The sequence below is a fragment of the Bidens hawaiensis genome, unplaced genomic scaffold, assembly GCF_021521415.1.
Source record: "Bidens hawaiensis isolate Kalapana, Puna unplaced genomic scaffold, B.hawaiensis_p1.1 tig00027299_1, whole genome shotgun sequence".
In the NCBI taxonomy this organism is placed as follows: Eukaryota; Viridiplantae; Streptophyta; class Magnoliopsida; order Asterales; family Asteraceae; genus Bidens; species Bidens hawaiensis.
In genome coordinates this window covers 157,668-229,756 of record NW_027494407.1, presented here as the reverse complement: position 1 = coordinate 229,756, position 72,089 = coordinate 157,668, and the positions used below count along the sequence as shown (strand labels likewise).

General features: G+C 41.3%; 2 protein-coding genes and 2 pseudogenes across 3 annotated transcripts in view; 2 read left to right on the top strand and 2 right to left on the bottom strand.

Moving 5' to 3' along the window:
- Positions 1 to 14,387: 14,387 nt before the first annotated feature.
- Positions 14,388 to 16,114, bottom strand: LOC143575137 (methionine gamma-lyase pseudogene; annotated as a pseudogene).
- A 20,433-nt stretch (positions 16,115 to 36,547) lies between these two features.
- On the bottom strand, positions 36,548 to 42,090 carry LOC143575136 (embryogenesis-associated protein EMB8-like; the record flags this gene model as incomplete). Its single annotated transcript, XM_077059583.1, has 4 exons — positions 36,548 to 36,770; positions 37,862 to 37,993; positions 40,430 to 40,558; positions 41,893 to 42,090. Coding segments are annotated over 4 exons (657 nt in total), but the record flags the coding sequence as incomplete, so codon positions are not given.
- A 5,633-nt stretch (positions 42,091 to 47,723) lies between these two features.
- On the top strand, positions 47,724 to 53,290 carry LOC143575122 (rab GTPase-activating protein 22-like). Its single transcript, XM_077059569.1, has 6 exons — positions 47,724 to 47,868; positions 49,318 to 49,585; positions 51,013 to 51,136; positions 51,205 to 51,254; positions 51,801 to 51,854; positions 51,952 to 53,290. The coding sequence occupies exons 1-6, from the start codon at positions 47,724 to 47,726 to the stop codon at positions 53,069 to 53,071; spliced, it is 1,761 nt and encodes a 586-aa protein (XP_076915684.1). The 3' UTR covers positions 53,072 to 53,290.
- Positions 53,291 to 59,422: 6,132 nt separating this feature from the next.
- LOC143575143 (uncharacterized) overlaps positions 59,423 to 72,089 on the top strand; it is a 17,453-nt pseudogene continuing 4,786 nt past the window's right edge. Inside the window, exon 1 of the transcript XR_013142716.1 lies at positions 59,423 to 59,461. The product of XR_013142716.1 is annotated as an uncharacterized LOC143575143 (transcript). The remainder of the gene's footprint in view (positions 59,462 to 72,089) is intronic.

Below are 72,089 nucleotides of genomic sequence, written 5' to 3'. Positions count from 1 at the left end.
CAATTCATTTATTTTGATTTATTATCATTACCATAATTCCATAACTAACCTAACAAATACCAAATGAATTCATTCTTGTCGTTTCATCGTCGCAAACCGAGAGGCTTTATTAATTAGTTTATAGTTTATGTTTAATAAAAGACTTGATAGAACAAACGAAGCATGTAGGAAATGTAAAAGTTATTCTAACAATTTGAGGACGAAATAATCTATACTATATATAATGCACCATCCATGGTCAAATTAAGACACCCAATTTTAAGTAATTTATAATTGCTTAAGCACATGGTACAACTATAAAGAGTGGTATAGTAGTCATTCTAACACTATCTTTAACGTATCTTTTATAATTTTTTAAATTATTTACAACCTTGCCCCCTCAACTCTAATTAACATTTCGAAATTTAAAAAATTGTTATAACTTTGATCCCCAATCTTTTAACTATATATTATTTATAATTTCACTTTTAACCCAAATTCCCCAACGATTTTTAAACGGTCATAACTTTTCATACTTTAATATTTTGTTAAAAAAATTGCACCAAAAAAACGAGCATCTTATTCTCTTTAATTTGAGTATGATATTGTCATAGTTTGTTTTCAGTTAAAAAAATAACATCTTACGTATAGACGTTTGTGGTCCGGTTTTGATTATTTTAAACTAAGTCGTGAGCCAAGCCGTTTTTTGTCATAAAAAACTGAAACCAAACTGTTGGGTTTAAATTGAGTTTAAAATAAACGAATATAAATTGAGTTTAAAATAAGAATTATTAATCCATGGTTTCAAATGGAACTATGAGCACCCAAAAATCTCTTATGTAATTATAAAGGCCTGTATTTCCCGCTGCATCGCGCGGGCACTCGTTTAGTAACATCAAAATTATAAATACACTTTTTTGAAAGGGCACCTTTTTTCAAGTTTTTGACTTTTCTTTCTACTTTTTAGAAAAGCTTTGGAAATGGGACTGAAGAAACACTAATTGACCCCGGGCAGATTACGGATAATCTGAGGGTTAAATAGATGTTTCCCACGAGGGGTTATGTCCGGCAAAGATGGTTCTTCTGGTGATCTGCAAAACAGACACCGTGAGCTCGTCACTTAGAGGGGGGGTACCTCATTGTGACCACCCTCCGGCGTGAGAATCAGACTAGATTGCTCTGAATATGTGTATATAAAGAGAGATTGCTAGAGAAGATAAGATACAAGATGATCCTACCGTTCCAAGGTGTTGGAGTATTTATAGCCGAATGTAGGTTTCCAAGCAGGTACAGCCAGCTGTATAATATTCCTGTTCTACCAACTATGGGCTACGCACGTGCCATGCTGGTTGGTGGGTAGGCAGCGGCTGATGGTGACAAGATCGGCTGTGTACTGTTCCCTTTCCACCAACTGCAGGCTATGTGCGTGCCACGACAAGGGTTGGTGAGTAGGCAGCGGCTAATAGTGACAAACAGTACTAGAGCATGCTCCTCCTCGTACTGTTGTCGGTGAGCTGTCACCCTGTGATTGGTTCATGGGCTGCTTTGGTCAGATCTTGTCTATTTTGTCCATACCTTGGCAGGTATAGTACAAAAGATCTTCCAGAAGCATACGGACTGGCTCATTTGGGCGGAGTATTCCCGCCTTGCTCATTCCTTCAGGTGACACTGAATTATTGAGAGTTAGTGCCTTGTGCGTGTAGCCTTGCTATTAGTGCGGATAGCCTTCCCTGATGGCTTGTATCCGCAGCTGCGGGGACAGGCGGGGTACTTCACCATTGGGAGGCTTTCCCTGCGGGAACAGCTGGCAACTGCGCGTAAGGTCTTCATCTCTGAGCATGGTGGGTCCTGCGGAATCAGTTGGTCCTTGCGCAGACGTCCTTCTTCAAGGTGAGTCTTGCGGGTCCAACTGGGCTCTGCTGGGACCTACCTCTTCAAGTCCCCCCAGTCCAATGTTCTTCTCATGAATTGTTAATAAGTGAGGTGAACTTTGGACTTAAGCAAGGGATTTTGAAAAGGATTTAGTTTTAAGGTTGTCCGTGGGGATTCTTCCCGCTGTTTCCCTAATGTCACGTGCAGAAATTCCCGACTTTTCTGCTTGATCTTTGGGTATGATGCGGGTAGGTGTGTAACCTCCTCGCAAGTCAGGAGCGTTGAGTTTCACTTGTGTAGATTCTCCACGAGGTTTTGGTAGTTTTAAACATAGTGATCAATTATGTTAAAGAACCAATTCCATCCTGGAGCTTCAAACAATCTAGTTCTCAACGTTCCCACTATGCAGGGATGATATTTCCCTTTCCGCAAGCATGGCCCAGAAGATCCTTCTTGGTTTCAATTCCCTGCGAGTGCTAAGTATGTGAAGGGTTTCGCCTTGACACTGTACCCGCACTCGTCTTATAGTTATCTTACTTCCAAGGTATTCTTGGCGTCCATTCCCTGCGGGTGCTAAGTATGTGAAGGGTTTTGCCTTGACACTGTACTCGCACCTGTCTTATAGTTACTTGGTTGCCAAGGTAAGGGGTATAGTCCCGCTTACTTTTGAATCTTTTTGAAATTCGAAGAGTTGGTGAAAGGATAAGAACAGTCAAAACTGTTGAAACGTCGTCCGACGGTTTCTTCTGACAGTGTCAGGACGTGCAAGAAGTTATGGCGACGTGACAGTATATGGTCATTCCAAACGCTTTTTCAGGCGCGTGGGCGCGATTTTTCGGGCGCGTGGGTGTTGATTTTACGGCGCGCGTCCCGTCAACAGCTGTTGCCAGCTTGCTTTTTCCACGTGTCATAGTTTCATTGCACCAGCTCTTTTCTCTCTCCTCCGCATTAAATTCATCGCATTCATTGCGATGAGTATATAAAGGGGGAGAGGGTTCACGGTAATCCACACTTTCACTTCTTTCTTCTTCTTCTAAGCGATTTCCGGCGAATACTCTAACTTTCTGTCGAGCATTCTCCTGAAATGTTCTTTACCTCCAAAACATGTCGTCTACTCATGATCCAGAAGCTACCGTCGAGGAGTCTGACTTGTATGTCGAGAACCCGACGTCTACGTCCGATAAGGACGATAAGAGCACTGCTGGCGAATGCCAGTGTGCTCTTCCCATCGAGCTTTACCGGTACATCGTCCGGAAGTTCATGCTCGAGCCGTTCGAGCCTGAGTTTCCGGAGCCACACCAGACGGTGTACAATGCCCCCAAGGGCAAAATAGGGGTATATGCCGCCTTCTTCGTCTATGGGAATCTTAGGTTCCCGTTGACGAAGTTTGTATACCGTGTTCTGGATAGACACGGTGTGCACCTGACCGAGGTACACCCAATGGCGATCGCCAAGATCCGCCATTTTGAGTGGGTGTGCCTCATTCTTGGTGTGGATCCACACGTCGACCGCCTGATGACCTTCTACTCCTGGAGGTGCATCCAAGGCTGGTACACCCTGGTCACCCGGATCAAGGGTTTGAAGATCTGCGCTACCGAGCGCAGTCTTCGGTCTTGGAAGCGGGAGTTCTTTTACATCTCTGCCCGTGTCGTCCCTATAGCGATGACATTTAAGAACGGGAGAGCTTTCCCCAGCCTTCACGCCTCCAACTACCAGGAGGCGGAATGGTTCTCCAAGATTTCCCGGATCCAGACTCCGGTTTACCGCTTTTCGGAGTCCGGGATGGTGATGCTCGGTATGAGCAGGGTGTGGAAAGATGCTGGGGCGGATGCGCCACAGATTCCCATCGTACTTGAATACGGTTTGAACTTTATCCCTTACGGTATGCTCCGTCTTCTTTGTTGATTTAAGGTTTTTTCTAACTGTTTTTCTTTTTATTTCAGAGGGAAATGACTTGCAGTCCCTCCTGCATCCGCGTGAAGCTGACAGTCCCGCTCGGTTGGGTACTCGTGCTCTTGATGAGAACGAGTTGCCCATCCTTGCGCAGACTGCGGATCGGTTTGTGGAGGCCTACCCGCCAGGCCACGAAATACTGAGCGCCACGCGGCCAGGTAAAAGACTATTTAACCCTCGCCCTCTGAATGCTGAAACCTCTGTTGGAATTCCTCTAATCTTGTCATCTTCTGATGAGGAATCCGCAGATGGTCCTTTTCTTGCGCGGAAGAAGAAGGCGGCTGGCGGGAAGGGCAAGGCGAAGGTAGCCTCCACTGCCGACCAGGCGAACCGGTCTGAGTCAGAGACCGAGAGTGAAGAGGCGGCGGGGAACCCGGGTGGTGTTGAGACCACTGCTCTGGAGGTTGAAACGGCTGTCACCTCCGAGCAGCCCAGGACAATGACGGTGACCGGTACGAAGAGGCCGGCTCCATCGGGTTCGTCCCCGCCCGTTCGCACCTTCAAGCTCAAAAGGACCCGTAAGTATACTTCCTTTAACTTAACTGCATAACTTTCCGCCATTATACTTATATATCTTCTTTGTGCAGGCGTGGATGCTACCGCATTCCAGGGTGGAGCGGGGAGGAGCACCTCCGGACCCATGACGGTAGGTTTGGTCAACCTACCTGAGGCGATGACCCAGGCGACTGCGCCTGCTTCAGTTGTTGGTTCAGTTGCTCACCCGGTTGAGCCAACTGTTCCAACTGTGACGACGTCTCCGCCGGTTGTCAGTGCCATATTCACTGATTCCTTCGCTGAGCCGGCGGTGAGTGTTTCTGTGGATTCTTCCACAGCCACGGCCGCGGTTGTGAGTTCACCTCCGGTGAGTTCACCTCCGTTGGTTTCTACCACGGCGGCCTCCGCTATGCCTCCTCCGGCGCCGGCGACTACGGCCGGTCCTTCAGGTATGTCCGGGGTTGGGGCGTCAAGCCAATCTCTGCCTCCTTCCCATCTGCCTGACCTCTTGGATGGATATCCGTTAGGTTCGGGTGATGGGTTTGGCGGCTACAGGCCTGTCGTCGACCCTACAGGTGCGTAGGGTTATTTTGGCCTTTTATTATTTTATTTTATATATTTTTTTTATCATCTTTTCCTAACTGCTTTTTGCTTTTGCAGTGTCGGATTCCAATGAAGTGTATGTTCCACGATGGAACATCCGCCGAGGAACAACCCTTCGGACGCCTGTGGAATGCGTCGAGTGGGCGCGCCACGCCGCCCCAAGTGGGGCGCTGGGGGAAGCAATGTCAAGCTACCAGGAGGGTAGGTTGACAAATGAGCTCCGCATTCTCGTAGCCCGGATGCAGCCGCGCGTCGAGCTGCTTTGTCGTGAAAACGACAAGTTAAAGGCAGCTCGTATCCAAGAAGTAGCTCAGGCGCGGGCTGTCCGGGAGGAGAACAGGAGGCTCTCCGCCGTTGCTGCGGAGAAGGAGAAGGCCTTCAAGGCCCTTGAGGTTGAAGTTCAGGCTCGTCTCGAGGCCCGTTCCAAGGCCGCCCAAGCTGTTAATGAACAGCTTCGGTTGGCTAAGGAAACTGCACGGAACGCAACCGAGAGGGCCACCAAGGCTGAAGCTGCTGCTGAGCCTCTACGCATCGAGAATGAGGAACTTAAAGCCAAATTAGAGAGGCTCCAGCAGGCTCATGATGCCTTGGCCATGGAAGATGCCAAGAAGCTCCAAGAGATCTTGGACCAGAGGGGGGTGCTTGACCACACTGAGCGTAAGCTAAAGGGCGTCGAAGAGGCTGCAGCCAAAGATGTGTTGCTTGCCAACCTTACAAAGAACGAAGCCGAACGCGCCCGTAATGAAGCTTAAGCTGCCCTCCAGGAGGCTCTGGTTACCAAGGAATGGCTTCTCTGAGAAGCGTTGTCTCAGGTATGCGCAGTTTCACAATTTCTTTACGCTTTTCCTTAAAAGAGTTTTTGATATACTTCTGTTTTTTAGGTTGTGCATCGAGTGTTCACGAACACATCATATGACGATGCGATGAGCGCAGCCCTCAACGCTTCTCATGAGGATGGGGAAAAGGCTGACTTCCTGCTTGGTCTAGGGTTTGTTGAACAAGGCATTCCGTCTTCCAACTTCCCTCTTTACAATGTGGATACTGAAGCTGCGTATGACCAAGCAGTGAATCAGTATGCCGCCTTCCCGCATCCGGTGGTGGAGAAGGTAAACGAGATTGCTGCTGCTGATGATGGGCTAGCTATCCCCAAAGCTTTCCTTGAACCGCCACACTCTACTGATGGTGCGGGTCCAAGTGGGAGTGGTCCTGAAGCTTGATACTTTAGATCCCTTTCCACCATTAGAGTAGATTTTTATGTTTGTAGACTTCTAATCTTGTATGCGGGTATGTACCCAGCAATTCTTGTAATGTTTGAATGTTGATGGAATAAATATTATTTGTTAATGCCTTGCCTTGTTTATTTCGCGCATATTTTGTTTTAACTTAGCAATTTCTTGAGTACTTAGATAAGTTAACTTTTCAACGTGGCAGATAATAAGTTAAAGTTTTGCTTCCTCTTTCGTGATTGTGCGGATAAGACCGTCACTTTCACTTAGTAGGATGGCTAAACTTTACCTATATCTGTCCTGCGTGGAAGTTTTCCTCATATTTTCCTTTGAAATTTTCTAAGTGTTTTGAATAAGTTAACCTTTCGACGCGCGGTTGCCAATAGGTTAATGTTCAGTTTCCTCTATCATGATTGTGCGGGTAGGACCGTCACTTTCATTTATTGGGATGACCAAACTTCACCTATAGCTGACCTGCGTGAAGGTTTTCCTTATCTTTTTCTTAGAAATTTTTACCGTTTTATGTGTTTATGCGGGTTTTGCCGCCTTCTACACGCAACGACTTACTTCTTCCCATATTTATGCGGTGAATACCGGCATATCAGTGTGGGAAGTTCATAAGTATAAAGGTAAGGCTATCAACACAATGTGATAAAAGAGAATCATTTCCATTAGAAGTGGCTCTAGGCCTTTTCTTTACAAGTTTGGAATTGATCTACATGTAACATTTGCGTAATTGAGCTCCGTTCCATGTTCTTGGGATAGGAGTGCCATCGAGCCTTTCGAGCCGGTATGCGCCTTTTCCCATAACTTCTTTGATAATGTACGGTCCTTCCCAGACCGGTGCCAGTTTTCCTGGGCGCTCTTGGTTTGAAGCCTCGTTGTTACGCAATATGTAGTCTCCTACATTGAAGTTGCAGAGTTTTACCCGCGTGTTGTAGTACTTTTGCATTTGTCGCTTGTAGTTTTATTCACGCGCTGCGGCTAAGTCTCTGCGTTCCTCGGTTAGCATAAGGTCTAACCGTCTTTCCGCATCAATGTCTTCTGGCTGAATCAAGACCCTTGGTGAGGGTAAACCAATTTCGACTGGGACCATGGCTTCAGTGCCATAAGTGAGGCTGAACGGGGTTTCTCTCGTACTGGCCTTTTTCAGCGTTCTGTTTGCCCAAAGGACGTGTGGAACTTCGTCTACCCAGCCGGATCTGTGTTCCAGGAGTCTTTTCTTTATGCCTTCGACGATGCTTTTATTTGCTCTTTCCACCTCACCGTTACCTTGCGGGTGTGCCACTGAGGTAAAGGTGTGGGTGATTTGAAGTTCTTCCAGCCACTTTTGTAGCTTCTTGTCAGCAAAGTTGGTGCCGTTATCACTCACCAAAGTCTGTGGAAGTCCAAAAAGACAAATAATAAATTCCCAAATAAATTTTTTAATATGTTTCGCGGTTGTTTGGGCTAAGGGTTTTGCTTCTATCCACTTGGTGAAGTAGTCGATGGCTACCACTAGAAATTGAACGTTTCCAGCTGCTGTGGGAAATGGGCCTGTCACATCGATGGCCCACTTCTGAAATGGCCATGAAGAGGTGACTGGAACAAGTTCATTCTTCGGGCGATGCGTGTTGGGTGCGTAGAGCTGGCAAGCCCTACACTTTCGAATGTATGCCAGCGCATCCATATGCATCCCCGGCCAAAAGTATCCCGCGTTGTTTAGCTTAGCTACAACAGCGCGTGGACCTGCGTGTACTCCACAGATGCCTTCGTGTACTTCCCTTAGGAGGTAGTCAGCATCTTGGTTGTCCACGCATCTTAAGAGTGGGCCAAGAAAGTTACGCCTGTAAAGGATGTCATCGATGAGTTGATAGTTTAATGCTTTACAACGTATTTTTCTTGCCTGTGTTTTTGACTCTGGTAGTATACCCGCTGCAAGGTAACTTATTATCGGTGTCATCCACGTTTCTGTGCCGGTTTGGATGACACAAATTTCCTTGTGCGGGACTGATGGTGCTTCAAGGAGTTCAATGCGGATGTCCTTTCCCAAATGGGTGAAGGCTAATGATGCAAGCTTGCTTAACGCAACCGCAGATTTGTTTTCGCTACGCTTGACGTGTATGACTTTACAATCATTAAAATCACGCATAAGGGTTTTTGCATGTGCGAGGTACAGGGCCATTGTGTCGTTCACGGCCGTGTACGTCCCGTTTATTTGGTTGGCTACTAACATGGAATCCACGTGGGCTTCCAAGTTTTTCACTCCCATCTTACGCGCAATTCTCAGCCCGGCAAAGAATGCTTCATACTCGGCTTCGTTATTCGTACTTGGAAAATCCAGTCGAATAGCGTAAGTGTATTCTTGGCCTGCTGGGTTGGTTAGTTTCAACCCTGCGCCTGAACCCTCGTTGTTGGCTGCTCCATCAGTGTAGAGTCGCCAGACATCATTGATGTCCTGTGCTGGGGGGGGGGGTTGAGCCTCCTCCTGGCACTCTTTCTCCCGCGAAGCGGGGACTTCTGCAATAAAGTCGGCCAGGACCTGGCCTTTTATAGCTGGTCTTGGCTTGTACTTTATCGCATATTCCCCCAACTCAATTGCCCATTTGGCTAGACGTCCCGATAACTCGGGTTTGCCTAGAACGTTTGCGAGTTTGAAGTTGGTGAGAATGGTGATTGGGTGACCCTGGAAATATCGTCTTAGTCTGCGTGAAGCTTGTACAAGTGCTAAGACTAATTTTTCCAGGATGGAGTACCGGGTTTCTACGTCTGTTAGGACACGGCTAACATAGTAAATAGGCATCTGGATACCTTTTCGCTCTACTAGCAGGACTGCCCCGGTTGCTCTATCTGTGGCAGAAAGGTAGATGATTAATTCCTCCCCCGCTTCTGGTGCTGTGAGCGTTGGGAGTTCGATCAAGCGTGACCGAATTTCCTGAAAAGCTGTTTCCGCTTCTGGTGTCCAGCGGAAGTGCGTTTTCTTTAAACAGTTTCTCAATGTTGACACGAATGGGAGCAACCTATCCGCATGGTTTGACAAAAAGCGGTTAAGTGCGACTAGGCGTCCATTCAGTGTCTGAGCTTGCTTGATGGTAGTAGGTGATTCCATTTTGATAATGGCTTCGACCTTTTCAGGGTTCGCTCTGAAGCCATCTTTAGTAACAATGACTCCCAAGAACTTCCCTTCTTCCATCCCAAAGGAACAATTGCTCGGGTTGAGCTTCATGTTTATCTTTCTGAGCGTGTTGAAAGTTTCTTCGATGTCTTTCAACATCGCTTCTGGCTCAGGGCTTTTGATGACCAAATCATCCATGTAGACTTCCAAGTTTCTCCCAATTTGGGCATGAAACTCTTTGTCCATCAGGCGTTGGTATGTGGACCCTGCATTCTTAAGTCCGAATGGCATCATTTGATAACAAAATGTGCCATCGGGCGTCCGAAATGAGGTTTTGTCCTGATCATCTACAGCCATGTGGATTTGATGGTACCCCTTATATGCGTCAAGGAAGCATTTAAGGCGAAACGGTGCTAATGAATCCACTTTGAGGTCAATTTCGGGTAACGGGTAACAATCTTTGGGGCATGCTTTGTTTAAATCTTTGAAATCTATGCACATGCGCCATTGTTTGTTAGCCTTCGGTACCATAACGGGATTTGCAACCCATGTTTGATATCTACTAACGCGTACGATGCCCGCGTCAAGGAGTTCCTTGACTTGGGTTCTACACGCGTTAGCTTGTTCCGCCCCCATTACTCTGCGCTTTTGTATGACTGGCGTAAAAGCCGGGTCACACTTGAGCTTATGCTCTGCCTTACTTCGAGGTACACCAGTCATGTCAGTTGGTGTCCACGCAAAGATGTCAGCGTTTTTCTGTAGTAAGCCTTTGAGCAAGGTGCGCGTAGGATCAGTGATTGTTGGGCCAATTGTAACAGCCTGGTCAGGGTATTTGCCATTGACGGCCCATTTTTCTGGTTCGGTGATGGTTGGTTTAGCCATCTTTGGTTTGGGTGTAGATGAGACGGATGCGATGCATACCTGGGGGATACCGGCGATCATCGCTACACCCTCAGCAGTTGGCCATCCCATCATGCCGTGGACTGAAGATACCACGGCGTTGAATCTTGCCATCCCGTCTCTCCCGAAGAGAATGTCGTATGTGTGATGTGGCTTCCTCATTACGACGAAGTCCACGTCTTCTGTGCGGGAGTATTTCCCGTCCGTGAGAATGACGGGGAAAGATAGGATACCCAGGGGGGTGTTTGTGCTGCCGTCGAACCCTTCCATTGAGGCGTAAACCGTTTCCAGGCGTTCTTTGTCTTCGTCGTCTAGCTTGTCGAAGAACTGCCTGTACATAACCGTTGACGAGGCGCCGTTGTCAGCAAGAGTGCGGGAAGTTATGTAATGCCCCAGCTGGCTTTTGATGACGATAGGGCCTTCCTTGCTGGGTCCTCCTGGCACTCGCGGGAAGCGCACCTCAGCTTCCTTCCATTCGCATGGCTCTGTCGTTCGTCTTTTTCTTCCTCTGATGTTGCCATGAACCATGTGGATGCTGATGTCAACGAGCTTTCGTCCGTTGCCTTTATACCGGTTATCATTCCTTCCTCCATTCTTGATTGATGCCACAAGGTGTGCAAGTCTTCCATCCTTGACGAATGTTTCAACAATATCCTTCAAGGATGTACACTCCTCTGTATTGTGACCCTTTGTCCCGTGGAAGTCACAGGATTTGCTCTGATCCGCATTAGGTCGCTGCCGGATCATTGGAGCTTTTGGCCATGGGAGTTTTTCGGTGGCAAATATCTCCGTGACGCTTTTGGTGAGTGGCGTCCACCGGTGTTTTCGGCTTGAAGGGTGCGTGTTATCCCTTCCGCCACAAGAGGGCGAGAGCTAGATGAGGTGTCAAAGTTTACCCTTGACTGCCAAATACCTAGCTTCCTCTTTTTGTTCTGCCGGGCGATCCGAACATTGTTTTCTCTGGTCCTCTGCGTGTAGAGGTGTGTACTCTGGGGAAGATCCCTACCCAGTTGCTTCTCCGTCTCTGCAAAGCGCTTGGCCGCCGTCATGATGGCATCCCATGTGGATGGCATGCCGTCCTTACCCGTCAACGTGCGGATAAGTTCTGGGTATTCGGCGCCCTGGATGAAAGCGGCGCGAACAAGATCTTCACTTATGTTGCCCAGACTCAGCTTTTTGGAGTTGAAGCGAGTGATGAAGTCTAGTAAAGATTCATCTTCCTCTCTCACGCAGTTGAGGATCGTCCACTGCTCTTCAGTATATTTCCTCTGTTGACTGAAGTGTTGGCTGAACTTGTGTTGAAAGTCCGCCCAATCATAGATGTGGTGGACCGGTAAACGATCAAACCACGCCCTGGCCGCTCCAACCAGCGTCATCTGGAACATATAACACCACGTGGGTTCCGTCCAGTTGCTGACGATTGCCCCCGCTATGAATCTGTTCAAGTGATCATCTGGGTCGGATAGACCATCATAAGTGCCGATGTTGGACATCTGTTTGGCACTTCTCGGAGCGATTGCTTCCGCGATGTCCCTTGCAAACTTGGATGTTCCCGCATTTGCAGCAGTTGGTCTAAAGGTTTTGGAGAAGTCGCGTGGGTTTCCCCCCGCGTTCCTTGGCTTGAAGGTTTCTCCGAAATTCCTTCTTGGTTGGAAGTCCGTTTCTTTACGCTTCCCTTTCGCCCTATGGCGAGGGTTCGCGTCAGTGTCGGATTCCTCCCGATCATCGTCCGAGTACTCGCACTCACTGTTCATGTTGAGCTGTCGTCGAGTGCTTCCGAATTCGTCAGCCTGTTGGAGTGAACGCAAGCGTTCATCCAACTCAGCTTGGAATTCCTTCTGACGTGCTTCGGCCCAGGCCTTAACTTGATCGAGTGTTTGGCGAGGGAGCCTCGTCTGTTTCTCCAACTGGGCATCAGTGAACCCCCAGTGAAATATTGTTTACTGCACTTGCCCCGGCTTGGGTAACCGGGGTAGTGTTCGTAAAATTTGTGTAACCGCCGGTGTTCCCCCTAGTAGCTGGGGTTGTGGTTACCGGGGTTTCTTGGTCACTTACTGGCCTTGGGACCGGAGTAACGTTAACCATTTTTTCAAAAGTTTTGAAAAAACTGAGAATTAGTTCTAGCTTTTATGCACGGATGGCGCCAATGAAGAAACACTAATTGACCCCGGGCAGATTACGGATAATCTGGGGGTTAAATAGATGTTTCCCACGAGGGGTTATGTCCGGCAAAGATGGTTCTTCTGGTGACCTGCAAAACAGACACCGTGAGCTCGTCACTTAGAAGGGGGGTACCTCCTTGTGACCACCCTCCGGCGTGAGAATCAGACTAGATTGCGCTGAATATGTATATATAAAGAGAGATTGCTAGAGAAGATAAGATACAAGATGATCCTACCGTTCCAAGGAGTTGGAGTATTTATAGCCGAAGGTAGGTTTCCAAGCAGGTACAGCCAGCTGTATAATATTCCAGTTCTACCAACTATGGGCTACGCACGTGCCATGCTGGTTGGTGGGTAGGCAGCGGCTGATAGTGACAAGGGCCGGCTGTGTACTGTTCCCTTTCCACCAACTGCAGACTATGTGCGTGCCACGACAAGGGTTGGTGAGTAGGCAGCGGCTAATAGTGACAAACAGTACTAGAGCATGCTCCTCCTCGTACTGTTGTCGGTGAGCTATCACCCTGTGATTGGTTCATGGGCTGCTTTGGTCAGATCTTGTCTATTTTGTCCATACCTTGGCAGGTATAGTACAAAAGATCTTCCAAAAGCATACGGACTGGCTCATTTGGGCGGGAGTATTCCCGCCTTGCTCATTCCTTCAGGTGACACTGAATTATTGAGAGTTAGTGCCTTGTGCTTGTAGCCTTGCTATTAGTGCGGGTAGCCTTCCCTGATGGCTTGTATCCGCAGCTGCGGGGACAGGCGGGGTACTTCACCATTGGGAGGCTTTCCCTGCGGGAACAGCTGGCGTACTGCGCGTAAGGTCTTCATCTCTGAGCATGGTGGGTCCTGCGGAATCAGTTGGTCCTTGCGCAGGCGTCCCTCTTCAAGGTGAGTCTTGCGGGTCCAACTGGGCTCTGCTGGGACCTACCTCTTCAGGGACCTATATATATCTATTGCCGTGTCTTTCAAGGTTGACCAATTTTACCCCAATTATCCAACAATTACTGTCCGACTTTTATATAACACTGTATTTAAATTAATCCTTAAAAGTTAGGTTATCGCACTCCTCAAATTTAAAATATTATGTTGCGTCATTCTGGCTGACCTAGTTGTCTTAACCGGACCCACATTGTCTTTATAGTTTGGCTTGTGTGTTCCCCCGTAAACCCATACCGTCCGCTGCCGCTTGACAACCATTGTGTCGACACAAGAGCACAACTCTCTGGCGTGCCACACAATGGACTACAACCCAGGTGAGCTCGGGATTGAAACTGATAACCTCACAAGATCTTGCTCAAATTCCTTATTATCATAATCCACCAAAACTGACACTATTAGAGTTCGAATTTGAGTCAGAATTCAAACCTCCTGTCATTAGACCATAAGTGAGATAATATATGCTTGTAAATAATATTTTCCGAAATCTACAAGTGTTTATCAGTGATCATACGGTAAATCATACATGTTTAGAAATGCATCCCTCATTCACATCCATTTGTGTTTGTCATCCAAAAATCTATAAGTACAAGTGTTTATCATGTTATAATCATTATTGTAATATTCTTGTAGCTTTTCAGCTTTTGTTCTCTCTAAATTATTCGGCTATCTTTTTTAATTCCACTTCCAAAATATGTTGTTTTCTTGGTTTTATATTATTTTCGACACCTTACACGTCCTTTCTACTTCAAATTAAAAATAAAGTTTAAAAATAACTCTATTAATGAAGCTTGATCGAAGAGGCTTACACAAAAAGAGAGTACTCAATCGCTTGTGCAAGCTTGCGGTAAATCACCCAAGTTTGCGGATCACTTAGGTTTTTTTTTTTAACAAGAACAGACTTTCATTAACGAGACACACAGTTACAAAACACCATCAACAAGGTGTTGAGTAACAACTTTAAGTTACAAGGATGACTCTTTCTTACCAATTACAACTATCCGAAACTCTTATATGAACCATTACAAGTATCCAAGGAACGACATAACCAAAAGTACCCAAAACTTGTAGCACCCCTAGAGCTTGAAAACAAATGCCTTAATACCTTCTTATTGAGATTAAGCTTGGTTGAGTACACATACTTGTGAATCAACCAGGCTTGGATCAGTTACTTGTATCATGCACTTTGCGAATAGAACTCATATACTCATGGTGAAAGTCGTCTTTCACAGTTAGGAGCTCGGTTGTGAGAGTATTAGGCTTTCCGAAGACATTGATTTGGTCTAAATTTCATTAGAAGATATTTATTAACACTAGTAAAACTTATAAATGTCTAAAAGAAATACATATATAGAGACATAAAGTCTTAACATAAAGTAACAATATAATATTTAACAACCGGGATTGTTTTATACACATATAAACTTTTATTCTTGTAAGAACGTACAAAACAGAATTTTGGAGTCTCAAAAGGCCTTCTCAAACTGGGCCCACCTCTGTTCGAGGGTCCCATTGTAGCCGACCGACATCCTAATCAAACTGGGCGAAATCCCAGCCATTGCCTGCTCCTCTTGATTCAATTCACTACTTGTGCTGGAACCAGAGCACGACATGAGAGTTTCATAGTAGCCAAGACTAACCGCCATGAGCCCAAATCGGGTATGGTTTTGCAAGTGATCCATGAGCTTATTCGCACGGGCTTCGGTCTCCATGTCCAAACAAAGCATCCCACCAAAGCCATATTCACTATTAGAGATGGACTTCAAGAGATTATGATCAGGATGGTCTTCTAGACCCGGGTAGATGACCTTGAGGCCCATTTTCTTCATTCGTTGAGCGTAGACTAAAGCCCGACGGCTATGCTCTTTGACCCGGAGGCCCAAGTGAGGGATTCTTTCGGATAACTCGAAAGCTACCTTGGCATTCATTGTTGGGCCTAGTAACATGAGAGCTCCTTGGTGAAGGTCCATTAGTGAGTTCACTAGTCTAGTTGGCCCACAAATAGCCCCTGTATTCAAAACAGAAAATTTTTAAACTAAGTTCACATGAATGATCAAATCAAGATAAGCATATTTATCTTTATTTTCTAGCCTTTGGTAATCATGTAGATCCATGAAATCATGAATGTGTACAAAAAGTGAGACATGCGTGCCCGCAATTATGTCGCCCCCGCCGCTAATATACTTGGATATGCTATGAACCACGACGTCTGCGCCTAACTTCACTGGGGAAATCACCATTGGCGCAAAAGTGTTGTCGACAACAACCATAACACCTTTCTCATGGGCTATCCTAGAAAGCTCAGGAATATTTGCCACGGTGAGTGTTGGATTCGACATGGATTCAAAGTACAAAACCTTGGTACGTCCTTCCACGATTGCCTTTTTGGTCTTTTCCAAGTCCCTTATGTCAACAAATGTCATCGTTATGTTTGATGACCTAGGGAGAAAATGTGCTAGAAACGCGTGGGTCCCACCATAAAGCGTCTGGGACGCTACTATGTGGTCACCACTGCACGTCAGCTGCATGAGAACGCATGAGATGGCTGCCATGCCACTAGACGTGCAGTATGCTGCCTCAGTCCCTTCCAGGGCTGCCATCTGGCGGCCCAGGTTGAGGACTGTGGGATTGAAATGGTGACTGTAGATGAAGTAGTCACGATCAGGGCCTAGCTCTCCGGTGAACATGCGGCTTAGGGTCTCGGATTTCATGACGGTGAAAGTAGCTGAGGCCTCAATCGACATGTTGACACCACCATGCTCTCCAAATTCATGACGAGCATTGGCCAATGCTGATTCAGGGTCTTCCCATGTTGCGATGAAATCATTATCGTCACGATTAGATTCATCGCGACTCGTTATCGTCTTTGTGAAGTTGTTTTGAGGTGCCATTGATGGAAACTTTGTATTAAACAAGTAAATAGACTAAAGAGAGCAAGAGAAGATGGTGAAGATTAAAGGATTAAAGAGATTACATATTTCTTTTTTTTACAATAGGCGATTCTCTCCGCCTAAACCCTAAGCCGCCGCCACCTTCTTCCGGCCGGCTATCAATCTACGATTCCCTCCTTCCCACCAATTGCTTCCATCTCTAATCCAAGAGAGGCGAAGATGCGGAACCCTAACCCTAGGCCGCCGTCGCAGGTGCCGGCGGTTACGAAAGAAAGACGGGTTTCAAAATACTTCATCACGAATCTCCCGGAGGGTTCCACGCCGTGGGAATTGGCAGAGTTTATGAAAGGGTTCGGGGACGTTGCAGGGGCATTCGTAGCAAAAAAGAAAGACAAAGATGGTAGGCGATTCGGGTTTGTCTCCTTCATTAATGTTCGAGATTTGGTGGATTTGGAAAAGAAGCTTTCTGACATCAAGATGGGTAAGAATAGGTTAGTTATTAATATTGCTAAGTTTGCAATTGAAAATGGGGGGCAGCGGAGTAGTAGACAGGTTAGTAGGAGCAAGCCGGTGGCGATGGGGATGAACGGTGGGGTAGAAATGGGGAGGAGGAGGAAGAAGGAGGAGAAGATCAGTGAAAGATTCAGAGCGAATAATGGTGTCACGGTAAGGGGAATGTGGGGAAAGTCGTTCCGGGACGTTTTGGCTGACAGGAAAGGCGGTGAAGACACCGGGGGGAGAAGAAAGATGTCAATGGTTGCGAGGTGGTTATTCCTGATTCGACCGGCGCTTTTCAAGGGAAGTATAGAAAGTCATTGGTGGGACGAGCGATAGACTTCAAAGCACTTATTGATATGCGCCGGTTTGTTAATTCGGTGGGGAGGCGTGAGGTTGGGTTGCAGTATCTTGGGGGCATCTCGGTGTTGTTAACGTTTGAAAACGAATTCGAAGCTTCCTACTTCCTTGAAGATAAACCGGTATGGAATGATTGGTTCTTGTCGTTGGAAAGGTGGACTGGATAGTCTTTGCATGGTGAAAGAGTTGCGTGGCTAAAGATTGTTGGGGTACCGTTGCATTTGGCATGTAACGAGACATTTGACTTGATTGGTGAGAAGTTTGGGAAGATTCTTAAAGCTTCTCAACTTTCGGAGAATGACGGGGACTTATCGGTTAGTTGTATTGGTATTTTAAGGGGTGAGGGGTTGAAGATTGACAATCTAGTCACTTTGGTTTGGAGAGATAAGTTATTTCGGGTCTCGGTTTATGAAGAAGTGGGTGACTGGATTCCGGATTGGTTGGAAGCGGATGGTAATGCTATAGAATCGGGAGACGGGGTTGAACAGGGTTTTAATGACGGTGATCAGTTGGAAGAAGGTGAAATTAGGGGGATTAAAGATGATGTTGGAAATATTTTGCATGAAGGTGAGTTTATGGTCGGATGTAGTTCACGTAAAAAAAAGTATAGGAAAAAGAAATTGAAAAAGAAGGTAGGGGGTGGGCTTGGAGTTGGTGGGGATGTTGGGTCAGAGGTGGGACGGTCTAAGAAAAGGCCCAGATGTGCATCTAGTGATCCGTTTAGTCTTAATTCAATTATTGGGATTACAAACGGTGGAAAGTATACCCAGATGGAGAATGAAGGTGATGGTTCGGGAGTGGGGATTAGTGGTTCATTCGGAGGGGTGGATCTCAACAGTACCCCTGTTGGTTCTGAAATGAATGGAGGTGACGGGCAGGACAGTATGAGGGTGGGGGCGGAAGGAGGAGATAAAGTGGGGGTTGGTCGGGAGCCAGTGGATGAAGAGGTTGCGGCCACGGTTGAGACGGGTTTGGTAGCTGGAGTGCAGATTCACGGTTTTGAAGGCTTGGTTAAGGAGAACATTGTAGTGGAAGGTATTAATGGTGTTTTATCATGAATTTTTTATCTTTGAATCTTTGCGGGTTTGGGGGGGGGGTGGTGGTTATAAGGCCAGTTGGGTTAGAGAGTTGGTTGGCAGTGAGAAAGTGGATGTCGGTGTTTTTCAAGAGACCAAATTGGAGATTGTTACTAGAGAGTTGTTGGCCAAATTCTGGGTTAAAGGTAATTTCGAGTTCGAGTTTGTTGCTTCGTCGGGGTTGTCGGGTGGTTTATGTTGTGTTTGGGACCCTAGTGTTTTTGGGGTGTTAGATTGTATAAAGGATAGGAATTTTTTGTGTTTAAAAGGTTTCATGAAAGGTGAGGGGAGTCTTTTGAACATTGTTAACGTGTATGCTCCGCAAGGGGCGATGAGTAAGAGGATGTTGTGGGATCGGTTGTCGGATTTGGTTGGAGGTGGTGATGGGTTTTGGGTGGTTTGTGGAGATTTTAACGTGGTTAGGGAGGCGTCTGAACGAAGGAATTCGGTGTTCAAAGGGGGGTGCTCTCGGTCGTTTAATGGGTTTATACGGGAAGCTAATCTTAGGGAGTATGAGATGCGTAATTTCCGGTTCACGTGTATTCGTGAAGGGGGAAAGAAATGTAGTAAGTTGGATCGGTTTTTAGTTAGTGTTGATTTTTTTAATAAATGGCCGGAAGCTTGTTTGAGGGCTTTGTCTACATGTATTTCGGATCATAGGCCTATTATTTTGTCGTGTAAAGAGGTTAACTTTGGCCCTCGGCCGTTTAGGGTGTTGAACTCTTGGACTTGTCGTGCCGGGTTCGAAGATGTGGTGAAAATGGCGGTGGACTCTTTTGTTTTTGAAGGCCCGTCGGATTTGAGGTTGTTAGCTAAACTTAAATGGTTGCGGATTCACATTAAACGGTGGAGGGATGAGATGGTAGTTAAAGAGGAAGAGGAGAAAAAGGTGGTTCGGGAGGAAATGGCTATTTTAGAAGAATGTCTTGAAGAAAGGGATTTAGAGGAGGATGAAGTATGGACTTTAGCAAGGTGTAAAGCGGTTTTAAAAGAACATGAAGGTTTGAAGCTTCAAGATTTGATTCAAAGATCTCGAGTGAAGTGGGCAAGGGATGGAGATGATAATACTAAGTTCTTTCATTCTATGGTTAATTGTCGCAAAGCCTCGAATGGGATTCCAGGGTTGAATGTTAATGGGGTTTGGGTTACTAAGGCGTCGTTAATTAAAAAAGAAGTTTTTCGGTTTTTTAGGGAGCGTTTTCATGAAGATTTGGATAATAGGCCGCAATTGAGATGTATTAATTGTTTAAGGCTGTCGGAAGAGGATAGTGGGTTTTTGGTTGAGCGGTTTAAAACTTCGGAGATTAAAGCCACAGTTTTTGAATGTGGAAGCGACAAAGCGCCGGGACCGGATGGGTTCAATTTTCTTTTTATTAAAAAGTTTTGGGGAGTGTTTGAAGAAGACTTTTATGCAGTTTTTTCAGATTTTTTTGAGGACGGTAAGATCAATATAGGTTGCAACTCTTCGTTTATCACGTTGATTCCTAAAAAGAAGGATCCTTTGTCTTTAAACGACTACCGGCCTATTAGTTTGGTGGGAGTTATTGCTAAGGTTATTTCCAAGCTGTTGGCGAATAGGATGAAAGTGGTGTTGGACTCGGTTATTTCGGATCAACAGTCGGCGTTTATTCGTGGTAGGTCTATCATAGATGGGCCGCTGGTGATTAATGAAGTTGTTTCGTGGTGTAAGTTAAAGAAGAAGAAGTGCTTTCTCTTGAAAATAGACTTTGAGAAAGCGTATGATAACGTGAATTGGGATTTTGTGATTTCTATTCTTCACCAAATGAATTTCCCGGATAGATGGTGTCAGTGGGTTAGAGGTCTTCTTTCTTCAGCTCGGTCCGCGGTGTTGGTCAATGGGAGTCCGACTTACGAGTTTAAATGTTCTAAAGGAATGAGACAAGGTGATCCTAGTTCTCCTTTTTTGTTTCTCGTTGTTATGGAGGCGCTTTCGTGTATGATTCGTGCGGTGTGCGATGAAGGTTTATTTTGTGGAATCAAACTTCCTAACAATGGGCCGGTTCTTTCTCATTTGTTTTATGCGGACGATGCCATGATTTTGGGGGAGTGGTCTATTGATAATATTAAGTGTGTTATTAGAGTGTTGAGGTGTTTTTATTTATGTTCCGGGTTGAAAATTAACGTGGCTAAATCGTCTTTGTTTGGTGTGGGTGTGGAGGATGAAGAGATAGGGTGCATGGCGAACGTTATTGGGTGTAGGAAAGGTGAGTTTCCGTTTGAGTATTTAGGGCTCAAAGTTGGGGCGAATATGAATCGGATTGTTAGTTGGAATCCTGTGGTGGAGATTATTCATAATAGGTTGGATTCTTGGAAGGTGAAAACTTTATCGATTGGAGGTAGGGTTACGCTTATTAAGTCGGTTCTTTCGAGTTTACCGGTGTATTATATGTCTCTCTATGTTGTTCCTAAAGCGGTTATTAAGAAGATCGATTCGTTGTATAAGAAGTTTCTTTGGGGAGGCTCGGTGGAGTCTAAGAAAATTCATTGGGTTGCGTGGGAGAGAGTTGCGGTGCCGATAAAGGAAGGGGGTCTTGGTATTTGTAGTACTGATGTTTCCAGTGTTGCTTTGATAAGTAAGTGGCTGTGGAGGTATAAGAGTGAAAATGGTCTTTGGAAGAGGGTTATTTGCGCTATTCATAGGTCGTCGGTTGGGTGGGGTGGGTTACCAATTGGTAGGTTGGGTAATGGGGTGTGGGCTAATATAGCTAAACAGGTGAATAAGCTTTCAGTCGGAAATGTTCCTTTTCGGAATTTCTTTAAGGGAGAAGTTCGTTCGGGGGATACGATTCAATTTTGGTTGGATCCTTGGATGACGTCAGTGCCCTTAAAGGACGTATATTGTAATGCTTTTAAATTTGAAAGGTTCAAAAATTGTTTGGTTTCGGATCGGGTTTTTAAAGGGCCGAATGGTTTGGTGTTTGATTGGAGTTGGATAGATGGTGAGAGGAATTCGATAGTGTTGGATGAAATTGGCAGTATGGAAGCTTCTATTACACCGATGGTGTTTCCGGATGGAGAGGATTATTGGAGGTGGGTCGGGGGTGGGTCTAGTGGTTTTTCTGTCGGAACAGTTAAAAATCTTATTCGGGCCCAGAGTGGTTTCTGTGGCTCGGGGTCGTTTCGGTGGTGTAGATGGGTTCCGGTTAGATGTAATATTTTCGCTTGGAGAGCTGTTTTGGGTAAAATTCCGACTGTTGACGCGTTATCGTATAGGAAGATTTCGGTGGGGCGCTCGAATTGTGTTTTATGCGAGTCTGGTGACGAGTCAGTTGAGCATATGTTCACGTCTTGTTATGTGGCTTCGATTATTTGGCAAGCTATTGCGTCATGGTGTGGTATTAATAATTTTTTTGCCTTCTCCATGGAGGATCTGATGGAGGTGCATAATTATGTTGGGCTTAAAGGTTATGCTAAATCTGCTTTTCAAGGTATTGTGATTGTCAGCTGTTGGCGAATATGGAAAGCTAGGAATGATTGTGTTTTTGACCGTAAAATTGTTAGGGTGGGTGATTTAATTAGTGAGATTAAATTCCTAAGTTTTTTCTGGTTTTCTAATAGGTTTGCTAAGTATTCCCTGTCTTGGGATTCGTGGTGTCGGTTTACGTTTATTTAATTGGTGTTTGTGGGTGGTTTTGCCTTTTTTTGGGCTGTGTTAATAGAAATTCTCTTGTCAACAAAAAAAAGAGATGCTTTTATAGAGGATTATTAGAGGATTAATGCACGTAGTCAACTTATAATTATTAACAAACTTAATTGTAATCTAGAAACATGTAGCCTAAATATTTAATATCATGTGAAAGCAAGATAAACAAATGAAATATATAATTAAGAAACTAATACCTCAACACATGCATCATAAACGGATGAAAGAAAAATATAATTTATACACGCAATCAGTGACGAAAAGAAAATTAATTAATATTCAAGCTATAGAAATTAGCCTTATCTTCTTCAGTTGAGTCATCCTAAGTCTTGTGTAAGCTCGACATCGTGAACGGCTGTGCTATTTGTCGGGTTTTATGTAGTGTAGAATATATATATATATATATATATATATATATATATATATATATATATATATATATATATATATATATTTCATTTGTTGATCATGCGGTCACATAATATATATATATATATATATATATATATATATATTATGTGACCGCATGATCAACAAATGAAATATATAATTAAGAAATTAAAATTTATTTTATTTCAACACATGTATCATCAACGAACTGAATGAAAAAAAAATTATTGAACACAATCATTAAAATTAATTTATATTCAAGACGTAGAAATTAGTCTTACCTACTTAAGTTGAGTCATTCTAAATCTTGTGTAAACTCGACACCGTGAACGGTTGTGTCGATTCCAGATTTTTAAGGTTAACTTGTCGGGTTCCATGTTGGACCCCAAACGAACTTCAATCTTGGTCTATTGGACTACATGGTTTTATGCAACTTCGATCAACTTATAAATCTATTTTTGTTTATGTTATACTTTGAAATATTTTTTAAAAATTTACATGTTCTTTTACATCGAAATTTTTTATTAACGTAAACCCTCGCAAGTTCAAGGTGGTCGGGCGGTGGAGTGGGGACTAGCGATTAATCGGGATTAGTCGAGATTAATCGGATCGGACTTTAATGTATATTTTTCAGTTTTATACATACACATACACATTTTTATATGTAATTTTCATTTTTATACATACACAAACATGTTTTGGCCGGAAATTGGCTAAAATCTCGCTAGAAAACCACTAGTTTTTGCTGCAATCTAGCCGAAAATAGTTGATTTGGGTCGGAATCTCCCTGGAAATCACTGATTATGGTCGGAATCTCGCCGAAAGTCGTCGATTTTAGCCAGATTTGACCGTTAACCGATTAATTGGCCAACTAGCCCAAAATTAATCAGTGAAGTGGGGGCTAGCGATTAATCGAGGATTAATCAGTGACTAGTCGGGATTTTTGCAACACTGATTATAGTCAACGAATCTGATTCTTCCAGAAGAAATCAATTTTTGTTGAAAATATTTAAAATAATTTATGCTATCCTAAATCTAGTTTAAACATGGGCTTGAATTAATAGTGTGCAAAGTTTGAAATTGGGCTGTATCAGTTAACTCGGGTCAGGATTAGGTCGTCAAGTCACTTAGAAACCCAAGATAAATGGAGTATCGTATCCACGAGTAGCAATGGTTACTAGTACACGTTTCGATTTATTAAGAAAAATAAAACAGTTCATAGCAATGGTTACCATACTCATTCAACTTACTCGTTCTCAACATAAGCACCAAACTAGTATAAATGTTCCACGATGTCGGATTAATCCTTCAACAAAGCTCCACTGAATTAACCAAAGTTTGCTAGACAATGTTTAACGGGCATTATATGGGTGGATAAAATCCCCTGGGCATTATGGGCGTTATAAAGCTAATACGTGTCTTAAATTGGTAATGACTGAATGAAGATTATCCATTACGCATGTGTTCTTACTAAATATAGTGATGATGATGTGACGGAAAATACTCATCAAAGGGTGTAAACCATTTCACATGGCCTAAAACACCATGAAGATCCGCCTTTGACGAACAGGTGAGTGTTGGTTGTTAACAGTGGACAAATCAAAGCCCGATAAACCATTTTTGATCTCATTCTTACAATGTCAAGTTCTCTACTACTTTACCAAATTAGGCAATTGGTGAAGTCTCAAAAGGCATGCAACTATATGTTGGGATTTGACTTTTTCGGATAGTGTAACGAACAAGTGTTCATATTTGTTTTTGGATGTCAAGGATCTCAATCGTCCATGTAAGCCTCTCGATACAACTAGTTGCTTGTCCCTCGAGCGTTGCAACAAGGGATCTGCATATGTGAAAGAAAGTCCGAGCTTTACGATGGTTGTGTGGTGGGAAGTGGGACTTCGGTCGGTATCGCTTTGGTAGATTACCATATTGAAAGCTTGTGAGGTTGTTTGTAAAACTTTATGAATTTGAAGGTTATCATATTGAAAAAAAGTCAAGATTTTGTAACAAACTTATGGGATATTGGGATGGTAAATGTTAATGTAAAAAAGGTGGTGACACAGAATTGCCAAATAAATACATAGAAATATATATCTCTATAAAAGCACTTACAGCTTATTATCAACAAAATAAACTTTATGATATTACATCATATATGGCTTAGAAGATTTATTTACTAAGTTATCAGCACTCGATTATTATTTTTATTTAGTTTCTAATTGTTGCATTAGAAAGGTTCTCTTTATTTATCACTACATTAAAAAATAATAATTATATTATTTATGTTTATGTTATATTATGTTATAGTTGTGGTTATGATTATGTTTATGTTCATTTAATGCATGGTTAATTGGTGCTGCAACACTTCAGCGGGGGGGGGGGGGGGGGGGGGGGGGGGGGGGTTATCATCGATGCCAACCAAATTGGTGTCTTTTTTGTTACCGTCGATACAAATTAAATTCGCATCGGTTCTTTGTATTGATGCATGGGTTTTGTTTTAAATTTTATTAGCTTTTACAATATAATATATATTATAAACTTTTATTAGCCATAACAAACATGAACTATTTCTTAAAAGTGTTGTCAGGGGATTGCCTAAACCAACAAAATCCATAACTATTTGTTTGTCATTACAACCATAAGAATTTGACTACTTTGTTACCCCTTGCCGTGTAGAAATGGTACGGTTCGTGGTTTCCAAAAGGGAGGTCCTCAGTGTTCTTTATGTCCATCACCACGTGGAGATGGTCCATTCTGGTCTGGATTCCAAGAAGTGATAGCCGATGTCCATCACCACGTGGAGATGGTCCGCTTTGGTCTGGTTTCCAAGAAGATGATAGCTGATGTCCATCACCACGTGGAGATGGTCCGCTCGGGTCTGGTTTCCAAGTAGATGATAGCCGATGTCCATCACCACGTGGAGATGGTACGCTCTGGTCTGGTTTCCAAGAAGATGATAGCCGATGTCCATCACCACGTGGAGATGGTCCGCTTTGGTCTGGTTTCCAAGTGGATGATAGACGATGTCCATCACCACGTGGAGATGGTCCGCTCTGGTCTGGTTTCCAAGAAGATGATAGCCGATGTCCATCACCACGTGGAGATGGTCCGCTCTGGTCTGGTTTCCAAGAAGATGATAGCCGATGTCCATCACCACGTAGAGATGGCCCGCTCTGGTCTGGTTTCCAAGAAGATGATAGGCTATGTCCATCACCACGTGGAGATGGTCCGCTCTGGTCTGGTTTCCAAGTAGATGTTAACCGATGTCCATCATTACGTGGAGATGGTCCGCTCTGGTCTAGTTTCCAAGTAGATGATGGACGATGTCCATCACCACGTGGAGATGGTCCGCTCTGGTCTGGTTTCCAAGAAGATGATGGACGATGTCCATCACCACGTGGAGATGGTCCCCTCTGGTCTGGTTTCCAAGAAGATGATGGACGATGTCCATCACCACGTGGAGATGGTCCGCTCTGGTCTGGTTTCCAAGAAGATGATCGCCGATGTCCATCACCACGTGGAGATGGTCCGCTCTGGTCTGGTTTCCAAGAAGATGATAGCCGATGTCCATCACCACGTGGAGATGGTCCGCTCTGGTCTGGTTTCCAAGTAGATGATGGACGATGTCCATCACCACGTGGAGATGGTCCGCTCTGGTCTGGTTTCCAAGAAGATGATGGACGATGTCCATCACCACGTGGAGATGGTCCGCTCTGGTCTGGTTTCCAAGTGGATGATAGACGATGTCCATCACCACGTGGAGATGGTCCGCTCTGGTCTGGTTTCCAAGAAGATGATGGACGATGTCCATCACCACGTGGAGATGGTCCGCTCTGGTCTGGTTTCCAAGAAGATGATGGACGATGTCCATCACCACGTGGAGATGGTCCGCTCTGGTCTGGTTTCCAAGAAGATGATGGACGATGTCCATCACCACGTGGAGATGGTCCGCTCTGGTCTAGTTTCCAAGAAGATGATAGCCGATGTCCATCACCACGTGGAGATGGTCCGCTCTGGTCTGGTTTCCAAGAAGATGATAGCCGATGTCCATCACCACGTGGAGATGGTCCGCTTTGGTCTGGTTTCCAAGTGGATGATAGACGATGTCCATCACCACGTGGAGATGGTCCGCTCTGGTCTGGTTTCCAAGAAGATGATAGCCGATGTCCATCACCACGTGGAGATGGTCCGCTCTGGTCTGGTTTCCAAGAAGATGATAGCCGATGTCCATCACCACGTGGAGATGGTCCGCTCTGGTCTGGTTTCCAAGTAGATGATGGACGATGTCCATCACCACGTGGAGATGGTCCGCTCTGGTCTGGTTTCCAAGAAGATGATGGACGATGTCCATCACCACGTGGAGATGGTCCGCTCTGGTCTGGTTTCCAAGAAGATGATAGCCGATGTCCATCACCACGTGGAGATGGTCCGCACTGGTCTGGTTTCCAAGAAGATGATAGCCGATGTCCATCACCACGTGGAGATGGTTCGCTCTGGTCTGGTTTCCAAGAAGATGATAGACGATGTCCATCACCACGTGGAGATGGTCCGCTGTGGTCTGGTTTCCAAGAAGATGATAGAAGATGTCCATCACCACGTGGAGATGGTCCGCTCTGGTCTGTTTTCCAAGAAGATAATAGCCGATGTCCATCACCACGTGGAGATGGTCCGCTCTGGTCTGGTTTCCAAGAAGATGATAGCCGATGTCCATCACCACGTGGAGATGGTCCGCTCTGGTCTGGTTTCCAAGAAGATGATAGCCGATGTCCATCACCACGTGGAGATGGTCCGCTCTGGTCTGGTTTCCAAGAAGATGATAGCCGATGTCCATCACCACGTGGAGATGGTCCGCTCTGGTCTGGTTTCCAAGAAGATGATAGCCGATGTCCATCCCCACGTGGAGATGGTCCGCTCTGGTCTGGTTTCTAAGAAGATGATAGCCGATGTCCATCCCCACGTGGAGATGGTCCGCTCTGGTCTAGTTTCCAAGTAGATGATAGCTGATGTCCATCGCCACGTGGAGATGGTCCGCTCTGCTCTGGTTTCCAAGAAGATGATAGCCGATGTCCATCGCCACGTGGAGATGGTCCGCTCTGGTTTGGTTTCCAAGAAGATGATAGCCAATGTCCATCACCACGTGGAGATGGTCCGCTCTGGTCTGGTTTCCATGAAGATGTTAGCCAATGTCCATCACCACGTGGAGATGGTCCGCTCTGGTTTGGCTTCCAAGAAGATGTTAGCCAATGTCCATCACCACGTGGAGATGGTCCGCTCTGGTTTGGCTTCCAAGAAGGCGGACTATCACTAGGTGGGGATGATCCATGTCGGGGTATGGTACTAAGAACCCTAATTTATTATGTTTTGGGCTTATTTTATTATATGGGCTAATACATTTGTTATTGGGCTGAGGGGGTTTTGTGGAGGTAACCCTAACTGGGCTAGGCCCATTAGGGTACCATGATGGTGGCCATGAGGCTCCCTATATAAGGAGGTCTCCACCTCCTTATCAAGGGCTGGAAAATAGCTCAATAAGAGCCACCACCATATTTTTGTGTCTGTGAACAAGAGATCCTCTGGATTTCTTAGCGGTCACCTCCACACCCCCAAAAGTCACAGCAGGTCGCCACAGCAGGTCGCCGCAGCGGTCGGAGCAGAAGCAAGCAAGTCGTGGTTCGTTCATCTCGAAGTCCGTGGAAACATCGTCATGGGTCAGGTCAGATTCATTTCACGTTTCTACATTTGGCGCCATCCGTGGGACGGCAATGATCCACACTTCGCTTCTCGTTTCGGCCCTCCGATCTGTCCATCAGCATCTCAGATCTACGGATCTGTTCATCAGATCTACGGATCTGTTCATCAGATCTACGGATCTGTTCATCAAGATCTACGGATCTGTTCATCAAGATCTCAGATATACGGATCAATATTCCAGATCTGTTCATCAATATTCCAGATCTGTTCATCAATATCTCAGATCTGTTCATCAATATTCCAGATCTGTTCATCGATATCTCAGATCTACGATTTCTTCTCTCAGATATGTTCTTCCGTAGATCTAAAAAATATTTCCAGATCTGGAAATACTATCAGATCTGTTGGAAGAAAAACACAAGAAGAAATGCTATCGGATCTGAACAATGATCTGGAAGTACACAGGAAGAAATACCGGATATTTTGGGGAAAACCCTCATATCTGTGCTGAATCAGATCTGGGTTCGCTCACGCGTCAAGCATGCTCAAACATCAAGCATGCTCAAACATCTAAGTATGCTCACGCATCGATGCTCACGCATCAAGCATGCTCAAACATGCGCGCAGGCACCGAGCGCGCGACAAGCATGCTCAAACATCAAGCATGCTCAAGCATCAAGCATGCTCAAGCATCAAGCATGCTCACGCATCGATGCTCAAACATCAAGCATGCTCAAGCATCAAGCATGCTCAAGCATCAAGCATGCTCACGCATCGATGCTCAAGCATCAAGCATGCTCAAGCATCAAGCATGCTCAAGCATCAAGCATGCTCACGCATCGATGCTCAAGCATCAAGCATGCTCAAGCATCAAGCATGCTCACGCATCGATGCTCAAACATCAAGTATGCTCAAACATGCGCGCATGCACAGAGCGCGCGACAAGCATGCTCACGCATCAAGAATGCTCAAGCATCAAGCATGCTCACGCATCGATGCTCAAACATCAAGCATGCTCAAACATGCGCGCAGGCACCGAGCGCGCGACAAGCATGCTCACGCATCAAGCATGCTCAAACATCAAGCATGCTCAAGCATCAAGCATGCTCACGCATCGATGCTCAAACATCAAGCATGCTCAAGCATCAAGCATGCTCACGCATCGATGCTCAAGCATCAAGCATGCTCACGCATCGATGCTCAAACATCAAGCATGCTCAAGCATCAAGCATGCTCAAGCATCAAGCATGCTCACGCATCGATGCTCAAACATTAAGCATGCTCAAACATGCGCGCAGGCACCGAGCGCGCGACAAGCATGCTCACGCATCAAGCATGCTCAAACATCAAGCATGCTCAAGCATCAAGAATGCTCAAGCATCAAGCATGCTCAAGCATCAAGCATGCTCAAGCATCGAGCATGCTCAAGCATCAAGCATGCTCACGCATCGATGCTCAAACATCAAGCATGCTCAAACATGCGTGCAGGCACCGAGCGCGCGACAAGCAGGCTCACGCATCAAGCATGCTCAAACATCAAGCATGCTCAAGCATCAAGCATGCTCACGCATCGATGCTCAAGCATCAAGCATGCTCAAGCATCAAGCATGCTCAAGCATCAAGCATGCTCACGCATCGATGCTCAAACATCAAGCATGCTCAAGCATCAAGCATGCTCACGCATCAAGCATGCTCACGCATCAAGCATGCTCAAGCATCAAGCATGCTCACGCATCGATGCTCAAACATCAAGTATGCTCAAACATGCGCGCAGGCACCGAGCGCGCGACAAGCATGCTCACGCATCAAGCTTGTAAGTCGCCGCGCGCGCCAGCTTTATTATTCTTAGCTCGTACGTCGCCGCGCGCGCCAGCTTTATTACTCAGCTCGTAAGTCGCCTCGCGCGCAGGCTTTTATTATTCTCAGCTCGTAAGTCGCTTCGCGCGCTGGCTTTTGTTATTATTATAGCTCATAAGTCGCCTCGCGCGCAAGCTTTATTATCAGGCCCCGCGCCGCTATTATTATGATACGTGCTATATCTTATTCATACTAGTGCACCATTATCATCATAAGGATCACAACATGTCACCATCATGGAGAAAACCTCCCAAAACTCAAAGACAAGGCCGAAAGAAAGGGAAGAAACTGCCTCACGATCTAGCACACCTTATAAAGTCCAGTGCTCCACCTAAACGCTTGCACGCCTAGGAGCAACACTGGACTTGGGGGGCTTGTCGGGGTATGGTACTAAGAACCCTAATTTATTATGTTTTGGGCTTATTTTATTATATGGGCTAATACATTTGTTATTGGGCTGAGGGGGTTTTGTGGAGGTAACCCTAACTGGGCTAGGCCCATTAGGGTACCATGATGGTGGCCATAAGGCTCCCTATATAAGGAGGTCTCCACCTCCTTATCAAGGGCTGGAAAATAGCTCAATAAGAGCCACCACCATATTTTTGTGTCTGTGAACAAAAGATCCTCTGGATTTCTTAGCGGTCACCTCCACACCCCCAAAAGTCACAGCAGGTCGCCACAGCAGGTCGCCGCAGCGGTCGGAGCAGAAGCAAGCAAGTCGTGGTTCGTTCATCTCGAAGTCCGTGGAAACATCGTCATGGGTCAGGTCAGATTCATTTCACGTTTCTACAATCCATTTTGTGTTAGCGATGACATTGGTTCACCGAATTTATAAAGTTCGGAAGCTCGAGTGAGATAAACATGTCGATGAATAAACAAAATAAGAAAACAAAGAGTTTGAATGATGGTAGACCCCATTTGAAAATTAAACGAAACTAGAAGTGTATGTATGCTTGCATTTGCATGTTATGTTGCATTTTATAGGCGCGACACATTTCATGAATCTTTTTTTATGTAAAGCATTCATTGTTTTACTAATTTTACATGGTTATATTTTCTTTCCTTGACTATTTTGATAATAATTTTTTATTTATTATTGGCATAATCTTTAATTATTACAAAGTAATAAGATTATGTATTAAAAGGTGAGATGATATTGACATTAATTGTATTAAAGTTACAAGCTTAAGTTTTTTTACCAAATAGGGGTGAAGGGAATATTTATTTACTAAAATGAGTGATTTTAAAAATATTTACTAAAACAGGTTCTTTTTCTATTTATTTTAGTTTAACTCATAAATAGGGTTTTCACTTTTACCCGAAACCCAACCCGAAAAAACCCGTACCCGAACAAACCAGAATCGAAGTAATTCGAGTCAGTTCTTGGGTTTGATTTACAAGATTTTGGTCAACCCAAAAAACCCGAATACACTTTTAGCTTTGAAATTAAATATATTTGCATGTAGAATAACTCGGTATATGCATAAAAGGAACAGTTAAAATTCAAAGGGAGACAAAAATAAGGAGTGTGAGAAAAATTTGTAGCAAAAAAAAAACCTACTCAACAAAATTTTAAAAAATAATAATAAAAAAATTATAACTCAGAATATAAATAAATATAAAAAATTTTAAAAACTAAAATGTTACCCCCATTATTCTCGTTCCAAAAAAAAAGATGAAAAGATAAAATGACGAAAACAAACAAAACACACAGTGATAAATAAAAAAAACATAATAAATCGCAAAATATAACACAATGTCGAACAAAATATAACACGATGTTAAGTATAACACAATATCAAAAGAAAAAGAAAAAGACAAATGTCAAAGAGAAAATACATAATCAATTATGAAAATAAATAAAAAAACACAATAATATTTTTTCCATCAACATTTTTTTTAGAACGAAGAAAATGGTTGAAATATTTTTGTGTTTTACTTTTTTCATTTTTTTATTAAGTTTTGAGTTATAATTTTTTATCTTTTTTTTATTTTCTTTAGAATTTTTTTTCTACAAATCATTTTCATCTTTCTTATTTTCGTCTCATTTGTAGAATAACCTGACCTAAGATATGCGATAATTAATATTACTTTCTATACTCAAATTATTTTAATTGTATGTTATTACATATATCAAAAGTTAATAAACTCGTTATAAATAATGTTCATTTGAAAAACTTGATATAGTTTTACAGCTCAATTATATATATATATATATATATATATTAGTTTTTATCCCCCGTATTACGGGGGTTGTTTTATATTATTTGTTCTAATATTTATTTATTTTTTGAATTTATATTTTTTTATTGTATGAAGTTAATAATATACTTATGATTTGATGATAAATTATTTCACAAATAAAAGAGATGTTATAACCCGGTTTAAAAGCTATTTGATTTTGATGAGACCCAAGACCCGTTTATTTTTTTTACTATAAAATTGTTTTTTTAATTATAAATAATATTTATGAATGTTAATAATATACTTATGTCTTTCAAAAAAAAATAATATACTTATGGTTTGATGAGACCCAAGACCCGTTTATTTTTTTACTATAAAATTGTTTTTTAATTTAAATAATATATATATTTTTTAAAATAAATAAGATATTAATTTTTAATATATCCTATTTTATAGGATTTTTACATCAATAATTTGATGAGAATAATTTTTTATTTAATGAGATGTTATAAGTCGTTTAAGGAATATTTGGGTTTGATAAGACCCATACACATGAATTCGGGTAAAATGCATGAGAAACCTCCATTTAAAAATCAAGCAAATTTGGTGACTCCAAAAAAGGGGGGAATGACCAAATCGCGACACGTAGAATTTTTAAAAGCTATTTGATTTTGATGAGATCCAAGACCCGATATTTTTTTACTATAAAATTGGTTTTTTTAATTATAAATAATATTTATGAAAGTTAATAATATACTTATTCCGTTCAAAAATAATAATAATATACTTATGGTTTGATGAGACCCAAGACCCGTTTATTTTTTTACTATAAAATTGGTTTTAATTTAAATAATATATATATATATATATATTTAAAATAAATAAGATATTAATTTTTAATATATCCTATTTTATAGGGTTTTTACATCAATAATTTGGTGAGAATAATTTTTTATTTAATGAGATGTTATAACCCGTTTAAGGAATATCTGGGTTTGGTAAGACCCATATCCATGAATTCGGGTCAAATGCATGAGAAGCCTCCATTTAAAAATCAAGCAAATCTGGTAACTCCAAAAAAGGGGGAGCGACCACATCGCGACACGTAGAATTTTTAAAAGCTATTTGATTTTGATGAGACCCAAGACCCGATATTTTTTTTACTATAAAATTGTTTTTTTTTAATTATAAATAATATTTATGAAAGTTAATAATATACTTATGCCGTTAAAAAAATAATATACTTATGGTTTGATGAGACTCAAGACCCGTTTATTTTTTTACTATAAAATTGGTTTTTTAATTTAAATAATATATATATTTTTTAAAATAAATAAGATATTAATTTTTAATATATCCTATTTTATAATGTTTTTACATCAATAATTTGGTGAAAATAATTTTTTATTTAATGAGATGTTATAACCCGTTTAAGGAATATTTGGGTTTGGTAAGACCCATATCCATAAATTCGGGTCAAATGCATGAGAAGTCTCCATTTAAAAATCAAGCAAATCTGATAACTCCAAAAAAAGGGGGAGCGATCACATCGCGACACGTAGGATTTTTATGTTTTCGTTTATATTATATATATATATATATTTAGAACGACGATTTTATTGTATTCAGTCTACCGCACTCCTCAAATTTGGAGAGCCTCGTTTCTTCATTTTGGTCAGACTATGTTGTCTCAACCGGACCCACACTGGCTTACAGAGTTTGGCTTGGGCGTTCCCCCGGGACACCATCCCACCGACTACTTGACAGTCGTTGTATCACCACAAGAGCAGAATTCTATGGTGTAACACACGGTGGGACTAAAACCCGGGTGGGCTCATGGTTCAAACTAACAACATTTGGCACAAAGTCTAGTTCATATCCTTCATTGCTAATATCCACTCAAAGTGACACAAGTGAGATTTGAACTTGAGTTTCAATTGTAGAACCTAAGCCACCTACCACTAGGTCGCAAATTAAGAATATTTTTTTTATTTGTATATAAATATTTAATGAAATATTTGAAATATTTAATTACGTAAGTATTTGCAAAATCAGATATGGTTCATGTTTTGCATCTTAATTAAATTTCTATATATATTTACAAAAAATCAGACATGGTTCGTGTTTTGCATCTTAATTAATTAAATTTCTATAAATAATTACAGAAATATTTAAATATATAAGTATTTACAAAACCTTATATGGTTCATGTTTTACAACTCAATTAATTTTTGAAGATTTTAAAGTTTTATAAAATTTGATAAAAAAAAAGGTTAATAAAATGCATATATTTGTAAAATTTAATAATAAATTATTTTAAAAGGAACTTCCCGGCTTGATGGAGCCACTTAGTAAGCTATCGACCTATCGTGATCAGTGGCGAAGCTTGGACACGAATTTCCAGGGGGGGGAGCTCGGACTCAAAATGTATTATAAAACTCATAAACGAGGGGGCCGGGCTCAAACTTTTGGCCAAAAACTAGTAAAATTACACTACGTAAAAAAATTTTCAGGCAAAAAACAACTAAATTTTCACCAATGCGTGAAAAACCAGGGAGCCAAGCCACCCCTGGCCCTTGATATCCTTCGCCTCTGATCGTGATGCCACATTAGCTAACTTTTAAATACATATCACATTCTTTAAAATAATAGGTTTTTTGGGATTATTAATTAATGTTCACGATTTCATGTGAATACCGAATGAATATGTGTTAGTTCGCCGCCGTAACACACATGTTTTGTTATGCTTTAAATATGTTAGTTTATTGTATTTCGGCATTACCGAACATATTATTTTGTTTAGTTTTGATGTCGTAAACCGATACCGATCGAATTTGCGTCGACTCGCAGCCACCGCTCGGGTTTTATCAACCGACCTCATGTCATTCTAAATATGTTTTTTTAGTTATAAGTTAAACGAGTGCAATACTATTATGGGCCTATAATAATTTGTTTTTAGGGTTTATTGTCGTTTACTCGTTACATAAACTTATCGGATACCCAGCCTAATTTGTGTGGTTGAAACAAATAATTCACTTATATAAAAATTAGTTTAAGAAGTTTGACTCGTTTAGGGGTTTGTATTAGAAGAAATTCTTTTAAATATTGACATGTAAATTAATGAATTGTTAGTTATAATGATATAATTAAGAAAGTATGAGTGCACGACATCTCGAGTGAGACCGAGTTGCGTGTTGTAAGGGTCTTCGGACATGATAACTACCCACACACTCTATTATCTGTCTTACAATCAACAAAAACCACCTCATATCTTTTCTCTTCTCTCTCCCTCTCGCCCCCTATAAAACCGTCTATTATTGTTTTGCCACAAATATTCCATTCGAGTTTTGAATTGGTAAAACACATGGTAATTGGTTAACACTAATAACACCCAAACTCGTTCATTATAAGTTTACAACCATGAAATCGAACTCTAAAACTCGATTAGAATAGTTAACCTTAACAGTTAGCATGGTTTATACAGACTAACTTAGACTCCTTGACTTTGTAAAACAAAACAAATAAATTAAACCAAATACACATTTTATCTTTATCAAGGTATTTAAACATCAAATACATCACATTGTTTTCCCTATACTGATACCAGCAATTCGATGGTATCTTGTCGAGTACCCGATTTTTCATTTTCAAGATGTTGAAGGAAATCCATAACCATTGGATCCGTCCACGGGCATCCAACGGGAGCATTCTCGCATGCAACCCGTCCTAAATGTCCTCCTTTAGGTGTAACTATTGGCAAACAATTCGGATTCTCCTAAACAAAATAACCCGTCAATAAACGAAAATGCACGCACATACGTTTTTTATCACGTTATTATGTCCCATAGTACATACCTTGATATCATCGCGTGGTATTGCACTATCAGGAGCAATAGGGTCATTTCTAGCCTGTATGCAAAGCAAAGGCGTGCGAACATTTTTTATGTAATTTGCACTACACGATTTTTGCAAGTATTCGTCGACTGTCTTGAAACCAAACGATACTCGGGTTAACCCTTCATCATAATCGCGTATAGTTTCAGCATTAGCGGCTAATGAGATATTGTAATCGCCTCCAATGTCTTCAAACAACATAAGATGCCTACAAAGAATAGTTATAAAATATTAAAAAAAAATCTATAATATATTCAAAAGGAAAATTGGTTTTTGTTGGTCCAAACTATCGTCTTTTGGTAACTGCCGGTCCCAACTAACGAATTGGCTGCTGACGGTCCTAACTTTTAACGCATTTGTTTCTAACGGTCCGGGACTAACAGAATTCTAACATCGTTAGTTTCAGGTCGCCGGAAAAACATTTTTGCCCGGAAAACACACATTTTTTCATGAAAACTCAACAATATTGTCCCAAACATCATGGTAACTTTGTGTCGTACCTTTAGGAACCTATTTCTAGTAAAAGACCCAATTATTGAGGTCATCGGAACCCTAGAACCATCGTCGGAATCAGTTGATGGTGCTTAAGTGATGGTGGTTGGTTGGCGGTGAGTCAATTGGTGGTGGTGGCGGTGTTCAAGTGGTGTTTTCCGGAAAAAAGTTGACTTTCCTGGCCAAAAACGTTTTTCCAGCGACCTGAAACTAACGGCGTTAGGCGTCTATTAGCCGCGGATCGTTAGGAAAAAATACATTAAAAGTTGGGACCATCACTGACTAATTCGTTAGTTGGGACCAGCAATGAACAAAAGGCAATAGTGGGGCCCATAAAAACCAATTATCCTAAAATCTATAATATATTCAAAATATATAAACATGATGATACAATAGAACAATAATATTCCTTCTTTAAAATGCTACCCAAAGCTTTGCCAAGAGATCTATTATAAATCCTATTAAATCCCATGCATATGTTTTCATCTGAGATAACAAAATCGAACGGATTACACATCGAAACCGCACCAGAAAACCGACTCGCACCAGGCTCCTAAAGGAGTAAAATCCACACTAAAGGGAACTGTGTTTGGGTTAGCATGCAAAAGGCTTTTAAAAAACTCAATGACTCAGGTGTGGTTCCATATCATGTGATTAGAAAACGCGTTGGGAGGGGAAACGAGACAATGTTTTGGAAACACACTTGGTGTATTACTATATGTTTAGCAGAAAAGTTTCCAAGATTATATGCTTTAGAGTTGGAGAAAGATTGCTTGGTGGTTCAAAGGTCGGGAGGACACTCGTGGGCTTGGCATAGAGATATTCGTGGGGGTGTTGAAATGGCACAACTTTAGATATGCAAAATCTAATTAGTTCTCTCTCTTTCTCTAATGATAATGATCGATGGGTTTGAACGATGCAAGGGATGAATGACTTTGTGGTCAAGGGGGTCCGAGAACATATAGATAATTACACGCTCCCAAACGGTCAGAGAAAAACTATTTGGTTCTCTTGTCTACCGAGGAAGATTAATATTTGTGGGTGGCGAGTTTTGGGTAATCGTATCCCAACTCGGTCTAATTTAGTAGCTAAAGGTATTGAGGTTCCGTCTACCTTATGACCCTTGTGTAATGAGGGAATAGAATCTGCCCTTCATGTGTTTGGGGATTGTAACGCGTTAAAGAACATTTGGCTTTTGGTTGAAAAGTGGCTCGATGTGAAATTGCCAATTTTAAGATTTCCTTTAGATTTGATGGATTGGCTAGATAACTCTTTGCTAAATGTGACTAAGAAAGAAGTTGTAGGTTTGATTATATATGTGACTTGGTGGGCTATTTGGTAGCTTCGAAATGATTTGGTCTTCTTGAAGAGTCGTCTAAAACACTCGTGGTTGTTTGATGATGTTATGTATTTTTCTTTCTATTGGTTTTCGAGTAGAAACAATAGGTGTAAGGTTTCTTGGACAGAGTGGATGAAAAATCCCATGCTTTTCTTGTAGTTTTTTTTATTTTCTTTCTTGCTCGTCTAGCTTCTAGCTGGTCGATACTTAATAAAACTTCGCTGTTCAAAAAAATAAATAAATAAATAAAATAATGACATCATTGCAAAAACATAACAATGTAACATGTTTTAATGTTTTCTAACCTTTCCTAAATATTGAACAAGAATGTTGGCTCCCATGGACCAACCGGTACCGTATAGATTCGCGTTTGGGTATCGTGTAACGATAAGATTTACTACTTCATCAAGATCGCTTAAAAACGAAGCTGAATACATCTGCATAAACATAAGATTCAGATTCTATGGGAAGACTGTTTAGGCTCGTTTAGTTATTGAGCATCAACGAGCTAAGTGTATTTCTAAATTTAACTCTTTTGGACTTCGATGTATGAAATTTACACTACACAGAGCTCGAGCCGAACTTAGGCTGGTTTACGGTTTTCTCAAAACATATAAAAGTAATTAAAAACGTATATAAATTAATTTAATAAATAAGAAACAAGCCAAGCTCAAGCTTGATAAAATGACTCACAAGCTGAGTGTGACATCTGACCCGATCCGACCCGACCCAGGTACCCGTTTCTCTGACCCGATCTCTTTCTTTTATGATTTAATATATATTTATTTATACTTATATTTTACTTTTAATAATAATAATATACTTTTCCTTCCCGCCTCTTTCTCTCTCTTTCTTTCCGCCGTCCCGTCCCTCTCCTTCTCTCTTTCCGCCTTCTTTTCCCTCTTGTCGCCGTCCCGCCCTTAAGCCTTGTTTCCCTCTTTTTCTTCTAACTCTTTGCTTGTCCTTTGTTCCTTTCCGCCTAAGGTTGTCTGCGCAGCTCCACGCGCTAGATCCCTTACAAGGAATCCTGCGTGAAGACCACCTGTACAGCGATTCGCGAGACGAACTCTTCTCGCAGCGCGCTAAGAATTGTAATTCTTCTCGCAGCGCGCTAAGAACGGTAGTTCTTCCCGCGACGCGCTAAGGATTTGTAGTTCTTCTCGCAGCGCGCTAAGAATCGTAGTTCATCCCTCGACGCGCGAAGAATTATAGTTCTTCCCGCGGCGCGCTAGGAATTTTAGTTCCTCCCGCGGCGCGCTAAGAAACGTGATTCTTCCCGCGGCGCGCTTAGAAATGTAGTTCTTTCCGCGACGCGTTAAGGTTAGTTCTGTCTGCCTTCGCGCTCGCGCTCTCTTGACCTTCTGTGTCTGCCTTAGCGCCTTAGCCTTCTCGCGCTAAACCCTTTGAGTTTTCTTCTGTTGCTTTTGTGTTGTCTTATCTTTTGAGCTGTTGACCTAATCTGCTTTATGTCTGAAAAGTTACTTTCGGCGCAGCATGCGCACCAACCCCATTGGTTGGCAGAAAAAGTGACTGACATTATCTTTGGAGATCTGCTTTTGCCATGCTTGACCAGTACCTTTTTCTGACCGCCCATGCCTTTTTACTGTTCCCTGACAGCTTTATCTTGCCTCTGCAGCTGCCATATCTTTCCATATCTTTTGCTTTTGGAATCTTTTACTTTTTGAGATCTTTTCCCCTTTTTCTGGATTTATGTCTCCTAGGGTTTTCCTATAAATAATAATAATATTTTCATAACACATCACACACAAACACTTAATCTCTCCTGTTCTCTTGCCCCTTGCTCTCTCTGCCGCCTCCCTCTCTGCCTCCGTCTTCCTCCCTGTTCTGCCCTGCTTTTCCGGTAATATATATATATAATAATTTACTTATTAATTATGCTAACTTATAATCAAGACTTAAAACAAATCATTAAAACAACAATCTTATTTATAGGTTAACTTGTGCTTGTTTAAAAGTTGGTTCTTGCTTTATATTACACCGCACCGATTATCAAGTGAGTAATCTCGTACCTAATCCCTTTTTGCTTTTAATGTTTTGGGATGTTCATGTGTTCATACAAACTTAGAGTCCTAAACTTGTTTATGAACTTTAGTCGCGCAGTATCCCATGTGTTGAGGACGTAGACTTGGCTGTTATTTGTATGTGTGGATCATTAACCGTCTTGTCGGTCTATTCCGCAGTTTTCATGGTACCATTAGATGAACACGGGAGAACTATCGTTTATGATTTTCTCTTTTATTTACACATGCACAGTTAGTCTTGTTTGTGAGCTCAATTGTGAGCACTGGCAGTCTTATGAATCTTAGAGTTGGTCCCGATCAGATTACACCCTTGTTGAAAACCAGACATGCACATGTTGCGCGCAGATTTATTGTTATCTATGTATTGTATTAAACTTGATTTCTCACCAACACGCAAGTGTTTGACGTTTTATTTTAACACATGTTCAGGTTTGCAGTAGCTGTTTTGGAGCTTGTGGACACGTATGAAGTTTTCTTTATTTTTGACCTAGATTAAAATGTATCAAGACAAGTTATTGCTGTTCGAATATTATGATTTATAATATATTGATTTATGATGATTTATGTTATCTTATGTTTACTTTGCGCGTGCGCGAATAAATGTATTTATTAAATATTGACACCCAATAGTGTCACGAGTAATGAAACAATATGTGGCGCCCCGATGTATAATCCGCCTTTGGTCGGGGTGTTACACTGAGCTCGAGCTTTAGCAACATTTGTTACTATCATGATATTCAAACTAAAGATAAAATAATGACTACCAAACAACCTTAACGATAAAAGGTGAATCAAATAATAAAAGTATTATAAACTCGGTTAACTAGGAACCTGAGGTGTGGTAACGGGACTGTTAGCGCAGCCACGGCTGTTGAAAACCACCATGCGCCACCCGCTATTTCTTGCCCTCACCAACATATGCCTAACATATGAATCATCACTTCCTCCGGTTAAACCAGGCTGCACATGTAATTTGGGCAAAATTAATAGGGGTTCAAACGAGCCAAGTCGCTTGTGAGCAACTTGAAATCAGCTCGCTCAAAGCTCGAATCATCCGAGCTTGAACCTAAAACTATGCTTATTTAATAAAACCGCATGAGCTTCACTTGCCGCGCTGAAATCAGCTTGCGAGCCTAAATGAGTTTTTTTTTAAGATATCCACTTGTCACCTCTCTTCTTTTAAGATTTTCTTTTTAGTTTTGAAAGTGACATTTTTTTTCTCACAGTTATACCAAGTGTCGGTTTTGAGATTCGGTGGTAAATTTATTTGTATTACTTTTTTAATTATTTTTCATTTTGTAATAAAATTATATTTTTTGGGTTTCTCTTTCATTTGCTGTAAAGACTAAAGAGTACACGAAACAGACCAATTTCCTGTCACAATGCGTGTTAGAAAATGCGATGAAACCCCACATCAACGTGTGGGTAATCATGCTCTTTTTATATAAAAAAATTATGACAAAATAAGTAAATAATATGCATTATGTCATATATAAAGTTATAATTAAAATTTATAAGAAAAATATAATTATAAGTAAAATAATTAATAAATAACAAACAAGTCAAACACAGCCGAGCTTGAGTTCGAAAATTGAAACCCTAATCACGAGCTAACCTCGAGCTTGAAAAACTACCCACTGCACGGGTCATTCACACACAAAGGTGCAAATGGGCGGAGCTGCTCGCGAACTACTTGAGCTTGGATCAATAAAAAGCTCAAAACACGCCGAGATTTTTCAAGCTCGGTTTTGTTATCGAGCCCAAGTTCGAGCCTTGGATGGGAAGCTCGTTTAGGCTTCGAGCCGGTGTATTTTTAAGTTTTTCTTCTTTTGGACTTTTATGTATCACTTTTACATTGCACAACGAGCTCAAATCAAACTTTAGCTTGATTAAAGTAAGTACTACAAGAGCTCGAGTTGAACTTAGGCTTGTTAAAGGTTTTTCCAAAATATATAAAAATAATTAAAAAATTATATAGATTAATAATTAATTAACAACTAATACATAAACCGAGCTCGAGTTGAACTTAGGCTCGTTAAAGGTTATTCCAAAAAATATAAAAATAAACAAAAAGCTTATATAGATTAATATTTAATTAATAAATAATAAACTAACCGAGCTCGAGCAGAACTTAGGTTCATTAAAGATAATTTTTTCCTTTGAGATATATAAATACAATAAAAGCTTATATAGATTAATTATTAATTAATAAATAAGTTAAGAAACGACCCGAGCCCGAGCTCTAATACTTGCAACTAGAATTCAAAATTCAGGAAGTCAAAACTGGTACCGACAAGTAATAATAAAATCGGAGTGTTATCCGGCAAGTTACGGGCATCACCGGAGACACAATCAAGTGTAACAGTGCCATCATCTCGTGTCCTTAAACACTCACGTTTCAGTTTCACATCAGGTACGGTTCTAAACAAAGACGCGAATATTGTCTCCACGTGGCAGTTAGACCCAAGTACTGGGTCAAGTCCCGGATCGATAATCAAACACGATATAAACAAATAACTCTTGTTTATTAATCAGAAAATCTCACTCAAAAAACTGATTACAATACCTCAAACCCTAACTCGGTTTGACTCTTGATGAACCCTAACTCGGTTACATATTGTGTGTGTCTCTAGTTGAACCCTAACTCGGTTACACCAAACTCCACCTTCTAATGTCTAACCATAACTCGGTTTATATAGAATAACCCTAACTTGTTATCCAAGACATTACTATATATAATAAAACCTAATTATTGGGTTGGGCCTTACACTTGGGCCAAACAACAATTGACCCAACAATCACCCTCGCAATTGTTGTACCCGAGTCACCCGGCTCACCCCCTAATTTCCTACTCGAAATTGGCGGGTCTTCAACTTCACGCTTGTCATCATTCTCTTGATTCTCCCGAGGCTTTTCATGATCTCTTGCAATGTTCTTTCGGCTCCACTTGGCTAGAAGACACACTTGCTTCGTTTGATCATTAGACGCCTTCCCTTGGTCTTGAGTCACTTCCTTGACCACGCGTTTAGTTTCTTGAACTCTCTTCTTTGGACTTTGAATTTTGGAACTAGATCTTTGATTGGAATTTAACTCATAACTGGCTTGTCTTCTTTCAGTCTAATACTTTGAAGATCCCTACCTGCAAAATTCTTCATTCCAATGATAGCTCTTTTACCGGGACTTGTTATCTTGAGATTAATCTTGTACAATCGATTCTTGTTCCTTGTCACCTTCATCAAAAGCTTACCTGTATCATCTTTCATGGTTAGCAAATCATGTTTCATGTGAATCTCGCATCCACCTTCCGTTGCTTGACCAAGACTTATGATATTGCACTGTAGGCTCGGAATGTAGTAAACATCGGTCAACAAAAGTTGCTCCCCCGTTTTTCCTTCAGTTAAGACCGACCCTTTTCCCCGAATATCAATACAAGATTCATCTCCGAACTTCACCGTTCCCGTGACTTGTTCATTCAATTCATAAAAATACGCTTTATTACCCGTCATGTGATTCGATGCTCCGTTGTCGAGATACCAAACATCTTTCTCCATCTATTCAGTTTCGAAACGCTTTGGAATCACACCATCTTCATTCAGAAAAACCGTTTTCTGATCACCTTTTATCATAAATAAACTTGGATCAAAATCATCAATTTTGTTCAAATTAGATTCTTCCTTTTTCTTCATACGTTCCGGACACGTAGACGCAAAGTGACCAAACTCATCACAACGGAAACATTGAACCTGTGACATATCCTTTTTTCTCCATTGACGATCTGTGACACTCGTCACTTTCAGGTTAACTCCGTTAATCCAAACTCCGTCAATTCAAACTTAAGATCACTTGATCTATAACGCACATCTCATTACATTTAAACTAGGGTTTTAAATGACGCTCGACAATCACTACACATGTAGTCTTTCGGGATTGCACCGAAACGCAAACGAGTCGACTCAAACTATTGGTGAACAAACGACAAATATCAAAACAATAAATACTTGATAAGTATGTGTTATAATCTATATGTTACTTGATAAGTATGTGAAATACTAAACACAAGAGACAAGGGTTATTAATTATACTAGATATTGAATAACAAGAAGTAGAGGGACTTAAGTGTAACAAGTTAATATTAAATAATAACAAAAATCCTAACCTCCCTCCCTCTCCCTCACAACCGATCGGCCCCCCTCTCCCTCTCCCTTGGCTGCCGTCACATCACACACACATACATACAAGGATTTTCAAGTTTTGTTGAAGAATTAAGGTGCTAGATAGGTAATTAACAACTACTCTATGCATTCTATGTGTTTAATTTTGATATTGAACGGGTTAATCAAAACCCTAATTCTTGAAAGTGGTGATTAAGATGAGTTAGGGTTTGATTGTATGTTTGATGATGAATTGCTAATGAAATTGATAACTAGTTATTTTATTGTTGCTTGTTAATCACTTGTTCTTTGATTTTATACTTTAAAGAAAAACCCTAACTATGTGTGTAATGTGAAATTGATATGCACGGTTGGTTAATCTTGTGTCTAGAGTGTTATATGCATAGATTATGATTCATAGATTGTTGTTATGTTGAGTTTTGATGTAAACTGGTACTGGGCAGATTGTTAAGTCTATGTTTAGACGACCGTAACTGAATGTTAATGTGGTAATTGGTCGATATTATTAACACTACAGTGTACTATATTGAGTCTAGTTTCTATAGAGTCTAAATTTGTAATTTTTGGACGTGTAAAAGTTAACTTTTATTATTTTACAAAAACGTAGTGCAAGTTTGAATTGTGGGGTCTGCTGTTAGGCTGTTTTGAAATTATCATATCTCATAAACTATAAGACCAAATGGGTTAGTTCCATTTCTGGAAGTTAACATATTGAGTTATGAATCTAACCCAATTGGTCTTGCATTAACTGAATTTACCATTTAACGGGAATAACAAATATCATTCTGTTGCGCACGATTTTGACTGCTGTGAGTTTACTGTAATGTTTTGGTCTTTGTGAGAAAACTATGTGGAATAAAAATACAATAAAAATAGTTCTGGAAACCTAACTCATGTGTGCTCCTGTGACGATTTTTGGTAAATTAATTGATATGTTATGATCTGTTGAATTGAGTAATCTTTCCAAGTAGAATTCTGTCTTGATAAAACTAGCTGCTGGACTATGTGAAAATACATGAAACGTGTTTGTTGAGCGATATTTGCTATGTTTTTGACTAAATTGCCCTTGTGGGGAATAATTACTAGTAATGAAAAATGTTATTACTTGATACTTATGTAGTTGTTTACACATGTAACATGTTACCAATGTGTTTGTCGAGTCACACATAATTCACAAACGAAACACGAAACGTATCTCATGCATATGTATTATGTGCCGAGTCTAGAGACTCAATAATAGTTCCAATACTTAGAAAATATCATTCTTGTTTTAGAGCGCTAGTGAGGATTTTCTGTGACGCGCATCTCTCGGTTGATTTATTTTTGAATTCTTCGCAAACAGTGAGTCTCACGTTCCCCTTTTTACTCTTTTAAACGTTTTTTACTTGGGGGGGGGGGGGAGATAACATACTCCAAACACTTTAGATTTTGTTATTGGTTATATATCGCTTGTAAGGCTAAGTGGCAAACAAACCAACCAAAGTCTTTCATAACATCGAACCGGTTAATATTTGGATAATAGTGAGTCACTGTTGAGTAGTACTACTGAGTTTGACAAACCCCACCCAACTCTAAACTCGACTGTAGGTTGAGTGGGTGTAATCTTGGCTAACACATTTTCCATGGTCGTGGTAGACATGGTGACAAGGCAATTGATAAACAGTCAGCTTCGGTGTCGAACACTTAGTAATACTTGTTTTGTAGGCTAGCTACCTATTAATATATAATTGACATAACATTATCTGGTAACGCAAAACGCAAACGCAAAACGTAAACGCAAACGCAAACACTTTATTTATATAAACCTGTGAACTCACCAACCCTGTGTTGACACTTTTAGTATGTTATTCTCAGGTAGCCGAGGCGGGCGCGCGGTATAGGAACATGCATTCATTGAATATCATTGTTTTGAAAAACTTGTTTTAAACTTTTATTAATTCGGTTTTTAAGTCGTCCTGCGTGACGCAACACTTGGTTTATGATTTACGCTTCCGCACTTATTTAAACTTAAATGTTTCGTGGTTTGAAAACTTTATTTATGGTGTTTGATTATAACTAATGATTCCAATCCTGTTAGTTCACACCCTCTGACGGTAAAACTCCGTTAGTGGATTTTGAGGGTGTGACACGATCCTTTCTTTGACCCGTATACCTTGACCCACGATGTTGACCATCTCGGTTTTCACAACCATCTTGATCCTCATCCTCTCGGTCTTGACCTCCGGTTTCCCGGCCTCTTCCACGTCCCTGTGAACTCGGCCAACCCTTACCTCGGCTACCGGACTGATCATACGACTTACCTTTGTAACTACTTTCCGACCGATTGAAAAGTAACTGACCTTGTGAATTTGAAGCGCGTTCTCTCCCTCGTAGACGTTCCTCAAACGCCTTAAGTCTTCCAACAGCATCTTAAAACCTCATACTATCAAGATCAACCGTTTGCTCGATTGAGGCTACCAAGTTGAAGTATTTGTCTGGAACCGCATCCAGTAACTTCTTCACCAAGACATCTTGCTCGAACACGTGACCAAGACCCGTTGCCTTTGAAACCATACCGGTTATTTTTCCCGCAAACTGATCAACAGTCTCGTCTTCCGCCATCTTAAGTTTCTCAAATTCACTTTTCAACGTTAGTAGTCGAACCTTTTGAACTCGCTCGGCCCCAACAAACTGTGCCTTCAAAGCCGCCCATATTTCTCGAGCATTCTTGTATTGAGAAACCTGAAGAAGAATATTACCTTCCATAACTTGGAACAAAAACGACCTTGCCATTTTATTCTTCTTCGCATCAATAGCCGCACCCACATTCGGTTGAACAACTTCCCATAACTCTTGATCATCCAAGATCGCTTCCACCACAATCGCCCATGTGATGTAATTAGTTCCATTCAGCTTTGGAACTTGTAACGTTATCCCCCCACTCGCTTTGGGTTGAATTATCGAATTTTCTTTGTCACCTGCCATTGATGGTGTTGAACCCCCTTGCTTCACACCGTTGAAACAAGTACGAACAAATCAGTCCCAATAACTTTTCAAAACCGAACCCGTTTACTCACAAAAACTCGGTTACAAATCTCTCTTGAAAAAACCGAATTGTTGAGACAAAAAAACTTTATTTGCGTCACAAATAATATTCTTCTTTCTCCTTCGTACAAGACTTGTGCAAAACAAAACAAATTATTGCTGACTTTTGAGTTCTTTATTAAAGAAATCAAAACTATTAGTTTAGTTTATTTTCTTAATTCTTCGAAATCCTCACACCAATTCAACGCTGAATAAAAAGTCAACAGACTCCACACCAAAAACTTGGTGAGTAATAATAGCAAAGAATTTCAAAGACAAGACACCTCAATTTTCTTTCTTTGTTTAATCGCACAACAAAGACCAGAAGAAACAAACACAACCTGTTCTCCGGATTGTCGTCGTGGGACAACAAAAAGAACCAACACAGGTTAGACTAACCCGCGTTAACAAAACACTCTTCGATTCGGAAACCCAACTTGGTTCCGATATGCGCCAATGATAGCTCCTCCTCAAGCCACCGCTCAACGCCGACCGATTATCAATTTCTTGAACTTGGCTCTGATACCAATTCAAGTCCCGGATCGATAATCAAACACGATATAAACAAATAACTCTTGTTTATTAATCAGAAAATCTCACTCAAAAAACTGATTACAATACCTCAAACCCTAACTCGGTTTGACTCTTGATGAACCCTAACTCGGTTACATATCGTGTGTGTCTCTAGTTGAACCCTAACTCGGTTACACCAAACTCCACCTTCTAATGTCTAACCATAACTCGGTTTATATAGAATAACCCTAACTTGTTTTCCAAGACATTACTATATATAATAAAACCTAATTATTGGGTTGGTACTTACACTTGGGCCAAACAACAATTGACCCAACACTGGGAAGTGGTTGTACGGTCGGGTGATGTGAGTGTTGATGACCGGACAGTATGTGTCACGTGCGCCACCTAGGATTTCTAGAGACTGGTGGTGTTTGGTGACGTCAAGTGGGATGGTGGATGACATCATGGGACGGAGGATGACGTGTGGTTGTCGGAGGAGTGGTGGAGGATTGGTGAGTTGTGAGTGGGTGAGACGGGTGAATATTGTGTCCATTGAGGTTTGGAGTGTGGTGAAGTGATGTGACTTGTGGTCCTTTTAAGTCACATGAGCCAGCTCATTTGGCAATGTTATATTCATTGTTGTAAAAATCGTTATATGGTGGGGTGAGATTAGCGATTAATCAAAATTAATTAAATCGTTTTTTAATATATAATTTTCAATTTTATATATACAACATACGTAATACATTTTTATACATAGTTTTCAGTTTTATACATACATAAACACATTATTTTGTCGGAAATTGGTTGGAATATCGCTGAAAACTGCTGATTTTAGTCGGAATCTCGCCTAAAACCGCTGGTTTTTTATGGAATCTCGCCGGAAACCGCTGAAGAATCTCGTCTGAAACCACTAAATTTGGACGGAATATCGATGGAAACCGTCAATTTTGGCCATTGGCTGATTAGCCCAAAATTAATTGGTGATGTGGAGACTAGCGATTATCGGAGATTAATCAGCGCATAGTCGGGATTTTTGCAACACTGGTCATTGGTTAATAGTTTGTTTTTTAGAATTAAAGAAAAACTTGATAGTTAGTACCAATAGCCGAAAATGCTCGGTTCAGTACCTGTGCGTTTAAATATGCAATTTTTTGGTAAATACTAGAATCAATTCCGAATTTCCTGATCCTGATTTTTTCTTAAAAACTCAATATTATACCGAAATGCTTGTTTCGATAGAAGTACCACTTGTTCACACCTACGTATTAAGGCTCGTTCGTGTTACGTAATTGATTACGTGTAGAGTATGCATTTCAGTACTAAAACTCGTACATGGAACCTGACCCGATTTGTACCCGGTAATACCCGAAAACCGAAACCGAGTTTTTCATATACTCGATTTATACCCGAATTATCCCAAAAAAAATACCCTAACAAACGTGCAACCCCTTAAAAACCCAATATATACCCGAAAATAGTTTGTTTTTAAATAGGGTATTTAAATACCTGGTTCTATACCCAACCTGACACATAGGGTATGGTTTTAGAGACAATACCGGGACCCGAACCCGACCCGGGTATTACCAATTTAGAAAAACCTGATTTGTGCACCTCTACTTCAAGGTTTTGTACTCAAGAAACAGAGACGATCAAGTGAGTTAGCGACCCGTCAGTATTCCAAATTATCGTAAAAAAAAAAGAAGTTTGGGCCTAGGTGTTGGGCCTGTTAAAGGAAAAAGGCCTAAAGATGTCGAGAGAAAGCAGAAATGATCGTCGTCGTCATCATCATCATTGATTGTTCGAGTATTATGTAGTGAAAATTAATCAAATTAATAATAATAATCGATTCATCCCTACGCTTTATGCCTTGTACAAATCCCCCAAGTATAAAATTAAAACCACTCAATCACTCACCGTGCTAATTAAGAGGTTAGGTTATGGTGTGTATAAAATTAAAATTATTAGGGCTAACAAATAGAACCAGTAGGAGGAAGCTTATTATTATTATTATTATTATTATTATTATTATTCTGATTTCGCTTCTGCTGGTGTTCAATTGCTCATTGCTGTTCGCCGTTGGAAAGACCGACGGAGGCGCTGTTGATACGGTGTTCTGGATCACCGGCGGTGGATTTGGCGGTGGCGGTGATGGTTACGGATCTCAATCGAATGTCGGAATCGCTATCGCCGTCACGCTCGTGGCCGGTCTCGCCGTCATCGTTTACTCGAATAGGTAAAATGATATAACACTTCAATTGTTGTTGTTGATACTTAATTTAATGATTTGAATAGATGTAGTTGTTACATATATAGGTTTAGTAGTTATACGTGTGGATCAAATACAAATAGAGTTAACGTGCTAAGCATACGAATGACTAGAGTAATTATGCTAACCGAAGAGTACTTTACTTAGTTTTTTGAATAGATATATAGAATTAGGTACACTCCAATTGTTCTCGATACCTAGTTTATGAGTTGAATACATATAGTTATTAGATATATAGATTTAGAAGATATAAGGAAAGATGTTAGCTTCACAACAGAACTAGCATGTATTGAGAGCACTTGTTCTCTTCGAAGCTCGACTTCTCTGTTGTCTTCAAACTTCTTTGAAGTTGTCCTCGTCATCGAGGAATCATTTGCGATCAGGTCTATTAGTTGTTGCTTTTTTTTTTTTTTGTCATTATCCTCACCAATTTTTGCAACTAGGTCAGTTCCTTGTTCACCTCTCCATTGCTATCCGATCTTGATCTCCAACTAGTGTCGTTACTCCATAAAATGCACTGATCGGTCTCTTGTAATTGTTTCTCTGCTTTTATTTGGTTGAGCAAAGTCAAAAACTGAACCGTTAACCGACAAAGTTGATGGGTTATGGTTAAGTGAATATGGTTAACCGATCATTCGGTTATGGTTATGGTTAACGTGTCTTCATTAACCAGCTTTAACCAAAACCAAACCTTGTATGTTTGTGTTTTTTCGAAATTTTATACATGTATTTTCATCTTTTATACTTTCATTTCTGGATTTGAACATTTAAATGCATTCTACACCTGTCTATAACTGAGCTTAGAACACCATAACCAAGCTTGGAAGCGGCATATTTCAGCTTCGAAACGTCATAATTGTGCTTGGAACACCATAACCGAACTATTTTCAGCCCCAACATTGGAAAAAAATAATTAAAAAAAGTACATTGGGCAATTAACAGAAACCGACGGTTAATCGACCTATGGTTAATCGGCCATTTGGTTATGGTTATGGTTATGGTTATGGTCAAGCAATCTTTCATAACCGAAGCTTAGTTATGGTTATGGTTATGGTTATGGCTATGCTCACATAACCGAACCGAATTTGCACACTCCTAAATCTTTGGCTGTCTTCTGTAATCAAATTGAATTTACCTACCTTTAGGCTTTAACCATATACTGTATTGTTCTTATCATCCCTGTTTCCTTTTATTTTCTTCTGGTGAGGATGATGCCTGCCATTTTTTCGGGACCATTAGGAGTTAATCCAACACTTTATAACCTTAGAGTTGTGATTGTTTGCAATTACTTTATATTTCTAGAGTTTTATAATACTATCTGCAACTCCTTGTTACTTTTCTTAAACTTGTAGTTTCATATAATGAATTAATGTTCATGTGTTATTGTGATGTAGGGGCCACCTGTCAAGAAGGAGAAGAAAACATGCTCTTCAACCGAAACAATGGAAACGTTTATTTGATGAAGATGGAAGGCTATGTGACGGTGGAGTGATATTCTTGAAGAAAGTTAGAAGTGGAGTATGTACTTACCTTAACATGAATAGCTAAATATGTTTTTTGTTATTTGATTTTATATATTTATGCAGGGTGTTCATCCTAGTATAAGAGCAGAAGTTTGGCCATTTCTTCTAGGAGTGTAAGCACCTAAAACTTATCATACTATATTGTACTGTGTTGTATTGTATTATTATAAGTTGTCATGAACTATGTCTATAGCCACTTAAGATTGTATGATCAGTGTATCTTTAATTCTTTATTGTCTAATCTGTCTTTGTTTTGCTTTGATGTCATTTTTAAGATTTCTTTCGTCCCGTACATTGAAATGCGTGTAGGCTGATTATTGTTACATCTTAGTATGTATGGCTGACTTGGTTTACAGTTATTTGCTTTTTTAAGTATTGCTATCTTAACACGTATGGAGGCCTTTGTTGTTTTCATGTTAAAACACGTGTCTCTTCATAACTCACGCATTTTGTAACTGTGTAGCATCTGTTTTGGTTGATAGAAATGTACCCTTATATATTAATATTATTTTGTTTGTTTTGATATGAAATCTGAGCTAGACATGAAATGTGTGTGGGAATTAAAGTTAACTTCGTTAACAGCTTGTGTGTTTCTACATTTCACGCATACGAGTGAACACTCATATTGTCTAAAAGCACGATTCTTTTCTTTCTTGCAGCTTTGATCTTAAAAGTTCAAAACAAGAACGGGACGCTTTGAAAACTAAGCATAGGTGTCTAATCTCTCTTGCCTCTATGAAACCGTCATTTCCACATCTATTTATTTTTTAAAAATAAATAAGTAAATTATATGTTTAAATTTTTTGGCAGGAAAGAGTATGAGAAGCTGAGGAAACTTTGCCAGTTAACTTACAAACTTCGTGATAAAACTGCACAGACAGAGGAAACTTGTGAAAGCAACGGCACCGACAAAGATGATGGCCAAGTTCTAGACCCGTCTCTCTCTTCTTGTTCAAATCAATCAGATGATACTAAACCATCTGATGGTAGTGAAATCACTTCCAAAAATGAAATGGAGTCGTCTGATTCCGACTCTTCTGAAGAAGCTGATGACATGCAACCTGAAAAACTCTTTCAAAAAACCGACTTCACTTTCACCATCACAGGAAGTAACACCTTAAATCTATACAGGTCCGAGAGTTACGCCACATGGCAACGAATCATTCGCCTGGACGCCATTCGCGCGAACGGCGAATGGATCCCTTACTCACCATCTCAAGCATCCGTCGATTTAACAAAAGCAATCGAGTTAGCTGAGAGTGTATGCCTCAAAGACTATAGTCATCTAGAAGCATGTAGAATCTTCCACGCTGCACGTTTAGTTTCCGTTCTCGAAGCGTACGCGTTATACGACTCGGAAATCGGTTACTGTCAAGGAATGAGTGATTTACTGTCACCAATCATATCAGTCGTTGAAGAAGACAGTGAAGCCTTCTGGTGTTTTGTCGGGTTCATGAAGAAAGCCCGCCATAACTTCCGGCTCGATGAGGTCGGGATCAGGCGGCAGTTAAACCTCGTGTCGAAGATTATCAAAGGAAAAGACAGTCATCTGTACCGTCACCTGGAGGAGATGCAGGCGGAGGATTGTTTCTTTGTGTACCGAATGGTGGTGGTTTTATTCAGGCGTGAGCTTAACTTTGAACAAACACTGTGTTTATGGGAAGTAATGTGGGCGGATCAAACCGCTATTCGAGCGGGTATTACGAAACCGGACGGGGAACGAGTGAGTGTGCGGGCCCCACCTACGGATGACCTGTTGCTGTATGCAATAGCTGCGTGTGTATTGCAGAGGCGAAAGGAAATAATAGATAAGTTTAGCAGCATGGATGAGATATTAAGGGAGTGTAATAACATGGCTGGGCATTTGGATGTTTGGAAGCTTTTAGATGATGCGCATGATTTGGTGGTAAAACTTCATGACAAGATTTAGGTGTCGATCTAAACATTGGTTCGATTTTGAATAATATTTGTTGTCAACTGTTGCGCCCCCTCTCGATGAGTGATGGTGGCTTTTTCCTAAAACGTGTCAACATCTCAACGTCGATGATGAGGTAATGCTGTTATATCTGTTTTCAGTTGTAGAGAATGTTGTATTTTTTTTGTTATTAAATGTTATTCTCATTTGAATTGAAACACTAGCTTATTTTATTTTAGAGAAATGATTTCCATTTGATTGTAAGTATAAAACTTGACCACTTTGTTTATCCTGTTATTAGTTTAAACACGAACAGTAAGCAACTCGAATGATATCATGACACGAACCGTAAGCAACTGCAGTTGATTATATTATTACATTTTCTGAAACTAATAACAACATTGAACTCTAGCTTAAGAAGCTAAAAACTTCATACAAATAGGATGGTTATTTTCGCCAAAGCGAGAACCGAGGCTGGTAGGGCCCACATACCTTCACCGCAAATCAAACCCGAAGCAACCGCAGGAACCATTGAATCAACCTCCTTAGCATTGACTTTTTGCCAAATAAAATAATCTTTTCCAATATCAAGCGCGTTGTGAATAAGAAAAACTCAAAGGTGACACAATGCAACCTATCGCGGTACCAATAGCTTGACTAACAAGCATTGTTCGAGGAGAAGTCAAAGTCAACTGTCTTGTTTTCAAATCATGCATTAGTATGCAAGAAACCGAGACAACCGACTTTACCAACCCACAACCTGTCAATCTGTCATGCCTGCAATCACCCCGTCCTCTTTCCCCGCCAATGCCGCCATCATGAAAAGCCCGATTTTACCATAATTATACGCCATGTTGAAGTCGGTCAACACCGCTCCATAAGCATTGTAAAAAGCCAAAGATTGAGCAAAAATATAAGCTATGAATACATAATAGATAATACCATTTAGTACTTATACTTCCATTTCTTTAATTATTTTGAGTGTCACACTCCATCCTTTGTTAGGCTGAAAACGAAACAAGTTCACTAGAAACATAGTTTTTTAGCATCTTATACTTTTCACTTCTCGAAAATCTGTATACAACACTAAATCGAGCGATCTTGTCTAGCGAATCTAACGACCACACAACCTCAAAGGTTATTATAATTTCCATCTAAGCAACAAAGTGGATTCCAGTAAAGCCACACTTTTGATGTTACTTGAATGGATATTACTTGTTCAAATTGATATGGTTTGTCTAGTTTTGTTTTAATGATATATAACAAGCGTAACAATAGAATTAGAGTCATATGGTCATAACTGGTATTTCAGAGCGTTTTCAAGAGCCGATTTTGCTAAATGTATTTATTCATGTCAAAAGGCAGTTTGTTCATAATTAGATTTTCTGCTTCATCATTAGCCATTAATTCATTCCTCCATCTTAATAAGTTGCGTCTTTGAATGTTAGACCAACGGACATATTTGTTACGCACCGCCAATTCAGTCATTTGACAGTGAAAGCAACACAACATACCTCTAAAATACTTGTTAAGTCTATCATTAGTAAGAGTTAGATGAACACAACCGGTGACTATCATTAACTTGTTTCAAAGCCACTAACGTTATACTAGACAGATAATATGGTTTTTAAGCCATTACAAAGGTTAAATGACACAAGGTTCTTAGAACGAGCAGTAAATTAGGCAACTCGTTTCAATGACAACAAATGAAAACCAAGCCCAACGAACACGAATAAGACGATTCCCACATATACCTCTAAAATACTTGTTAAGTCTATCATTAGTAAGAGTTAGATGAACACAACCGGTGACTATCATTAACTTGTTTCAAAACCAATAACGTTATACTAGACAGATAATATGGTTTTTAAGCCATTACAAAGGTTAAACGACACAAGGTTCTTAGAACGAGCAGTAAATTAGGCAACTCGTTTCAATGACAACAAATGTAAACCAAGCCCAGCAGACACAGATAAGATGATTCCCACCCATACACAGATAAGATGATTCCCACCCATACTTAGGTGATAACAGACTTCAACTCTTCAAGTTGAGTTGTAAAGTTGGCTTCCGCCTTTTCCATCTCCTCAATCATCATGCGATTACGCTGTTTATAAATAAATAAAACACTGTCAAAGTAAAACCTTTTAATCTCTTCAACACTTCAAGTTGAATTTGTTTGTGTTTATTCGTTTACGAAATGATTTTGTTTGTCACTTGTTAATGTCATAAGCAAACACAAACAATTATAAACAAACACATTACCAAATGTGCACGAGCATAATTGTACGAATACAACCTCTCTTCATGTATGCATATTTCATTAAATGAAAGGAACTCCTCATTGGTGTTCGATTATTTGTTAAACAAACAGGCGTAACAAAAACTTCCAGTCTAACAGCTCGTTGAACGTTCAGTTCGTTTACAAACAAATATATATATATATATATATATATATATATAACCTTTTATTTAAATCAACTTTGTTAAGCAAATATGAAATAAAAGATGTAACAATTTTTTAAAAAGTTATTTTCTCACTTTGAAAACAATGATAATGAAATTAATTTTTCTCAAGTATTAATGGTAATGAAAATAATGAAATATAACGGTATTAAAAACATCAATTTAATTTTTGTACATATTAAGTAAAAATCATTTGTAACCAATAAGATTTGGGGTGAAAAAACAAAAGTTAAAAAAAAACGTCCATTCGGTAAAATACAGTTTCCACACATCCCTTTTGAAAAAAAAAGCCCACTTTCGGTTTTAGGCTAAATGGTTTCAGCAAACTGATTAAAACCACTGGGGGTGTGCACGGTTCAATTTGGGTCGGTTTTGGTTTCATGCACGCCTTTAAAACACAAACAAAAACAACTTACTAATTCTCTTAGTTCGTCTAGCATAGCGTGGAATTTATCAAATGTACTTGTCATCTCAGCGATTTTAATTTCCCTCCGCTTTATCTGAAGTTCCTGTAGAGCATTTTAAATTATTAGCATCCCATTTCCGAACTAAATACATTACTCAATCAGTTATAGAGTTTTTAAATAATGGTACCATTGAAGCCTTAATCTCATCTTTTAATTGATCAGTAAGCACATTCTGAATCTTAATAGTCTGGATAGAAAACCAAAGAGACAGATTAAAAACACATACACACATATATATATATATATATATTAATATGTTCACAATAAAATCAAAACCGAGATTAATAATAATAATAGAATAGAAGAAACTCACTCACAAATAATAATAATAATAATAATAATAATAATAATAATAATAATAATAATAATAATCAAGTATAGAGCATGTGTGTGTTCATTTTTTAACTCTAACCAAACAAACAATCAAACATTGGCAATTAAAAATAACATAGCAAGCAGATGGATGGATTAAACATGTATAATTTAAAACAGAAAACTAAACTAATCAAAAACAGAATAGATAGATAGATAAATAGATAGATTGATAGAATGAACCATTCATATGAACAACACTGAATACAACAATAATAATAATCAAAATAGAAAAGAAGAAACTCAATCACAAATATAATAATCATCATGTATAAAAAAGACAGCAGCAGATGGATGGATTAAACATATATAATCTAAAACAGAAAACTAATCTAATAAAAAACAAAACATATAGATAAACAGACATATATATATATATATATATATATTGAACCATTAATATGAAAAACACAGAATACAATAATAATATTAATAATAATCATAATCATAATCAAAATCAAAATACATGATACTCAATCACAAATAATAATAATAATCATCATATATAAAAATATAAGAAGATAAAATAGATATACATATGATGACGTATCCACTGAGTTTGCCTTGGATCTTTCGGAAAGATTCGGGTCAGAGTTCGTGTTCGTCGAGAGGTTTCGTCGGCTACACGATCTCAGTGACACCTTGAGACAAAAGTAGAAGTAGATGTTAATAATTTCATAATCACAAAGGGAAACGACATAAGCGACCATCATATATAACAGGAAAGGCGGCGGCCTCAGGGGCGGACCTATGTATTGGGGCCAGTGTTGTAAAAATCGCTTTAATCTGGGTTAATTAAGATTAATCGGATCAGACTTTAATGTATATTTTTCAGTTTTATATATTCACGCATATATTTTTATACGTAATTTTCAGTTTTATACATACACAAACATATTTTGACTGGAATCTCGCGGAAAACCGCTGGTTTTTGCTGGAATCTCGCCGGAAACCGCTGATTTTGGTCGGAATCTCGCCGGAAACCGATGAGTTTGGTCAGAATCTCGCCGGAAACAGCTGATTTTGGTCGGAATCTTGCCGGAAACCGCTGATTTGGCCGGATTTGACCGTTGACCAGTTAATTGGCCGACTAGCCCAAAATTAATCAGTGAAGTGGGGACTAGCGATTAATCGAGGATTAATCGGTGCCTAATCGGGATTTTTAGAACACTAAATGGGGGCGGCCGCCCGCCTTAAAATTTTTTTTTAGTGTTATTTGTATGTGAAAATCTTGATCGCCCCCATGAAAATTAGTGTTAAGTCTCGATGCCGTCCACCCAAGAAAATAATTCCTGGGTCTGGACGGCCTAAATGATAAAACATACACAAATAAGCAATCAAAATAGAATAGAATCAATCAAAAATATAGGATGTAATGAAGAAGAATCAGAAATACCAATTGGGACGTATCCATTATGTTTGCACTGAATCTTTTGGAAGGGTTCGGATTCGTCGAGAGGTTTCGCCGGCTACAAGATCTCAGTGCAGCCTGCAAACAACGCCTTGAAGAAGCCATGCAATCAATTGGAAGTAGGTATGCGTGCGTGGTAGTAGTAGTAATATGTCAACATCTCAACGTGATGTTGTATTTTTTTTTGTTATTAAATATTATTCTCATTTGAAGTGAAACCCTAGCTTATTTTACTTTAAAGAAATGAAATGATCTACATTTGATGATTGTAAGTATTAGGGTTGTGGATGGATCGGTTTTAGGCCAAACTCATAAGCAATATGTCGGTTAATAGATAATCATAACCGGCGGTTTCGATTTATCGGTTTTGAAGGTTATAACAAGTCCGTTATGGGCTGGTTAACCGTGACCAAAAAACAATGTAATTGAGACTAAAACTTTGGTACTAAATATTACCAATAAAATAAAATAAAATAAAAATGACATGATATATGGTTCAACAAAAATCTATAATCCATAATATTAATAATATATATTCAAACAAACGATAAATGGATTAGCTTCTTAATAAAATTAAATCATATATTAAAAAAATGAGAGCATTATTAGTTTATTACCAGCTTTAATTTTCTTCAAATTATCAATAACGTCTTCTAATTATACTCCGTAAAGTTGAGAATGTTGTAATTTGGGCGGTTCGGTTATGAAGGGTTTGAAATTATCTTTAACCAAAACCAACCCGTATTTAGCGGTTTTAAAAATTCATTAAACCAACCCACCGGTTATGTCGGTTATCACTTAAAATCGGTTCAGTTATGTCGGTCGCGGTTCGGTTAACGGTTATGACGGTTAATTTGCACACCCCTAGTAAGTATATAACTTGATCACTTTGTTTATCCTGTTATTAGATAACAAAATAATTTTAAAACTTAATTAAAAGAAACAGAATGAGTTTAAACTCGAGTAATATCATAACACAAACAGTAAGCAACTCGAATGATATATAGACACGAACCGTAAGCAACTGCAGTTGATTATATTACTGCATTTTTTGAAACTATTAACAAAATTGAACTCTAGTTTAGAAGCTAAGAACTTCATACAAACATGATGGTTATTTTCGCCAAAGCGAGGACCGAGGCCGGTAGGGTTCACATGCCTTCACCGCAAATCAAACCCGAAGCAACCGCATGAACCATTGAATCAACCTCCTTAGCATTGACCTTTTGCCAAACAAAATAATCTTTTCCAATATCAAGCGCGTTGTAGAATAAGAAAAGGCTCAAAGGTGACAATATATGCAACCTATAGCAGTACCAATAGCTTGACTAACAAGCATTGTTCGAGGAGAAGTCAAAGTCAACCGACCCGTTTTCAAATCATGCATAAGTATCCAAGAAACCAAGAAACCGAGACAACCGACTTTACCAACCCACAACCTGCCATGCCTGCAACCACCCCGTCTCTTTTCCCGCCAATTCCGCCATCATGAAAAGCCCGATTTTACCATAGTTATATGCCATGTTGAAGTCGGTCAACCCCGCTCCATGAGCATTGTAAAAAGCCAAAGATGGAGCAAAAATATAGGCTACGATTACATAATACAATTTAACCTCCGCAAACATGTATGGCATCGCGATCACTGCAATAATGGCAAAAATAATGTATCCGATCCCCCGATCGACATGGGTATGGTTTCTCGTATAAAATTCTCATTTATTTTTTGCTCCTCTTCACTAACCTTCTTTTCTATAACTATATTTACAAAAAAACAAGATATGTTCTTACATACACTTTAGTACTTATACTTCCATTTCTAAATGTATTGATTCATGTCAAAAGGCAGTTTGTTCATTATTAGTGAAGAAACGTGGATCGGCTCACTGGTAGACGATCAACTTTCCTCGGGTATGAGTATGCTATTTCACCGATGGTTCTCTGGAGTATGAATTCTTCCACCTACAAAACGAGCAGCACCGTGAACTTACCCCTCAGAAAGGGACAGAGGGGTCCTCTTTGGGGTAACCCTCCGGTGTGAGAATAAGAGATTGTAGGAGAAGATAATAATCTGAGAGTGAGTAAGGAATTGGAATGTATTTTCTTGCTTACCTCCCCTTGTGGAGGTGGTGTGGTATTTATAGTGTTAGGGTTTCCAATGATTGGGCTCAGATCCCATTAGGGCCTTTTTGGCCTCCTCCTATTGCTTTGCGCCACGTGTCCTTAGGACACCTGGTGCTTTTTCATTGATTATTCTCTGACCCAGGCATTTTACCTGACCCATGTGCAATCACGTGGTAGCACATGGGTTTTGCTGAGTTGTCCACCTTTCATTGGCAGCTGTCAACATCAGCATATTCTTATTCCTTAAAGGATACCTTCTGGAAGGTTGTCTGACGAGCACAATCAAGGTTGTCCTTATCCTGATTTGGATAAGGACGAGGTTGATTAAGTGCACGTGTGATATGCGCCTATCCTGAGGATGCGCGAAGTCTTCTCTTTATTCTCACGCGCAGATGTTTCATGCGCAGATGTGATATGCGCAAGCATATGTAATATGCGCCACGCGCAGATGTGATATGCGTGAGCATATATGATGCGTGAGCATGCGATATGCGCCACGCGCAGATGCGCCACGCGCATATGTGATATGCGTGAGCATATATGGTGCGCGAGCATGTGATACGCGTGAGCATATGTGATGCGTGAGCATATATGATATGCGTGAGCATATGTGATGCGTGAGCATATGTGATATGCGCCGTGCGCATAGGTTTTGGCTTTGTGCCTTCATGATATCTTGATTTCAAGCCTCTTGTCTATATCTTGTGTGTTGACCCGCCCCGCTCGATGTTAAGGCGGGTACATACCTCTTCAAGCCCCCCCAGTCTAATGTGTGTCTTGTCTCGCGCGAGCGAGGTAAGATAGATATTAGACTTAATAGTTCTCTTTTAATAGGGTTTTGTCTTTTCCTTTTTTATTTCTCATCGTTGCGCGAAATTCTATCCTTGTGGTTGAAATGAATCGTCCATGTACGCGGTTGGTTGGTGCTGACATGCGTCAGAGATGGAGACGTGTCAGACTTTTCGTGTGCTCGAGGTGCTACAGTTGCCTTTCATGTCCCCTCACACAGTGTCAGGAACACGTGTCGCGCTCGTGTTGGCCTGCACCTGCGAGTGGGGGCCCGTGAACTCTGATCAGTACCTGTTTCTCTCTCTCCTGGGCCTATAAAAGCAAGCCTTTTGAGTTATTATTCTTCATCTTCATTGTTATTTCAGAGCTTTCCTTTCCTTCCATTTTTATTCCGATTTCCGTTCTTGAAGTAACCTCTATTTGATTTCACAGTTGTATGTCTGATAACCCAGACACCACAATCTCCCCAAGCAAACGCCGTGTAAAATCATTAGTCATGTCCACTTTGAAGAAGACCGGCAAGGGAAAACGGGCTGCTGAGGCCTCGTCGGAGGATGTGGGGAAGGGCAAGACAGTAAAGAGGTGGGATGAGATTCCCTGTAAATTGAGACAGTCTGATTTTGACAATCTCATCGCCTCTCAGGGTTTTCTCCCTAAGTATGGCTATATGCTTCCGGCGGCCGGGCAAACGGCGGCAGATCCGCCCACCGGCTATATCTCCTTATATTGCCATTTTTTCACTCACTGCAACCTTCGTCTCCCGATGACAAGGTTTATGGGTGCGCTGCTTAAATTTCATGGGATTCACATATCCCAAGTCCATCCTTTTGGACTTGTGCGCATGACTCATTTTGAGTTCATGTGCAAAGCTCAGCGCGAGGAGCCAACCCCTCGGCGCATTCAATTTTTTTATAAGCCAAAAATCCAAGATTCTTGGTTCTCATTCGTTCCTCGCAGTCAGAAGGTCAAGTGCTGCACTGTTTCCTTCAAGAGCCTTCATGACTGGTCTGAGAAATTTTTCTATATTAAGGCTGGTGTGATTCCCATCCGCATGACCATGCGCGCGATCACTTCTGCGCCCGCGGATGTGAATGTTCTTAAGAACCCAACTGGCGCATGGGTTAATAAGTTGACTGCTGAACCATCCCCCGCCAAGAATATTTGCGAGGAGGCGCTGGTGGGGGTTGGCATGAGCAGGAGGTGGGCCGACAGCGCGACTGAGCCTGTTATCCAAGTTGATGGATTATGTGAGTTATTAGCTCATTGCATTATTTCTGCGCGAATATAATTCGTTTTGCTGATATCATTTGTCTTGTTTTATGCAGTAAGCAAGGAGTACGTCCACGCCGCCTATGATGAGCATATGGAGGGTGGCTCTGTCGCGCTGGGCGCTGGGAAAGTTGGCTTCCCCGATCGCTTCGCTGATATGTTCATCCCTGTTGATTTGGGATTTTGCTTTGACAGCGATGCGCCTGGTAGGCCTTTGTACTTATGCTTATGCCTTTAGAATACCAAATTTGGTTAACATTTCTGTTGCACGTATTGTAGATGCGCTCGAGAACTATGAGCTGGAGCTCGCGGAAGAAGAGGTGGAGGAGGAAGCTGAGGTGCCACAACTCAAGCGTAAAGCTAAAGGGAAAACTGGCGCAGGGGCCAGTAAAAAACAGAAGAAAAATGATGCCCCTGTTGCTCAGGATCCTCCTACTCAGGCGAAGGGACTTAAGAAAACCAAGGGGTTTACCTCCAAGGTTTCCTTGTCTTCTTTGCCTCAAGGTGTGGGCAGTCCTCCTGTCCACACGAGGTATGGTGCCGCCACCTCCTCTCTTCGCGCGGCGGAAAAGGGAAGCGGCGCTGCGCCTGCTGTTTCCTCTTCAACAGGTATACTTTGTTTATACTTTATGGTTTTATGAGCGTGATTCCGATAGAGTTATTAATGAATCTTTGCTCACTCAAATGTTTGTAGAGCCGGCGACCTTGGTGGATCAACCTCAGGCGCAACAAGGTACCGAGGCTGCGCCGAAGGTTGCTTTGAAGTCCCCTGTTTTGCCCTCAAAAAGGGGGAAAATGGACTTCATGGCGATGTTTAACTCGCGAACGGCGGTGCGCCAAGGTATATATTGCGCTTTTATTTTCTGACTTTTGTCTTTTTAGATCAAGTCTTGAATCATTTCTCTTTATTGGTTTTTTCATAGGCATTATAGCTGGCACACAAGCTGCTGGCGGCACTGCTGGCGCCGGAGCCAGCGCCGTTGGTTCTGCTCCTGCTCCTGCAAGCACTGAATCTCCCTTCATTGGGATTACTAAGGAGCAGGAGGCTGTTTTACGCGCTGATCTCGCGGCGTCGAGACCTCCCTCACCTCCTCCTGCGCGCAGCCCTCCTCGCGAGACTGGTTTTGATTTTTCCAGGTCGCAGGAGAAAAGGCCTGTTACAGAGGAAGATGAGAAGGCCCATTTTGAAGACTCCGATGGCGGCCGCGCAAGCCCTGTAGCGCCACGAGATTTCGTGGCGCAGTCTTCTCATGGGGCTGGCGCTGACTTTTCTGCTTGCTCCCCGCAGGTATAAGTTCGTTTTGCTCCGCTGCGCGGACTTCCATATTAATGTTTAGATGACTAGAACGTTGCTGTAACACCCCGACCAAAGGCGGATTATACATCGGGGCACCACATATTGTTTCATTACTCGTGACACTATTGGGTGTCAATATTTAATAAATACATTCATTCGCGCACGCGCAAAGTAAACAAGATAACATAAATCATCATAAATCAATATATTATAAATCATAATATTCGAACAGCAAAAACTTGTTTTGATACATTTTAATCTAGGTCCAAAAGTAAAAACGTTCTACGTGTCCTCGGACTCCAAAACAGCTACTGCAAACCTGAACATGTGTTAAAATAAACGTCAAACACTTGCGTGTTGGTGAGAAATCAAGTTTAATACAATACATAGATAACAATAAATCTGCGCGCAACATGTGTATGTCTGGTTTTCAACAATGGTGTAATCTGATCGGGACCAACTCTAAGATTCATAAGACTGCCAGTGCTCACAATTGAGCTCACAAACAAGACAAACTGTGCATGTGTAAAACAAAAGAGAAAATCATAAACGATAGTTCTCCCGTGTTCATCTAATGGTACCATGAGAACTGCGGAATAGACCGACAAGACGGTTAATGATCCACACATACAAATAAACAGCCAAGTCTACGTCCTCAACACATGGGATACTGCGCGACTAAAGTTCATAAACAGTTTAAGACTCTAAGTTTGTATGAACACATGAACATCCCAAAACATTAAAAGCAAAAAGGGATTAGGTACGAGATTACTCACTTGATAAACGATGCGGTGTAAGATAAAGCAAGAACCAACTTTAAACAAGCACAAGTTAACCTATAAATAAGATTATTGTTTTAATGATTTGTTTTAAGTCTTGATTATAAGTTTGCATAAGTAAATTATTATATATAATATATATATTACCGGAAAGCAGGGCAGAATAGAAAGGAAGACGGAGGCAGAGAGGGAGGCGGGTAGAGAGAGCAAGGAGGAGGTTAAATTAAGTGTTTTGTGTGTGTAGTGTTAGGAAAATAACATTATTATTTATAGGGAAACCCTAGGGAACACAATCCCTAGAAAAGGGGAAAAGATCTCCAAAAAGGTAAAAGATTCCAAAAGCAAAAGATATCAAAAGATATGGCAGCTGCAGGGGGCAAGATAAAGCTGACAGGGAACAGTAAACAGGCATGGGCGGGTCAGATAAAGGTACTGGTCAGGCATGGAAAAAGCAGATCTCAAAAGATAATGTCAGTCACTTTTTCTGCCAACCAATGGGGTTGGTGCGCATGCTGCGCCGAAAGTAACTTTTCAGACATAAGATTAGGTTAGGTTAACAGCACAAAAGATAAGATATCACAAAAGCAAACGGCTAGATTAAAACAGAAGAAGAGATACAAGTCTAGCGCGAGAAAGCTGCGCGCGAGAAGGCTAAGGAGCGCCGCGGGGAAGAATCACATTTCTTAGCGCGCCGCGGGAGGAACTATAATTCCTAGCGCGCCGCGGGAAGAACTATAATTCTTCGCGCGCTGCGAGAAGAATTACAATTCTTAGCGCGCTGCGAGAAGAGTTCGTCTCGCGTATCGCTGGAACAGATGGTCTTCACGCAGGCTTCCTTGAAAGGAGTCTGGCGCGTGGAGCTGCGCAGACAACCTTAGGCGGGAAGGAACAAAGGACAAGCAAAGAGTTAGAAGAAAAAGAGGGAAACAAGGCGCAAGGGCGGGACGGCGACAAGAGGGAAAAGAAGGCGGAAAGAGAGAAGGAGAGGGACGGGACGGCGGAAAGAAAGAGAGAGAAAGAGGCGGGAAGGAAAAGTATATTATTATTATTAAAAGTAAAATATAAGTATAAATAAATATTAAATCATAAAAGAAAGAGATCGGGTCAGAGAAACGGGTACCTGGGTCGGGTCGGATCGGGGCAGATGTCACAGTCTCCCCTACTTTAAGAAATTTCGTCCCGAAATTTATCTCGAAGTAGGTTGCGCAGAGAACAGGTGCGGGTACTTGATCTTCATTTGATCTTCCCTTTCCCATGTAAACTCGGCTCCGCGCTTGGACTCCTAGCGAACTTTAACAATAGGGATACGACTGCGCTTGGTTTGCTTTACCTCGCGATCCATAATCTCAACAGGCTTCTCAACGAAATGCATAGTTTCATCAACTTGAACTTCATCAAGTGGAATGTGAAGGTTCTCGTCAGCTAAACACTTCTTGAGATTGGATACATGGAACGTTGGATGCACATTACTGAGCGCGGGCGGCAGGTCAAGTCTGTAGGCAACTTTTCCCACACGCGCGAGAATCTTAAATGGTCCAACATATCGAGGAGCAAGCTTACCTTTCTTCCCAAAGCGGACAACACCTTTCCAAGGCGACACTTTGAGGAGAACAAGATCATCAACTTGAAATTCGAGAGGCTTTCGCCTGCGATCTGCGTAACTCTTCTGTCGGCTTCTGGCAGTCAGCAGATGATCACGGATCTTGGCGATTTTATCGGTTGTCTCTTGAACCAGTTCGGGTCCTGTGATTTGAGTTTCACCCACTTCGCTCCAACAAATCGGGGAGCGGCACTTACGACCGTAAAGTGCTTCAAATGGGGCCATACCGATACTGGAATGATAGCTGTTATTATAAGAGAACTCGATCAAAGGCAGGTGCGAATCCCAATTACCTCCAAAATCAAGAACACTAGATCGGAGCATATCCTCAAGAGTTTGAATAGTTCGCTCAGACTGACCGTCAGTCTGAGGATGATATGCCGTACTCATGTCCAAGCGAGTTCCTAGCGCAGATTGGAGAGATTTCCAAAAGCGGGATATAAAACGGCCATCGCGATCGGATATGATGCTCAAAGGAGTACCATGGCGGCAGACAATTTCCTTGACATAAAGCTGCGCGAGTTGCTCAACACGGTAGTTTTCACGAATGGGCAAAAAGTGAGCAGACTTAGTCAAACGATCCACTATTACCCAAATGCTATCATGTTTGCTTGCTGTCAAAGGTAACTTGGTAATAAAGTCCATCGCTACACATTCCCATTTCCACGTAGGAATTTCTGGTTGTTCGAGCAAACCAGATGGGCGTTGGTGTTCAGCTTTTACTTTAGAACAAGTCAGGCATCTAGCTACGAACACAGCAATATCCTTTTTCATACCGGGCCACCAATAAGTAATGCGCAAATCCTTGTACATCTTATCAGCGCCAGGATGAATAGAATACCGAGATTTGTGTGCTTCACTCAGGATATCAGCGCGAAGATTCTCATCAAAGGGAATCCAGATGCGATTAAGATAACAGAGAATTCCACTCAGATTAGGGACAAAGAGTGCTTCCGCGCCACACGCTAACTCGGCGCGAAGGTTACCATTACTGATGGATGCGCGCTGCGCGTCACGAATGCGCGATTCAAGGTTGCTTTGGATCGGCGCGAAGTGAAGCTGCGTGTGCGGCAAGATACAGTTAAGCTGGCAGGGTTTTCGGCTGAGCGCATCGGCTACCACATTAGCCTTACCAGGATGATACCGGATCTCACAATCGTAATCGCTGATGAGTTCGTTCCATCGGCGTTGCCTCATGTTAAGTTCCTTCTGATCAAAGATATGCTGAAGGCTTTTATGGTCAGTGTAGAGGATACACTTAGTACCATAAAGGTAGTGTCTCCAGATCTTCAAGGCAAAAACAACTGCACCTAGTTCGAGGTCGTGAGTTGTATAATTCTTTTCATGAACCTTGAGTTTCCTTGATGCGTAAGCGATAACCTTGCCTCGTTGCATAAGAACACAACCGAGACCTTGGTTGGATGCATCGCAATACACGACAAAATCATCATTACCCTCAGGTAGCGCAAGAACAGGAGCTTCACACAACAATCGCTTGAGCGATTGAAAGGCTTCTTCTTGCTTCGAGCCCCAAATATACGGTTTACCTTTGTGCGTAAGAGCTGTTAAAGGCAAAGCGATCTTTGAGAAGTTCGAAATGAATCGCCGGTAGTAACCAGCTAAGCCCAGAAAGGAACGGATCTCAGAAGGAGATGATGGCGTAATCCAGTTCTTGATTGCTTCAATCTTGGATGGGTCGACATGAATACCCATCTTGTTTACAACATGACCAAGAAACTGTACTTCATCAGACCAGAATTCACACTTGGAGAGCTTGGCAAAGAGCTGCTCGGCTCTAAGCTTTTGCAACACCAACCGAAGATGTTGCTCATGCTCGGCCTTGGTCTTAGAATAAATCAGAATGTCATCGATAAACACAATCACGAATTTATCCAAGAAAGGCCTACACACCCGATTCATTAGATCCATGAAAACGGCGGGTGCGTTGGTTAAACCGAAGGACATGACCAAGAATTCAAAATGGCCATAACGAGTTCGAAAAGCAGTCTTCGGAACATCTTCATCGCGGATGCGCAACTGGTGATAACCAGAGCGGAGATCAATCTTCGAGAAACAAGAGGCTCCTTGGAGTTGATCAAAGAGGTCGTCAATACGCGGTAAGGGATACCGGTTCTTAATGGTGAGTTTGTTCAACTCGCGGTAATCAATACACATGCGAAACGATCCATCTTTCTTTTTAACGAACAACACCGGAGCACCCCAGGGCGAAGAGCTAGGGCGGATGAATCCTTTAGCAGTCAACTCTTGAAGTTGGCTTGCCAATTCTTGCATCTCAGCGGGCGCAAGACGGTAAGGAGATTTAGCTACGGGGGAAGCACCAGGGACAAGATCAATACGGAACTCGACTTCACGGGCGGGAGGGATACCAGGAAGATCATCAGGAAAAACTTCAGGAAAATCACGCACAACAGGGATATCGCGAAGCTTCTTTTCTTCAGCAGGTTTAACCACATGGGCTAAGAATGCAATACACCTTTTCCGCATGAGTCTTCGGGCTTCGGCGCAAGACATAAGTTTAAGACCGCGGGAGGGTTTTTCGCCGTAGATATGAAGATCACCATTTTCTCGAGGAATGCGAATCAACTTCTTGGCGCAAATAACTTCGGCGCGATTCTTCGAGAGCCAGTCCATACCAATGATAACATCAAAGCTCCCAAGAGGCATGGGGATGAGGTCGATTAGAAAATCGTTTTCGTTAAGGTTAAGCGTGCAATCTTTGATCACAGAGTTAATTAAAACAGTTTCGCCATTAGCCACTTCAACTGAAAAATCTTCTTTTAAGTTATCTTTCGGTCGCGCAAGCTTCAGCTCAAAGGCGCGAGAGATAAAACTTCGATCGGCGCCAGTATCAAAAAGTACAGAAGCATAAAATCCGTTAAGTAAAAATGTACCATTAACTACGTCATTATTCGCTTGCGCTTGGTGCGCGGTTATGTTAAAAGCTCGTCCACGCGTTACTTGGTTTGAAATCTGGTTCACCGGATTCGCTTGTGTGATTTGCACTTGTAGCCTTGGGCACGCGTTCCGGAAATGACTGGGATCACCGCAGTTAAAGCACGATCTGGGTCGTGGGTTTTGGTAGGTTGGTTGTGGGTTCTGCGGGTAGACTGGTGGTGTTGGCGCGATTGGATTGGCGAGAGGGACTCTACAGTTTTCTGCAAGGTGACCAGCGCGGCCACATCGGGTACAAAGTCGACATGGGACTTGAGGTGGGTGGTGGAGTCTACAGGTTGGGCAAAAGGGATGGTTTCCTGTGTAAGGTTTCTTAGTTGGCGGGGCAGGGAGTGCTGGATTGGTTAAGGCATAGTTGTGGACTACAGGAGGTGTTGGGTAGGCTGACAGAGGGTTAGGCGCGTAAACTGGAGGTTGGTAGATGGGTTGCTGGACAATGGGCGGGTTGGTAAGCGCATAGGCCTTGCGCCTGCGCTTGAGGTTGTTACGGTTTGAGGGTTCAGGTTTGGTTTCTGTTGGTTCAGGGACAGTTTTGGTAGGTTTGGTCTTCTCAGCTCCCCGCAGGAACAGGGTTCCTGCTCTGACATGGTTGTCGCTGAGCACAGCGGCCAACTCGATGGCGTCAGAGAGGGTAACTGGGTTTCTGGCCCATACAGAATCTTGAATTTCCATGGGGAGGCCCCCAAGGAATTTCTCTATGGCTCGGCGGGAAGGGGTAACAAGGTGAGGGACAAGCAGGCTTAGTTCATGGAAGCGCGTCGCGTACTCGCGCGCTTCACCACTGTACTGCTTAAGATTCCAAAATTCCTCCTCCAGGCGCTTAACTTTGTTGGGAGGGCAGAATTCTCGCGTAAGAATTTCCTTGAATTCCTCCCATGTCATGCTAGAAGCAGCCTCTGCGCCACGCGTATTAACTACTCCATTCCACCATGTAAGCGCTCTGGATTCCAGGACACTGGAAGCATATAGGGTTCGTCTGTCTGAGGGGCATTGGGTGTGGAGGAAAGTGTTTTCTATCTTCTCAAGCCACTGGAGCATCACGGTGGCTCCTTCAAGACCTGTGAACTTTGGAGGGTTACCCGCGTTAAAGGACTTAATGTTGTAAGCAGAGGTGTTGGTATTGTTTTGGCTCAAAGCTTGGGCTATTGCGGCGGCCATTTTCTGGGAACGTTGCTGTCTACGCATGCGCGAGGCTTCTCTTCTCTGAAATCGGCGAGATAGCGGAGGCATTCTATAAAAGTTTTAATTTTAGTTAATATCTTGGTTTTATCGCAAAGTATAACTTTATAAAGCTTGGTTTCGCAGAGTTAGATACTATCAAAAGTTAAAGTAGATTAAATGACTTTAAATGCAGACTTAATAAAGGTAACAAATTCGAATCAAGAATCGACAATTCATGTATCACCATGACTTTCCGAATTCCCAATTTAAAATATACGAGCAAACGAGTATTGGAGATTGACGATTCATGTATCACCATGACTTTTCAATCTTCAATATAAAACTTACAAGAAAATGAGTATTGGAGGTTGACAATTCATGTATCACCATGACTTTTCAAGTCTCCAACCTCAGAACATAATAGTAAATGGAAATTGAAAATCAACTATTCATGTATCACCATGACTTTTCGGATTTTCAAATCCAACAATCGAACATGTAAGTAAAATCAATAAAAATCGAAATTCAACAAAAATCGAAATATCGCGAAATAAAACATAAAATCATATACTGCGCAAGCGCGAGCATATTCATAAATAACGAGTAATTAACAATAAGCGCGCAAACATGAGATTTCTCTCATGCGCGAGAAGGGACTCTTAGGTATTTTAGGCCGTTACGTCTAACCACCTATCCTAAAGTCAACGAGCTCTGATACCATTCTGTAACACCCCGACCAAAGGCGGATTATACATCGGGGCGCCACATATTGTTTCATTACTCGTGACACTATTGGGTGTCAATATTTAATAAATACATTCATTCGCGCACGCGCAAAGTAAACAAGATAACATAAATCATCATAAATCAATATATTATAAATCATAATATTCGAACAGCAAAAACTTGTTTTGATACATTTTAATCTAGGTCCAAAAGTAAAAACGTTCTACGTGTCCTCGGACTCCAAAACAGCTACTGCAAACCTGAACATGTGTTAAAATAAACGTCAAACACTTGCGTGTTGGTGAGAAATCAAGTTTAATACAATACATAGATAACAATAAATCTGCGCGCAACATGTGTATGTCTGGTTTTCAACAATGGTGTAATCTGATCGGGACCAACTCTAAGATTCATAAGACTGCCAGTGCTCACAATTGAGCTCACAAACAAGACAAACTGTGCATGTGTAAACAAAAGAGAAAATCATAAACGATAGTTCTCCCGTGTTCATCTAATGGTACCATGAGAACTGCGGAATAGACCGACAAGACGGTTAATGATCCACACATACAAATAAACAGCCAAGTCTACGTCCTCAACACATGGGATACTGCGCGACTAAAGTTCATAAACAGTTTAAGACTCTAAGTTTGTATGAACACATGAACATCCCAAAACATTAAAAGCAAAAAGGGATTAGGTACGAGATTACTCACTTGATAAACGATGCGGTGTAAGATAAAGCAAGAACCAACTTTAAACAAGCACAAGTTAACCTATAAATAAGATTATTGTTTTAATGATTTGTTTTAAGTCTTGATTATAAGTTTGCATAAGTAAATTATTATATATAATATATATATTACCGGAAAGCAGGGCAGAATAGAAAGGAAGACGGAGGCAGAGAGGGAGGCGGCAGAGAGAGCAAGGAGGAGGTTAAATTAAGTGTTTTGTGTGTGTAGTGTTAGGAAAATAACATTATTATTTATAGGGAAACCCTAGGGAACACAATCCCTAGAAAAGGGGAAAAGATCTCCAAAAAGGTAAAAGATTCCAAAAGCAAAAGATATCAAAAGATATGGCAGCTGCAGGGGGCAAGATAAAGCTGACAGGGAACAGTAAACAGGCATGGGCGGGTCAGATAAAGGTACTGGTCAGGCATGGAAAAAGCAGATCTCAAAAGATAATGTCAGTCACTTTTTCTGCCAACCAATGGGGTTGGTGCGCATGCTGCGCCGAAAGTAACTTTTCAGACATAAGATAGGTTAGGTCAACAGCACAAAAGATAAGATATCACAAAAGCAAACGGCTAGATTAAAACAGAAGAAGAGATACAAGTCTAGCGCGAGAAAGCTGCGCGCGAGAAGGCTAAGGAGCGCCGCGGGAAGAATCACATTTCTTAGCGCGCCGCGGGAGGAACTATAATTCCTAGCGCGCCGCGGGAAGAACTATAATTCTTCGCGCGCTGCGAGAAGAATTACAATTCTTAGCGCGCTGCGAGAAGAGTTCGTCTCGCGTATCGCTGGAACAGATGGTCTTCACGCAGGCTTCCTTGAAAGGAGTCTGGCGCGTGGAGCTGCGCAGACAACCTTAGGCGGGAAG

What these genes read in the sequence shown, in the direction of transcription:
- LOC143575122 (XM_077059569.1), top strand. Translation starts at nt 47,724, where the DNA reads ATGACCGGACAGTATGTGTCACGTGCGCCACCTAGGATTTCTAGAGAC. An exon ending in TGGTGGAGGATTGGTGAGTT is followed by an intron (nt 47,869 to 49,317) that starts GTGAGTGGGTGA and finishes TAAAATTATTAG; the next exon opens with GGCTAACAAATAGAACCAGT. An exon ending in GCTTTGAAAACTAAGCATAG is followed by an intron (nt 51,855 to 51,951) that starts GTGTCTAATCTC and finishes ATTTTTTGGCAG; the next exon opens with GAAAGAGTATGAGAAGCTGA.